This window comes from Mirounga leonina, unplaced genomic scaffold (genome assembly GCF_011800145.1).
Source record: "Mirounga leonina isolate KUSES-001 unplaced genomic scaffold, KU_Mleo_1.0 Mir_115, whole genome shotgun sequence".
NCBI classification, from domain to species: Eukaryota; Metazoa; Chordata; class Mammalia; order Carnivora; family Phocidae; genus Mirounga; species Mirounga leonina.
The window spans coordinates 38,081,103-38,153,191 of record NW_023270268.1 but is presented as its reverse complement, the minus strand read 5'-3'; the positions used below and the strand labels follow the sequence as shown (position 1 = coordinate 38,153,191).

The following is a 72,089-nucleotide window of genomic DNA, read 5'->3' as shown; positions in this document are numbered from 1 at the left end:
CTGTGTGAGCAGATGGGGATGGAAGAACAGACAAACAAGCAAACGAGATGATCAGAAAGTGACAAGTGCTATGCACTGAAATTATATTGGAATGATGCTTTGCAATCTCCAGTCCAATTGAATTTATTTCCAGTCTCAGGTTTTATCACACTTTTTCAATTCCGGGCTTCTTCTCCTACCCTCATCTTGATCTCTAATTGAAAAGCGAATCAATTTTGCGCTCTTACTGAAGATGTCACTTCCTCCAGGAAGCCTTATAGACCTCCCTCCCCCACCAAGCCTGAGAGACTCTGCTTCTGCTTCCATAGGAACCTAATACTTTCCCACTCAAAATGCTCATCAAACTAGACCTTAATTGTTTACAATCTAGGGTTAGAAAGTGAAATCATCAGCTGAGATGAAGGAAGAAGGAGTGGGACTGGCTGTGCCTAGTCATGTTCTGGCAATGCTGCAGGCTGACTTTTCTATAAAGAGATAAAATGCATGTTTTTCATTCAAATCCCCAAAGTTCTACTTCTCACAAAAATAATGTTTGCCCCTAAAGAGTTAGAAATAAAGGAACACAGACTTCTTCTTTCTCTTCTTTTTCATCAGTAAAGTCCCAACAAAAGCCAGACAAATGTGACCTGACAATAAGTAATACATAGGCCTTTATTAAGGCCTAATTAAGTACACTTTAAAAAACTCAATCACGGTTACAAGCAAAGTTCTCCTCAACACATATATGTCATAAAATCTTGGCCCTATTACTCAAACCACAGATTAAGGAGGATGACAGCATGAATCATCCAGATGGAATATTACAGAATCTGGAATTTTTAATTAGATTCACAATTAGTATTGCCAAGGGACTACACATAAATAGTAAGAAAATTTTACAATTTACTACAATTAGGATTACTTTTTTATGATCACACTAAAACGATGCTTTTTGTCTCCTTGTAATGTGTTGGTTCTCTAGTCTCTGTCATCTGTTTTAAAGGGCTCTCCCTGCAGCTCTGTTAACAGAGTTTGCAAAGTAGTGCCAGATGCAATCCACAAAGGTGTTTTGTTTGGTTCAACCGGGGAGGTTTTTGTTCTTTGAAATTTGAGCTAGCATTTTTAAATTGGGAGATTTTATGTTTTTATACTCCAGGTTTCCAGCATTTCTTGAAAAATGGGAAAGTTGGGCGCCTGGGTGGCTCAGATGGTTGGGCGTCTGCCTTCAGCTCAGGTCATGATCCCAGGGTCCTGGGATCGAGTCCCGCATCGGGCTCCCAGCTCAGTGGGGAGCCTGCTTCTCCCTCTGACCCTCTCATGCTGTTTCTCTCTCGCTCGCTCTCTAAAAAAATAAATAAATAAAATCTTTAAAAAAAAAAAAGAAAAGAAAAGAAAAATGGGAAAGTCTATGGGACACCCGGGTGGCTCAGTCAGTTAAGCGTCTGCCTGCTGCTCAGATCACGGTCCCAGGGTCCGGAAATCAAGTCCCGCATCGGGCTCCCTGCTCAGGAGGAAGCCTGCTTCTCTCTCTCCCTCTGCTGCTCCTCCTGCTTGTGCGCTCTCTCTCTCTCTCTGAAATAAATAAAATCTTTTAAAAAAGAAAGGAAGGGAGGGAGGGAGGGAGGGAGGAAAGAAGAAAAGAAAAATGGGAAAGTCTGGCAACTCAGTGGAGGTAAGCCACAGCGACCTCTTGGGAGGGGAGCTGTGCACTCCAGTTCACCAGACCTTCACCATACACATGGTGGACAAATGCCCCACACCTGGTCTGCTTGTAGGCATTTGAGTTTTCTACTTCTTGGGTACAATTTAAGTCTTACTAGTGGTGATGAACAAAACATTCAACAGTCAGTCCCCCAGCACCAATGAGAACAACTCATCCGTCAGGCACAAAAGGCTCAGTGCCTAAGACCCACAATACTTGTAGGAACCTCCCAAATGTTAAATTTCTTTAAAAATGAGAGGGGGAGGGGCGCCTGGGTGGCTCAGTCGTTAAGCATCTGCCTTCGGCTCAGGTCATGATCCCAGGGTCTTGGGATCGAGCCCCACATCGGGCTCCCTGCTCCGCCGGGAGCCTGCTTCTCCCTCTCCCACTCCCCCTGCTTGTGTTTCCTCTCTCGCTGTCTCTCAAATAAATAAAAATTTAAAAAGAAAAAAAAATGAGAGGGAGAAAGAAGGTGGATTGGAGAGGCTGAAACAAAAGCATTTAACAATATACACAATAAAAAAGACAGACCTTACAAAGGATTGCCCCAAAGCTAAGATCGCCTGTAGTGTGCCAATGGACTGTTCCTACTTGGTGGCACTTAAATTCTACAGAATTTTTTAAGCAGCTTCTTCCTGCTCTCTAGACTTCAGGAATAGAGCCTGGTGAAAGCACAATCCCATCCATTTGTTTATTTGGCAGTTAATGAATTTCTAGCATGTGCCAGTGATAAAGGATAGTTGGAAGGCAGACAGGCATGAACAAGGGGCCCCCACCCTAAGAGGAAACCACCCTTAAAAGGATTTTACACCACCCTGGGAGGAGCCCTCCACCCTTTCCCATGTGATAGATGACAAGAACCTGATTGGATGACAGGCACAGGGAGGGTTAATCAGATTAAAACAGCCCGCCAACAAGCGCATAAAAACCCCTAGACTTAGAAACTCCCGTGGCAATCAGCTCGGGTCCCCTCCGTCCTTGGGAGCTTTGTACTATCACTTTGTTGTCACGCAGTAAACCTTGCTTTGCTGCCCACCACTCTGTCTGGTCTACACTTCATTCTTCAAAGCAGCGTGACCAACAACCATGGGCACTGACTGAGAAAAAATCCTGTAACACTGGGCTCTTAAAAAAAGAAGATAAAGAGGGAGAGAGAAGCAGCTAAAAATCAGATTTAGCTCTTCCACTAAGAGAAATCCCAGCTGCTTCTAGGAATAGTCAGGGAACAGCCTTCAAGGAGGGTGTATTCTGTGTGAAATTAAAGATTCTTTCTGATAAACTTGACTGCCTGTCCACCCCACAATGCTAGCCTGACAAAATTTCAGTGGCAATAGCAGTTTCTCCCTTTTCTCCCCTCCCCCACCAAAAAATTATTACCCGACTTAGTTATTGATGGTATCTAGAATTCCTTTGACAATAGTAATTAGCAGAGGCTTTTTTTTTTTTTTAACTAAAAATGCCTGGGAAATAAAAGATATGTATTTTTTTTTAAATAAAGCTTTCTTTATTTTTTTTTTAAGATTTTATTTATTTATTCATAAGAGACAGAGAGAGAGAGAGAGAGAGAGGCAGAGGGAGAAGCAGGCTCCCCGCTGAGCAGGGAGCCCGATGCGGGACTCGATCCCAGGACCCTGGGATCATGACCTGAGCTGAAGGCAGACGCTTAACCATCTGAGCCACCCAGGCACCCGGAAATAAAAGATACATAAAAATGGTGTCAACAAGCATATAGCCCAAGAATGGGCTCATGACATGTTGAAGATAATAAAAATTGCTATTTTAGCTATGATCCTGGTGAGAATATTACCATGAGCATGCTATCATGAAGTAATTATTTTATCAATGAGATAAAACCTAAGATGGTCTAAATGGGGTATTCTGGAAATGGTGTTCCTAAGTGTGTGTGTAGGTGTATGCATGTGTGTTTGTGGCAAAGGTGTGCATTCTGAAGGACCCATGGCAAGTCAAGACAACTGGCAAAGGGCAACATCTCCTAGGGAGCCCTCACTGGCCATGACCTGGCAGTCCAAAGGTGGGCTTGGCTTAGATCACCAAGAGATCAGGCCTCAGCTTGTGACCTGCCTTCTGCCTGTGGGGAGCCTACATATCCCCATGAAGACTGAAATTCTTAAGACAAGACCAAGTAATATAAAGGCTAGGTGAAGAATAAACTTATGAAGAGAAAATGAAACTACTACTTCCCTTATCAATTTCACTTGGTTGCCAATAACAGAAGTCCAAGTGTAGTGGTCTTAAACACATAAGGCGTGTGCCTGGGTGGCTCAGTCGATTGAGCGTCTGCCTTTGGCTCAGGTTGTAATCCCAGGGCCCTGGGATGGAGTCCCACATTGGGCTCCCTGCTCCTTGGGGAGTCCGCTTCTCCTCTGCCCCTCCCCCCACTCATTCTCACATTCTCCCTCTCTCTCTCTCTCAAATAAGTAAATAAAATCTTAAAAAAAAATTAAACACTTAAGGCTCTATTTTGACGTTATCATGGTAAGTCTATCAAAAAATATAACATACCATTCTTCTTTTTCAAGTTTTGTTCTGTTGACTTTGCCTATGTCTTATTTTATTCTTCTTGATTTTATCTTTTCTGTTGTTACTGCAAATAGATTGTTTTTCCATTATTTATATATGTCCTAAGTAATTGTTGTTTATATGTTGATTACTATACCTTAATGTTGTGTCCAGCCACTTTGCTGAATTCCTTTATTATTTGTATAGTTTTTCTGTTTTTTCCTCTTAGCCTTTCAGGTATACAGTCATATCATTTGCAAATAATTGCAAATTTACCTCCTCCTGTCCCTTTCCCCACCCCATCTTTTGTTTTTCTCTTGTGTAGTAACAGCCAGACCTCCAGAATAACATTAAGTAATAGTGGTACTAATGGATATCCTTGTCTTGTTCCTGACTTTAATAAGAATGCTTTTAGTGTTATCAGGATAAGGCTGACTTTTGGGTTGTGAGTTGAATTTTTATTTTTTAGCTAACCATGTAACTGAAAATACATAATTTTAAATTCTCATAGAAAAGTCAGCGACTCGGGCGCCTGGGTAGCTCAGTTGGTTAAGCGACTGCCTTCAGCTCAGGTCATGATCCTGGAGTCCCTGGATCGAGTCCCACATCGGGCTCCCTGCTCGGCAGGGAGTCTGCTTCTCCCTCTGACCCTCCCCCCCTCTCATGTGTTCTCTCTCATTCTCTCTCTCTCTCTCAAATAAATAAAGAAAATCTTTAAAAAAAAAAAAAAGAAAAGAAAAGTCAGCGACTCTGGGATATGCCAAAGAATGCCATTGGTCAGACAAGATGGTTAGAGAAACACTTACATGTTAAGAAAAACCAGGACATCGGGGCCCCTGGGTGGCTCAGTCGTTAAGCGTCTGCCTTCAGCTCGAGAAAAACCAGGACATCTCAATGACTTGGGACAATAAAGGAACAAAGTAAAAACGTCCTGCTCTCTGCACCAGGGAGAATGGGAAGTGGGGAGGGCAAATGAGAGGGAGGACATGTAGAAATCTATGTTAGCTTCCTGTTGCTGACATTACAAATTACCACAAAGTTAGTGGATTATAGCGACACAGATGTATTATCTCATAGTTCTGGAGGTCGGAGTCTCAAATGTGCCAGCAGGCCTGTGTTCATTTGGAGGCTCCAGAGGAGAATCCTTTTCCTTGCTTTTTCCAGCTTCTAGAGTTCATCTACATTCCCTGATTCATGGCCCCCTTCCCCATCTTCAAAGTCAACAGCATAGCATCTTCTCTCCTCTCTGACCTCCTTACATCTTTTCTCTGACTCTAACTCTACTGCCTCCCTCTGATAAGGCCCCTTGTGATCACCCTGGGCCCACCATGACAATCCAGGATAATCTCCCCATCTCAAGAGCCTTCACTGACTCACGTCCACAAGTCCGCTTGCCATGTAAATTAACATATTTGCAGGTTTGGGGGGTTAGGATATGGACATCTTTGGAAGGCTATTGTTCATTCCCCCACAGGATCTAAAATGAACTTTCTGCTTCTGTGTTTTGTCGCTGGTTGGCAGGCACAGCTTTGATTCCATCAGAAAATTGACGTAGGAATGGTTCTAATAAATACGGTGATGCCAAACCAATTGAGTTCTTGAAATTGTTACTGGGGAATTCAGTGGCTGTGGTTCCAGTGAAGAAGGGTTAAGACAGGTCCCTATTGTCAAAGACTTACAGGGCATAAAGGAGACAAGTGTGTCACAATAAGAGTGTCCTAAGTGAAGACTGAAATTTTAGTCTGATTTATTTCCTGCTGTATCCTCAGTGCCTAGAACAGAGTAAGCACCAAGCAGGCACTCGGCAAGTATTTGTTAATGAATGAACTCTCTATCAGAGGCGGTTTGGGGGAGCTCAGAAGATTAGCACTGCAGAAGAGGAGAGGGAAGACCTCATGAAGGATGCTGTAGAACTTTTGGGCGTGTCTGTCTCAATCTCAAGACTTCACATTTGGGGCGAACTCCCAGGAATTAACTAGAAGCTGCTCAGAGAGCAGAATGAGGACCTTACAAAACGTTGTCTCATTTTAAGAAAATGCAAATTTTTTCTGTTTGGGCAGGCTTACACGTCTCCCTTCATGTACAAATTTTGAAATAATGCAACTCTCCTCTCATCCCCAATGAAAAAACAATTTTCAAGAATTGTGTAATTTCTACACAGGCAGGCTCAATGGGCTGCAAACATCTTTTACTGTTTGCCACCTGGAGGTGCTACTGCAGCTGGTAAGCAAAAACAAAAACAAACAAAAATTTGTAGGTATCCCAGGAACACACACAGAACCTCTGTGATCATGTTGGTGCTCTTGTCACATTTTTTGCTACAGTGAAAAATCTTTCTAGTATCCTGTTGTTGTCCACCAAGCTTTCATTGAGCAACTGTGCTAGGGCTGTTGCTAAAAAAAAAAGTGCTAAAAAATAATTTAGAAGGGGAAGTTAAATGTGATAAAATCATGGAATACCGTGTTGTTCATTTAGGAGCAAACAGTCCACTAAATTTTAGAGATAACAAGAATATTAGAGACAACATTAGAGATAATATCTTTACAGTCAGGCTTGCTCTATTTCTCTAGGAAGGCAGGGACAGGGCTGAATCCCGCACCTATTTCCATGCTTGGCACACAGTAGGAAAACAATATATATTTGTCGAATAAATAATAAATAAACATGGAAGATCACCTATAAACCACCTGATAGCTCCCAACCGCATATCTATCCTCTCAGTTTTACCCCTACCTAGAGACCAACAAAAAGTTCCTGAAACCAAATTCCAAAATCACAGCAATAAGTTTCTGAATAGTTTAGCTCAGGTTAGCTGCTCATTTTTGGTCTAATCAACGGTGCCACACAGTTCAAGTACAAATGGCTCCCAGAGGCTCACCATGGGATGAATGAAGACTTGGGGGAGGAGGATGTGTGAGCTAAAGTTAATTGTAGAGTGTATGAATAATAGGTGTCAGATACATATACAATAGTTTTTCATATGTTTGCAGATGCTACTGTACTTGATAGGACACAATTTGTTTTACTGTGGTCAAATACACGTAACATAAGATTTGTCATTTTAACCATTTTTAAGTATATACTTCGGTGGCATTAAGTACATTCATGTGGGGCAAACTATCACCACCATCCTTCTTCAGAACTTTTTCAGCTTCGCAAACTGAAACTCTGTACCCATTAAACAGTAACTCCACAATCCCCCCTCCTGCCACCCCAGGAAACCACCATTCTATTTCTGCCTTTATAAATTTGACTACTCTGGGTACCTCAGATGAGTGAAGTCATACACCATTGGTCCTTTTGTGACAGGCTTATTTTCCTCAGCACAGTGTCTCCAAGGTTCATCTGTGATGTAGCATGTGTAGAACTCCCTTCCTTCTTCAGGCTGAATAATATTCCATTATATGTCTAGACCACAATTTGTTTATCCGTTCATCCACTGAGGGACATTTGGGTTGCTTCCAGCTTTTGGGTATCCTGCATAATGCTGCTATACACGTTGTCAAAGCACTCTTGAATTCACAACAGCTCTTTGTCATTATGCATACTCGCGATCAAAGGTCCTAAAAGTACACCTACTATCATGTGGGGATCAGCAGAAAAACTGACACTATGAGTATCCTCCTGCTTGCTATCTGTTGAATCTTAGATGAGGAGTACGTAAAGTGGAGAGGAATTGGTGTGATGGTAAACCTGGGAATCAACTCCAGTGAAGAAGGAATGATGCAAAACAGGCATCAGCCTGGAGAAAAGCAGACTTAACGGAAGCGGCGATCGGAACTGTTTACAATGAACAGACTTTTTCCCTCTCCTTAAGGCAGTTGAGAAAGCATTGAATGGAGGCATAGAACAACAGATTTCTGATCTCAACTCAATGTATAAAACAATTGTTAACTTCTAGAACTGTTTAACAATGGAACAGTGTACCTTAATGAAATAAGCATTACTCTGTGAAAATACAAAGACAGAAACTGATTGTAAAAAGGACGAGGAGGTTGGAAGATTTATAGCTGGACTCTAAGACTTCTTTTTTTTTTAAATGCTTCTTTTTTTTTTTTTTTTAAGATTTTATTTATTTATTTGAGACAGAGAGCACATGAGAGGGGGGAGGGTCAGAGGGAGAAGCAGGCTTCCCGCCGAGCAGGGAGCCCGATGTGGGACTCGATCCCGGGACTCCAGGATCATGACCTGAGCCGAAGGCAGTCACCCAACAAACTGAGCCACCCAGGCGCCCCTGGACTCTAAGACTTCTTAGAGCCCAACATTCTCTGTCTTCCTAATGCTTAAAACATCAGTAGAGAAGACAAAGATGACCAAAGCTGTAAAGTTGCCAAAGTCAATAATTATTCAGTGTATATTGGTTTGAGAGTTATTAGTGTCAGGTCCCCCAGATGAAGTTTGAATCTGATAAGCTAACTGTTGAGTGCTTTTAGAAATCCAGACAACCTTAGAGGAGGCTATTATCTAAGATGATAGTGACAGGAGCCAGAACAGATTATCAGGGACATTAAGACCTAAACCAAGAGTCCCTGCACTTTTTGTATAATATACTAGGAAAATACCCTGGTAAATCCAGGTCAAATTAAACAAATAGCAGAGCCTTGCTCCATTTTCATTTAATAAACATCAGTGACTCCAATTTGTCGTGTTTATTAGACTTCGGTTTTTAGTTTTTATTCCATGATTTCTCTGTTCCTTTTTCATTAAAACTTGTGGGGAAAAAACTCCTCAAGGAGCTGTGGAGAAGTAGACAATTCTCATACTTTGGGGTTGGAAAATAAATTGGTACCACCTCGCTTGAATGGCAATTTGGCCATAGTTACCAAAATGTGAAGTGCCCATCCCCTTTGACCCAGCAATTCCACTGGTAGGAATTTAGCTTCCAGATGCATTCTCACACCAGTAAAGAATGTGTGCAGCAAAAGATCAAAGACACCTTAACTAACTGCCCATCAATAAAGGACTGTTTAATAAAGGTATGGCACATCCAAAAAAAAAAAAAAAATCAGTGTGGAGTCAGGCCTGAAATCCTATGCCATTGCTAGAAGAATGAGGGAGGTCTTTATGGACTAACTTGGAAATTTCTTCAAGATACACTGTGGTATGACAAAAGCAAGGCAGGAAACATCTTTGTGCTTTAAAAAAAAGGTGTCTATAGATAGAAATATAGTATACACATGTGCACCAGGCACCTTCTAAGTTGACCCAATGAGGTCCAACCTCCAGTAACCATGCCCTATGTAATTCCCTTCCCTTGAGATTGGGCTCAACCTAGAGACGTGCTTCTAACAAACAGCAAAAGTGAAAGGTTGTCACTTCTAAGACTTGGTTATAAAAAAAACTTTGGGGGCGCCTGGGTGGCTCAGTCGGTTAAGCGTTCGACTCATGATTTTAGCTCAGGTCATGATCTCAGGGTCATGAGATGGAGCCCTGTGTGGGGCTCCATGTTCAATAGGGAGTCTGCTTGAGATTCTCTTCCTCTCCCTCACCCTCTGCCCTTTCCCCACTCTCTCAAATAAATAAATAAATAAATCTTAAAAAAAAAAATGTTTGGCTTGTTGTCTTCCTTCACTTTTCTGGCTCTTCTTGGCTATTTGCTCTGGGGAAGCCAGCTACCATGCTGTGAGGCACCCTATGCCGAAGCCCATGCAGCAAGAAACTGAAGGAGGCCTCAGGCCAAAAGCTAGTGAAGAAATGAGGCCATCAGTCCAACAGCCTGTGAGAAACTAAATCCTGCCAACAACCCCTTGAGTGAGCTTGAAAACAGATCCATCCTAGTAGAGGTATGAGATGACTACAGCCCCAGGTGACAGCTCGACCACAACCTTGCAAGAAACCCTGAGCCAGAGGCCCAGCTAAGCCACTGGATTCCTGACCAAAGGACATGTGAGATAATGAATGTTCATGGTTTTAAGCCACTAAGTTTTGAGTAATTTGTTACACAGTAGTAGACAACTAATACAAGATGTAATGTGTGTTTATGCATATATACAATGTATTTCTTCAAAAAGTGGCCAATGTGCTTGCCCCTGAGGAAGGAAACTTAAAATTCTGGGTATCAGGGGTGGGAGGAAACTTACTTTTTCCTGTACACACTTCGGTCTACTTGAATATATTGTTTACTCAGCAAATGAACAGAGGCAAATAATAACATTTTTAATACCTTCCAATAAACAGTAATTCCAAAGACCCATTTCTAAAATTCTCTTATGCATTTTTTTCTATATCTGTATCCATTATCTACTCACTCACAAATAAGTTTTTTTCATACTTCTCTTAACTTGGGCACATATATCATTTCACATTAAGAAAGAGAGAGTCTGGGGAGCCTGGGTGGCTCAGTTGGTTAAGCAACTGCCTCCGGCTCAGGTCATGGTCCCGGAGTCCTGGGATCGAGTCCCGCATTGAGTCCCGCATCGGGCTCCCGGCTCAGCGGGGAGCCTGCTTCTCCCTCTGACCCTCTCCCCTCTCATGCTGTTTCTCTCTCTCTCTCAAATAAATAAATAAATAAATAAATAAATAAATAAATAAATAAAATCTTAAAAAAAAAAAAAGAAAGAGAGAGTCTGAGTGGCTCAGTCGTTAAGCGTCTGCCTTCCGCTCAGGTCATGATCCCAGGATCCTGGGATGGAGCCCACATCGGGCTCCCTGCTCGGCGGGAAGCCTGCTTCTCCCTCTCCCACTCCCCCTGCTTGTGTTCCCTCTCTCGCTGTTTCTCTCTCTGTCAAATAAATAAATAAAATCTTTAAAAAAAAAAAAGATAGAAAGAGAGAGAGACTTTCCTTTCATACTTTTTGGGGGAATGGGAAAAATGCCTTCTTTTCAGTCTTCTTGTCTGCCCCTCCTGCTCGACTCCCCTGTGCTCCAGCCACACCAAGGTTGCAGTTCCGCCATTAGGATCTGTTGTTTCCAGTCTCTATCCCTTAACTCACACCTTCCCTCAATTTGGAATACTTTTCCTCCCAGGCCTCTGCCCTGACTAATTCCTATGCAAAATACAAAACCCAACTCCAGACTCCTCCTCTGACACCCTCAGGCCATTCCGGCCTCAGCCTGCCTCTTGCCTGTCCCCCTCCCCCACATCCTACAATTCTCTTTCTGGCTATGCATCCCAGATAAGTTGGTCCCTTACTTCTTTGGGCTGTCCCTTATTTGACATAGTCCAGAATAGGTCTTGAACCACTGTACTGCCATTTTTCTGCCTTGTCTACTAGTCAGTAAGCTTCATGGAGATGAGAAGGGAAGGGATAGAAGGCAGGGATATGGGAACTGTGGTACAACATACCCTTTTCACTTCCCGTTTCCCAGTGCATAACCCTAACCAGAGCAGTGGGAGTGGATAAGTTTAGCTGACATATAGGTCACTTACATTCTTGACACAAATTCACAAGAGATATCTTAAGATTTATACGTGCATCACCTTAGGGCGCATGTATAAAATACCTTTAGTTGCAACTGACAGAAGCTTCCTCACTTGTGTAGCTTAAACTGTAAGGAAATTTTATTTCACCCAACAAGAAGCTCAGAGGTAAGACTGCTGCAGGATTTGTTAATTTAGCAGCTCAGTCTCATCAAGGACCCAGTTCGAACTTTCCATCTCTCTGCAATGTTATCTTCAGTGGGTCAACCTGCCCCTCAGGCTAATCCCGCCCGCTCCGCCCCCACCCCCCCATGGATTGGCTACCACAGCTCCCTACACCACACCAGAAGAAGTGTTCCTTTCTTCCTGAAAGCTTGTATATCTCTTTTTTTAGGACCGAGGAAAAAAGTCCTAGAAACCACTCTTCAGACTTTCCCTTCATGTTTCATTGGCCATACATGGGTTGACACCCATGCCTTATCTATCTGATGGCAGAGGGAGTAAAATAGATGATTGGCTTATATGGAGCATTTGGACATGCATTATCTGAAAATCTGCCTTTTGCTAAAAGGAAGGAAGGGGGTGGGTAATAAAAACACTGTCTTCTATATTGTGAGGACCTGGGCTCTCTTACTTTTTTTTTCCTCACTATTATGCTAAATTGCATATATTATAATTAGAAAACACTACAACACTCCCAGCACCTGGAGATCTATTTTTAAAGATTTTTATTTATTTATTTGGCAGAGAGAGAGACACAGTGAGAGAGGGAACACAAGCAGGCTGAGTAGGAGAGGCAGAGGGAGAAGCAGGCTTCCCGCTGAACAGAAGCCCAATGTGGGGCTCGATCCCAGGATCCCAGGATCATGACCTGAGCCGAAGGCAGCCACTTAATGACTGAGCCACCCAGGCACCCCTGGAGATCTATTTTTAAAAAGTACCACACATGTGACCTAAATCCAGCTCAGAATATGTATTTTTAAAACTTTGAGCATTGGTACTACTAGTCTTATTGTTTGGAAAGATATGACGGGGGTCTGAGAAGAGTGAGGAAGTTAAAACTGGGACCATGCTGGTGTTTGCCAAAGGACTGAGGAGATGACTTTCTTCCCTTTCCCAATTGGCCAGGACTCTTCAGAGAGCTTAAAGAACAACCAGACCAGGAGCTGACAAGCTGGGTATATTGTAGAATAGGACACACAGGTTCTCCAGCCAGATTGACTACTTTAAATCCTAACTCCACCACTTAATATCACATGAAATTTGGGCAATGACAGTAGATTTTCTGGGCATCTGTTTCCTTAAGTGTAAAACAGAGATAATAATATACACCTTGCAGGTTTATGAGATTAAGTGAATCATCTGAAATGAAAAGCATATGGCAGAATGCCTATAACATAAGAATAAACTATCAAGCCTATCACGGTAAAAACAAAACAAACAAAAAACAGTGTTATAATAGCACAAGAACTGACAAATTGGCCAATGGACTAGAAGAGAGATCTTAAACATAGACCCACTTGCACAAGGGAAATTAATGTACAACAAAGGTGTCATCACAAATCAATGTGGGAAAGGATGAATTGTCCAGCAGACAGTGGGGAAGTGGTGGGGAAAGTGACTCACTACGAAGAAAAAGAAAACCTGGTCCCTATCTAACACCATGCCCCAAAGCAGGTTCATGGGACTGTGGTGCAAAAATCCCTTTTCACTTTCAAAACTAGCAGTAAGGTTTCAAGAGGAATGAAGGAAGGATCTAATTGTCTAAGGAAGAACTCTAAAGTTGATGGCAGAAATTGTAGTAGGGTGTCTTTGTGACCCTAGGAGTTGGGAAGCATTTCCTAAACAAAATTTCACAAGCACAGACCATAAAACAAAACGTTGATGCATTTAAGGGGCACCTGGCTAGCTCAGTTGGTAGAGCTTGTAACTCTTGATCTCTGGATTTTAGTTTGAGCCCTATGTTGGTTATAGAGATTACTCAAAAAAATAAAATCTTTAAAAGGGGTGCCTGGCTGGCTCACTCAGTAGATCATGCAACTCTCAATCTCAGAGTTGTGAGTTCAAGCCCCACGTTGGACATGGAGCTTACTTAAAAAAAAAAAAAAAAGTTGATGCATTTGATTACATAAAAAATTAAAGAATTGGATTCAACAAAGGCTATCATGGATAAAAATAATAGATTACATGATAGATGATATTTGCAGTATGTAAAAATGAAAGGGTATTAATATCTAGAATATGCAAGAACTACAAATCATCAAGAAAAAATAGCAACTTCACAAGAAAAATGGGCAAAGGACATGAATAGGCAATTTAAGAAAAAGAAGCCCAAAGTCCACCAAACATAAAAAGAAATATTCAGGGGCGCCTGGGTGGCTCAGTTGGTTAAGCGACTGCCTTCGGCTCAGGTCATGATCCTGGAGTCCCTGGATCGAGTCCTGCATCGGGCTCCCTGCTCGGCGGGGAGTCTGCTTCTCCCTCTCCCACTCCCCGTTTGTGTTCCCTCTCTCGCTGTGTCTTTCTCTGTCAAATAAATAAATAAAATCTTTAAAAAAAAAAAAAAAGGAAATATTCAATTTTATTAGTAATCCTAAAGAATCCAAATGAAACAAGATATCATTTTATATCTATAAGATAGGCAAAGATTAGAAAGCTGGATGATGCCAAGTGTTGGTAGGATATCATTTTATATCTTTAAGATAGGCAAAGATTAGAAAGCTGGGTGATACCAAGTGTTGGTAGGATATGAGATATGTCATGCCCTGTGATGAGGAGTTATCAACTTGTCTATTTTTTTTTCACTTATCTACTAAGTACATAGCAAAACATCCAAAACTTAGTGGCTTAAAACAACAACCACTTTATTTAGCTAATAATTCTGTGGGTTCTCAATTTGCCATGGGCTCTGTTGGGTAGCCAAGTCTGGTCCATCTGTTCTCAATTCACTTAGATGTCTGCGGCCTCAGCTAAGGTGGCTGAAGCACCTGGGTCCTCTCTCCATATGGTCTCATCCTCTAGCCCGATAGCCTGGGCTTGATGACATTATGGTAGAAAGGCTCCCAGCTCAACAACAGGAGTTGTAGGATCTCTTGAGGTCTAGGCTCAGAACGCAACCATTTTTGCCACCTTCCACAAAAGCAAATCACAAGGTCAAATCAGATTCATGGGGAAGGGAAATAGGTTCAACCTTTTTTTTTTTTTAAGATTTTTATTTATTCATTTGACAGAGAAAGAGACAGTAAGAGAGGGAATACAAGCAGGGGGAGTGGGAGAGGGAGAAGCAGGCCTCCCAGTGAGCAGGGAGTCCAATGCGGGGCTCGATCCCAGGACCCTGGAATCATGACCTGAGCTGAAGGCAGACGTTCAATGACTGAGCCACCCAGGCGCCCCTAGGTTCAACCTTTTGATGGGAGTTGCTACTAAGAATTTATGAACTTTTTTTTTTTATGAACATTTTTTTGCCCTCTGGTATAGGATATGTGCATTAGTTCAACCATTCTGGAGAACAATCTGGTGTTACAGTCAAATTAAATACATTTATATCCTATAGCACAGCAACTTCCTCCCTGAGTATATATTCCAAAGATATTCTCACGCAGGTTCATTAGAAGACAGCGTGATTTGTGGTAGCAGGGAATTAGAGACAATCAGATACTCATCACTTGGCAGGTAGATTATGTTAAAGTGGTGGCTACTCACCAGAAGTATTATGCAACAACTAAAAACAATGGATTAAAAGTACACATAGCAATATAAAAAGATCTCAAAGACATAATGCTGAAAGAAAAGAAAAGAAACAGAATGAGATATATAGTACACTACCATTCAATTAAAAATGCATGTGCACAGGGGCGCCGGGGTGGCTCAGCCGTTGGGCGTCTGCCTTCAGCTCAGGTCATGATCCTGGGGTCCGGGGATGGAGCCCCCACATCAGGCTCCCTGCTCTGCGGGAAGCCTGCTTCTCCCTCTCCCACTCCCCCTGCTTGTGTTCCCTCTCTCACTGTGTCTCTCTCTCTGCCAAATAAATAAAATCTTAAAAAAAAAAATGCATGTGCACAAAACAATATACATTTTACAAGAAACATGCAGATACACATTAAACACATTATAATGGTTGCCTTTGGGGGAAGCTTAAAAGGAAGCAGATAAGGGAAGAGAAGATAATAAATCATTTAAGGAATAGGGGCGCCTGGGTGGCTCAATTGTTAGGCCTCTGCCTTCGGCTCAGGTCATGATCCCAGGGTCCTGGGATCGAGCCCCGCATCGGGCTCCCTGCTCTGCAGGGGGCCTGCTTCTCCCTCTCCCACTCCCCCTGCTTGTGTTCCCTCTCTCACTGTGTCTCTCTCTGTCAAAAAATAAATAAAATCTTGGGCGCCTGGGTGGCTCAGTTGGTTAAGCGACTGCCTTCGGCTCAGGTCATGATCCTGGAGTCCCGGGATTGAGTCCCGCATCAGGCTCCCGGCTCGGCAGGGAGCCTGCTTCTCCCTCTGACCCTACCCCCTCTCATGTGCTCTCTCTCTCTCTCTCGTTCTCTCTGGCTCAAATAAATAAATAAAATCTTAAAAAAAAAATAAATAAATAAATAAATAAAATCTTTAAAAATAAGTAAATAAATAAATCATTTAAGGAATAAATCAATGACAAGAGGAGCCCTGCCCAGACCAACAATGACAACGTACCCTGAAATTTGAAACTTCTGTATCTGAGATCCAGGAAGAAAAAGAGAGATGATAGCGGCTTCGTCTCTTCTATCCCTTCCCGCACGAGAGTTCCTTTTTATCATAAAACATTAAAGAATTGTCAACTTCAGAAATAACAAGAGCCAAGGAAGGGGAAGGGCTAGCCCAGGGATAAAGTCATATTTAAGGGTCACATCTCTGTGTGAGGGCCACTTTCACAGGTAGCAAATTCAAGAAACTATGGCATGTTAATATCCTGGGCATTTTTGCTAGAGTTCAAGGGCAACAGGCATGGGAACTGGATGTTCTTCCTTGAAAAGTACTCAACACCTATTTTCCTACCACTGACCTGGATGGAATGGTTGGTCACTTTTATCAAGATGGCCACCACTCATCCCACTTTGAGCTGAACTCCCTGTTGGGAAGAAGTGCTTTCAGAAGACCATATCCCAACTTTCCATAGGCTTCCAGACCTCTTCAAAGAGGTCCTGGTTTACCAGGATCAGGCCCACGGACACTTTGCAAATGAAGGACACACATGTGACAGTCACACTCTTAAAAATGTCTATGAGCTTTGTTCTTAGATCATTTACTAAAATCAAGCATTCTTTCATTTACCAATTCCAATGTCTATTTACTTTATGATGCATCCTATGTTTCTTTCATGGGCAAATTAAAGCTATGGTTAGTTTAGTTTTTTTTTTTACTTTCAATTCAGTGATCCATATAACTAAATCTACACTTGGAAAATTATATTCAATCTGTGTATTTGGCTTCAGAAAATTGGATATTAAGGCAAAATATATTTTCAATCATTCCCTTTGTTAGTTACTATTTGTTTCTGGCTTAAGAAATGTATCTGTTGTAATGGGCTGAATGTTTGTGTCCCCCTCCCACACACACACCAAAATTCATGTGTTGAAATCCTATCTCTCAATGTGATGGTATCAGGAAGGAGGGCCTTTGGGAGGTGATTAGGTCAAGAGGGTGGAGCCCTCATGAATGGGATTAGTGCCCTTATAAAAGAGGCCCCAGGGATCTCTCTTGCCCCTTCTGCCACGTGAGGACATGGCAAGAAGATAGCTATTTATGAACCAGGAAACAAGTTTTCACCAGACACCAAATCTGCCAGCATCATGATCTTACTTCCCAGCCTCCAGAACCGTGAGAAAGAAATATTTGAGTTTTGTTTAAGCTGCCCATTCTCTGGTGTGTTTGTTTTATCAGCCTGAAGGGACTAAGACACCTACTATGTTTATGCTGCTCATGGCTTTTTGTTTTTTACATTAGCACTTAGAGTTTTCACACAGATTTTTTAAAACACAGAAGTCCTTGATTTTTGAGAAAAGGAGAGGCTGGTGAAAGAATAGTTTGTTTTCTTTAACCACTAGAGGGCACACTGCATCAGGTGTTCTGGATTTTTTTTTCCATTTCTATATAATTTAAATGTGTACTTCAAAAGAATGTAAAGAATAAGAGAACTTTGCTTTTTCAATATAAATGATTTTTAAAAAAAACTTTCACTAACTGAATAATAAATGATTAAGTATGAAGAAAGGGACAAAATAGAGGGGGAAAAATCAAAATCCTTAAAACCTAAAAACTGATTAATCCAGAGAGTGTCCTTGACAATCAAATAAATAAACACACAAGTTTTTCTGTTCAGTTATTAAGTGGAAAGAGGATAACTCTGACTCTCTAGGGAGAAAAAGAGAGGGTTGCAGCCCCAGAGAAGAGCCATAGTATGAAGTATACACAAAAGAAGTTCTATGAGAGGAAATTCTGTACTTCAGCAGAAGTCACTAGATGTTTTATTTAGTTTTACTGAATTGGAAATATATGTGTATCATTAAAAATTTAAAGGTACGAAATATGTATAGTGAAAGGAAAAGTCTGCCTTCTCCCCACGATACACAGTTCCCCTTCTTGGTGGCTACCACTACTGATCTCTTATACGTCCTTCAGAAAACAAATCTAGGGGCGCCTGGGTGGCTCAGTTGGTTAAGCGATTGCCTTCGGCTCAGGTCATGATCCTGGAGTCCTGGGATCGAGTCCCGCATCGGGCTCCCTGCTCGGCGGGGAGTCTGCTTCTCCCTCTGACCCTCCCCCCTCTCATGCTCTCTCTATCTCATTCTCTCTCTCAAATAAATAAATAAAATCTTTAAAAAAAAAACAAAAACAAATCTATACATTTACAAGCATATAACTGAGCAAATATGTTGAGTTTTCCCCCCACAGAAACAGCAGTGTGGTAAATACGTTGTTCTCACTTTGCTTCTTTTTTTTTAAATTATTTTGAAGCATAATTGACATATTGGTTTCAGGTGTATGACTTAAGGATTTGACTTTGTATATATCACAAGTGATCACCAAAATAAGTCCAGTTAACGTCCACCACCACACACAGTTACAGGTTTTCTTTCCTATGATGGGAACTGTCAAGATCCAGTCTCCTATCTACTTTCAAATATACAAGACAGTATCATTAACTACAGTCACCATGCTGTTCATTACATCATGACTTTGCTTCTTTTTATTTATTTTTTTAACTTAACAGTATATCTTGGGGATCCTTCTCTGTACATATAGATCTGCCTTATTTCTGCCTTATTATTTTTAGTGGCTGCCTGCACTTGAAATTACATTATTTTATAATTCTGTTTAAAAATATACCCTTCTTAGGGGCGCCTGGGTGGCTCAGTCGTTAAGCGTCTGCCTTTGGCTCAGGTCATGATCCCAGGGTCCTGGGATCGAGCCCCGCATCGGGCTCCCTGCTCAGCGGGAAGCCTGCTTCTCCCTCTTCCACTCCGCCTGCTTGTGTTCCCTCTCTCGCTGTGTCTTTCTCTATCAAATAAATAAATAAAATCTTTAAAAATATACCCTTCTTTTAATCACTCTATTAGTGGACATTTAAGTTCTTTCCTGTCTGGTTTTGTTTTGGGCTTTTTTTTAAGTAGGCTCCATGCCCAGCGTGAAGCCCAACACAGGGCTTGAAATCACGACACTGAGATCAAGACCCTAAGATCAAGACCTGAGCTGAGATCGAGTCGGAAATTTAACTGACTGAGCCACCCAGGCACCCCCTTTCCAATCTTTTTTAAAAATTAACACTATTGCAATGAAACTCCTTTTACATATGCCATTTCGGACTGTGTATATAAAGAAGTAGAACGTTGAGGTATTAACAGCCAAGTTAAGACCAAAGCAGTGTACATTTAATTGGGAAAAGAGAATATGGAAAAGTCCTGAACTGGCCCTATAAAGAAGGCCTTGACCTCACCCCTCAACCCCTCTACTCAGGCCTATACTATGCAGGGACCCCATCCCCTCCACAGATCTCGCAGGATCCCTCCCCATCAAACCAAGATCAGATCAGATACCACTTGGGACCAAAATGTACCCAAAGTCTCTTGTCCTCATAATCCTCAGCCCTGCTCTGACCTGATCCCCTGCTCAACCTCTCCCCCTGCACTTTTTAAATCAACTCTGTCCAATAGAAATATAATTCAAGCTACATATGTAACTTAAAATTTTCTAGGAGCTACATTAAAAAAATATGGAAACAGTTGTAATTGTTTGAAATAATATTTTTATTTAACATATTATATCCCAGGGCCCCTGAGTGGTTCAGTTGGTTAAGCATCTGCCTTCGGCTCAGGTCATGATCCCAGAGTCCTGGGATCCAGCCCCGCATCAGGCTCCCTGCTCGGCAACGGGGTTCTACTTGTTCCTCTGTCCCTTCCCCTGCTAGTGCTCTCTCTCTCTCTCAATCTCTCTCTCAAATAAATTAAAAAAAAAAAATAACAGGGCTCCTGGGTGGCTCAGTTGGTTAAGCGACTGCTTTCGGCTCAGGTCATGATCCTGGAGTCCCGGGATCGAGTCCCGCATCGGGCTCCCTGCTCGGCAGGGAGTCTGCTTCTCCCTCTGACCCTCCTCCCTCTCATGCTCTGTCTCTCATTCTCTCTGACTCAAATAAATAAATAAAATCTTAAAAAAAAAAAAAATCACAGAGGTTATACATCATAGGGTATAGGTCCTGCCTACTGATGCAGAACATTAGGTTGTTTTCAGTGGTTGTCTTACAAAAAATGCTTCAGTAAACATCCTTGCGTGTGCTTCTTTGTGCATGTCTATCTCTAGGATAAAGAAAACAGAGACCAAAAGAAGCAGCTGTGCTAAGGCTCCAAGATGGAACAGAGCTCAGAGTGATGAGAAACAGGGAGAAAGCCTGTGTGGCTGGAGCACAAGGGCCAGGGTGGAGACTTCAGGGCTGACATGGGCAGTGGCCGTAACAGGGCCATGGAGGCCATTGGTAAGCTTTTGGGTTTTATTCTGAGATGAAGATGATATGATGAACGTTTTAAAAGATCACTCTGAAGGCCGCATGGAAATGGTTTTGAGGGAAAGAGTAGAAGCAAGAGACCAGCTACGATGAACGTAAGAAGGGGCACCGGAGCCATGGCTGCAGTGAAAGGAATCAATCCTCAGCAAGGGGCAACGAATGGGAAATATATGGAATAGGAAGTGCCCTGCTCACAACAGTGGAATCTCTAAGTGTGATGAGGGACACATGGATCCACAAGGCAGCTACAGCTTCTGCCTCAAGGAGCTTAGTCTTTACGGAGATTAAGCAAATAATTTCAGGTGTAGACAACAATCTACACACGGTTTGACTGGCTTTGAAAGTCGCATGGCTCTGTACTCACTGGGAATTCGACTCTCCCACTTATTAGCTGCTACTGTGTTGAAGTTTCTCTCTCTCTCTCTCTCTCTCTCTCTCTCTGTCGTCTCTCGCATCTGATTTCTTCATCTCTAAGGCTTAGTGAGAGGATTAAATGAGATCATGTTTGAAAAGCACCTAACACTGGTAAAAAGGAGGCACTTAATTATATTTGGTGAGTGAGTGGAAAAAAAATTCCCCTTTCTCTGCCATCTGTCCTCCTGTGCCCCTGCCCACCTTTCCAGGCAATCATCTTGGTTCTAAATTCCTGCCATCCCCTCCAACTACAGAATGTGATTACCAATGGAGTCAACCCAGCTCATTAGCTCTTTGCATGCAGTTTTGTCAGAATATGAGTTGCCAAGTAATGCAAATTGTTTGCACTCCTGTCTTTTTCCAAAGTTATCCTGTTTAAAAAGAAATAAAATATTTCCCCCTCACCCCCTTTTTATTATCAGGAAGCTTAAAATATACTAGAAACAATAGATGGAGGAATTAATTTATTTGATTAATGGATACCAAATTATTATAGTTAAGTTTATTGTTTTGGACCACAGCTCCATGGGGACATTAATAAATGGGAGTGCTTTTGCTAGAATATTCGTTAATCCTCTGGTTTAGTGCACCGATAATGGAACATGCTGTTCCAGTGACTTTTAATGAGCATACTCCACTATCTAGCAGGAAAGCAAATAAAATAATTTTACAAATGCGTACATGTTAAAAAGACTAAGGTAGTTTTTAAAACTCCTTATGCTCTCAGAACATGTCACAGAATTGTTCTTAAATGTAATTTTTTCCTATAAGTTTTTTCCTATAGATCTTTTTAAAACTTCAAATAGAAATCTGAGGAATGTTGCTCTTAAATTCTGAAACAATATGAGTCATTCCTGGCTATTGGAGTTTTAAAAGACTTTCTTGGCTTGGAGACCTTAATTAAGATGATTTGTTTTGGCAGTTACTGGGTTTTGCCTTCTTTGTGAGTAAATAATTCTAAACCAACAAAGTAATACACTGATAATAGATATAGTACCTTGTTAATCCAGGTCATATCCACAGTTGCAAAGTGAAGTACAAATAATGTTATTTACAAAATCATTGGAGCTTTCCACTCAAGGAAAATAGATTGCTGAGGTGCCAAGTCAAACGTTAGCTCTTGTGGGTACCCTTTCATGCCTTCCACTGCCCTCCCAGCAATCTATCTAAATCAACGCATGCATATGCAGGGCAGTTCCTCCCCCCCACCCCCCCCCCATTTCTTGTTTAACAACATGAAATTAAAGGCTTCTGGTTCAAGAGAGTGGACCAGTTGTACACATTTGCCTCCTGCTATTCCAGAGACCATCGCTGTATACACAATTTTTAAGAGGTGGGGGGTGGGGGGTGTAAAATTAAAACAGCAAAGAGAACAGGTGAGCGAATCACCAGTGGGACAATAATTTCTGGAACGCAAGTCAGATAAAACAGAGCAGAGAAAGACAAGACCCAGGATACCAGGAAGGAGGATGCAGACACAACCTGAGAGAGTCCCCCTAGCAATGATGTTTAATGAAGATATCACACGTTAATGGCTTAGTACATTGTAAGTGCTCAATAAATGTTAGCTATTATGTTATTACTCAAGGACTTGCTTTTGCTCATCCTGGTCAATACATCTACACGTAATTTATTCTTTTGTAGAAATACATAATATTCCATAACTTATTCATCCATTTTCTTATTTAAGAAATCTTCAGATTATTTTTAGGTTTATTTGTTTTTTTGATAGAATGGTCTGCCGAAATATGGTGCAACGAATTTCTGTATACATCTGTCCTTTAATTATTGGAGCTCTTATTTCTATATGCTAGATTTTCAAAAGTGACTTTGCTTGATCAAAAGATATGTGCAAGTTTAATTTTAATTGATTCACCAACTGAATGAACTTTTTTAAGAATTATAGCATACGTGGGCACCTTGAACCGGGCTCTCTGGGGCTCTCTGCTCAGTGGGGAGTCTGTTTCTCCCTCTCCCTCTCCCTCTGTTCTCTCTCTCTCAAATAAATAAATGAAAATATTTTATATTTATTTGAGAGAGAGAGCACAGGCAGGGGTCGGGGGAGAGGGAGAGGCAGAAGCAAGCTCCCCAGTGAGCAGGGATCCTGACGTGGGGCTCCATCCCAGGACCCTGGGATCATGACCCAAGCCGAAGGCAGACGCTTAACTGACTGAGCCACCCAGGGGGCCCCTAAATGAAATCTTAAAAAAAAAAAAAAAAGATAATTATAGCAGATGAACTCTGGCCAGCAATGCTGAGGACTGCCTGTTTCTCTATCCACCAGCCAGAGTTGGATGTTATCAATCTTGTAAATCAATAAATTTATAAATTGTTGTCAGTTTGATGAATTAAGAAAAGGAGATGTAACTACTATTAACTTGCATTTTCCTGGCCTAGTATAGTTGAACATTTTTTTATACATCGATCAGCTATATGAAGTTCTTCATTTGTGAACTAATTATTCATATGCTTTGCCCATTTTTCTTTTGCTATTTGTTATCAGAGTGCTTTGTATTTTAAAGATATTAATTTCTTGTCTGTCCTGTATTGACTTTGATTACTACTGTTTCCTAGGCAGAAGTTTCTAATTTTTATGTTGTTGAACTCACCAGATTTTTCTTTTATGATTGCTGGGTTTCCAGTCTTGCTATAGGCTAGGTCTCCCCCATATTGAGATTATACAAATACTCTCCCATATTTCCTTCTTATTTTTACTGTTTTATGTTTTAAATTTAGTTCTTTAATCCATCTGGGATTTATTATTTTTTTATGCCACTCTCATTTTTTAATTAAATTTTTTTTAAGTTTTTATTTTAATTCCAATTAGTTAACATATATATAATATTAGTTTCAGGTGTACAATATAGTGATTCAACACTTCCATATGCCACTCTGTGCTCATCACAAGTGCACTCTTTAATCCCCATCACCTATTTTACCCATCCCCCATCCCCTCCCCTCTGGTAACCATCTGTTTGTTCTCTGTAGTTAAGAGTCTGTTTCTTGATTTCTCTCTCTCTCTCTCTCATTTCCCCCCTTTGCTTGTTTTGTTTCTTAAATTCCACATATGAATGAAATCATATAATTTTTGTTTTTCTCTGACTTCTTTCGCTTAGCATTATACTCTCTAGTTCCAACCATGTCGTTGCAAATGGCAAGATTTCATTCTTTTTTATGGCTGAAAAATATTCCGATATATATATACCACCTCTTCTTCTTTATCTATTCATCTATCAATGCACACTAGGGCTGCTGCCATATCTTGGCTATTGTAAATAATGCTGCAATAACATAGGGGTGCATATATTCCTTTGGACTAGTGTTCTTATATTCTTTGGGTAAATACGCAGTAGTGGAATTGCTGGATCATAAGATAATTCTATTTTTAACTTTTTTTTTAAAGATTTTATTTATTCATTTGAGACACAGAGATACAGAGAGAGAGAGAGAGCGCATGTGGAGGGGGAGAGGCAGAGGGAGAGGGAGAAGCAGGCTCCCTGCTGAGCCAGGAGCCTGATATGGGGCTCGATTCCAGGACCCTGGGATCATGACCTGAGCCGAAGGCAGACGCTTAACCATCTGGGCCACCCAGGCGCCCCTCTATTTTTAACTTTTTGAGGAACCGCCATACTGTTTTCCACGGTGGCTGCACCAGTTTGCATTCCCACCAACAGTGCACAAGGGTTCCTTTTTCGCCACATCCTCACCAACACCTGTTGTTTCTTGTGTTGTTGATTTTAGCCACCGTGACAGGAGTGAGGTGATATCTCATTGTAGTTTTGATTTGCATTTCCCTGATTTGATCAATAATGTTGAGCATCTTTTCATGTTCTGTTGGCCATCTTTGTATCTACCTTAGAGAAATGTCTGTTCATGTCTTCTGCCCATTTTCAAACCGGATTTTTGGTTTTTTGGGTGTTGATTTGTCTAAGGTATTTATACATTTTGAATATTAACCCTTTTTTGGATACATCTTTGCAAATATCTTCTCCCATTCCATAGGCTGCCTTTCAGTTTTGTTGGTTGTTTTCTCTGCTGTGCAGAAGCTTTTTATTTTGATGTAGTCCCAATAGTTTATTTTGCTTTAGTTTCTCTTGCCTCTGGAGACATATCTAGAAAAATGTTGCTACAGCTAATGTCAAAGAAGTTACTGCCTATGTTCTCTTCTAGAATTTTAGTGGTTTCCTGTCTTACATTTAGGTCATTAATTCATTTTGAATTTATTTTTCTGTATGGTGTAAGAAAGTGGTCCTGTTTCATTCTTCTGCATGTTGCTGTCCAGTTTTCCCAATACCATTTGTTGAAGAGACTGTCCTTTTCCCATCAGATATTCTTTCCTGCTTTGTCAAAGATTACTTGACGACATACTTGTGGGTTTATTTCTGGGTTTTCTATTCTGTTCCATTGATCTTTGTGTCTATTTTTGTGCCAGTACCATACTATTTTCATTACTACAGCTTTGTAATATAACTTTAAGTCTGGAATTGTGATGCCTCCAGCTTTGCTTTTCTTTTTCAAGATTGCTTTGGCTCTTTGGGGTCTTTTGTGGTTCCGTACAAACGTTAGTGTTCTTTGTTCTAGTTCTGTGAAAAATTCTGTTGGTATTTTGATAGGGATTGCAATAAATGTGTAGATTGCTTTGGGTAGTATAGACATCTTAACAATATTTGTTTTTCCAATCCATGAGCATGGGATGTCTTTCCATTTCTTTGTGTCATTTGCAATTTCTTTCATCAGTGTTTTATAGTTTTCAGAGTACAGGTCTGTCACCTTTTTATTTAGGTTTATTCCTGGTATCTCATTATTTTGGGTGCAATTGTAAATGGGGTTGTTTTCTTTTTTTTTATTTAAAGATTGTTATTTATTTATTTGACAGAGAGAGCACAAGTAGGCAGAGTGGCAGGCAGAGGGAGAGGAAGAAGCAGGCTTTCCGCTGAGCATGGAGCCAGGCGTGGGGCTCGATCCCAGGACCCTGGGATCATGACTTGAGCCGAAGGCAGCCGCTTAACCGACTGAGCCACCCAGGAGCCCCTGGGGTTGTTTTCTTAATTTCTCTTTCTGCTGCTTCATTACTGGTGTAGAGAAATGCAACAGATTTCTGTACATTGATTTTTGTATCCTGGGACTTAACATACACAAAAGTTACAGAACACTTTTCCTTAAAAGATAGAGATAAACAATTCTAAATAAAACATTAGCAAATTTAATCTAGCAGTGTGTTAAAAGAATGATAGCAAATAATATGGGAGTATAATTAGAAGTCCTAAGAAATTCAAACACCACAAAAATACTAAAGGAATTTGAAAAAAATGGCTAGACATCAAAAACCACTAATATCAAAAATTAACAATAGCTTTTCTATATGCCTACAACAACCAGTTAGCATTGGAAATGAAAGAAAAATATCCTACTCATACCATAGTTTTATTTTTTTTAATAGCACTTTTGGAAAAAATTATCTTCAGTGTTATTTGGGAATTTGTGAAACATAATCTTGAAAATGGAGAGTAAACATGGGTGGAGCCCTGCGTGCTTTCTAATGATTAATTCACACAAGCCCATTTGGCGATAAAGCACCAAACCATCGCTGACTCATCAGATCTTCATTCCCTCAAGGAGAACAAGTGCACCAGCCGAATTCAAGATAATCCTGTAGTTTCCCTGAAAACTGCCTCTTAAACTGTGTTTCACAAGAGAATGTCTGGAATTAATTTCCTTTTGTTTGGGCTGGTCTTTACATCAAGGGCATGGCTGAAACTCACTTTCAGTCAGCTAAGCATTGTGTTGTCCATGTTAACTAGTAATAAAACAAAAAACTGTCACATGTAGCTTGGATACAATGTCCCCTGGAGAGAAAGCACTGGGTTGTCTCCTCTACTGGAAGTTTCCTACTTCTAAGAATACATTCATTCATTTATGAATATAACAAATATTTACCGCATGCCAGGCATGGTACCAGGTGCTGGGGGCACCAGAACCGGGCAGGCCCCCTCCTTCATGGACCTGACAGACGCGTGAGCTGAGGATCGTGCTCTGAAGAAATTGTGACTGACCCATCGATTGCTTTTCTCTAGAACAGGAACATGGAGAGCAATGGGTGAATGAAGAATTGGTAATCTCGCCTTCTAACTGTACAAATAGTGCCTTTTATCATGAAAAGGCCTGATGGCAGTATGCCACAATAAAGGCTACACTAGTAGGAAAGTCCTTTGCCAGTGCAGTTCTCTATCCTGCTCCCCTCTACTGCTCCCGGCATGTGTTCTCCAAGCAGAAGGTGCAGCAGCATTTCCGCTCTGCCTTCTCGCTGGGGCTGAGGTCAGCCTTGGGCCGAGGCCAGCATGAGTCAGCTTGCCCAGCACGCGCTCTCGCCTCTGCCTTGAAGATGGCCTTGCTAAAACCTCGATGCACACATGCAGTGTGTGTATCCAAGGTCCAGAACAAAGGTGGGGCACGTCCCTGTGGAATATGGGCTTTGAGAGCCGTGTAGGATTTGGGTTGACTGGGTAGTGAGGGGAAACATTTCTTTTTTTTGTTGTTTTTTCAAAGAAATTGGCTAGTCATAACAGGAGCCACCAAGCTGTCCATATATTTTGATCTCATTATTCCATTTTGAAGAATTTATGGCAAAGAAACAATCTAAAAGGAAAAAAAAAAAAGCCCAAAGACAATCTCATAATTGCCTTTGGTAATCATGACAAATTCTTAGCATCCCAAATACTGCCAATAGAGAAACTATAATATAATCTAGATGAAACATTACAGAGGTATTAAACATGGAAAGGACGCGTACTATGTTAATTCACGGAAATATCTATGTTTAGAATAGAACATAAGATGGAATTCACATGAAACATCTGTAGATATATCAAAGAAGATTAGAAGAGAATTTTGAATATTGCTAATGGCTTAGAATTTCGTTTTTTGCCCTAGAATTCTCTATTTAAAAAAACACAACCACCATTCTTTTATGCAAATAAGAATAAATGGCAACTGACATAGCAACACACACAAGCTATTCGGAGCAGGCTTAAGAGGGTAGAGCAGAAGCAGTGGTCTGCATGTTAGGATTTGTCAGTCTGTCCCACCACCAACCTCTCCAGGTCCTGAACAGAAGCCCATGTTCTACGGCCCCTCCACCTCCTAACAGATCACCCTGATGTCCGCAACTCAGACCTACAGCATGCATCTCAACTCTTCTGGGTTTCTGGTTGCTGGGCTCTGTCCCTCAAAAGTCTAATTAGGTGTATTACCTGAATCCAGCGATCTCCCTGGAGGCTGCCTGCTTGTCTGCCTGCCTGCCTGCCTGCCTGCCTGGAACACCACCATGTCTGTCTCCACGCCTTTTGTGTGCTCCTCACATGAGCTTCTTCCCAGCACCTTCAGCTGAGCTGTTCCCCTAACACTTATCCAACACACTGCATGTAGCTGGGTTGTGCCCATTACTAAAGTTCATCGCTATGTATCTCAGTGGCTTTTCATTTTCAAGGATCTCGACTGAAAGATAAATATCCTTGAAAGTTGTGCGATCTTTGAAGCCAGTGTTTTGTAATATCTCGGCTGGGGTTGTTCTTTGAGTAAGGGGGTGGTGCATAGGAATAACAGTAACAACTACCTTATATATATATTTTTTAAATTTTTTTTTTAAGATTTTATTTATTTATTTGCAAGAGAGACAATGAGAGACAGAGAGCATGAGAGGGAGGAGGGTCAGAGGGAGAAGCAGACTCCCCGCTGAGCAGGGAGCCCGATGCGGGACTCGATCCTGGGACTCCAGGATCATGACCTGAGCCGAAGGCAGTGGCTTAACCAACTGAGCCACCCAGGTGCCCCGACAACTACCTTATATTGACACCTTGTTTGTATCTAGCACTTTTTACACATCCAATCTTCACAACAACCTTGCAGGAAAGCACTGTGGCTTCCCTTGGCGAATCAGAAAGGCTAAACAACTTGCCCAAGCTCACACGGCTGATCCACGAGAAAGTCGGACTTCAAGCTCAGGCCCATCTAACTCAAAAGCCAGGGGTCTTTCAACCCCCTCACACCAAGTACCCGATGTAGTGTCAGAGAAAGCACAGGGCTGAGAGTCAGAAACCCAGGTGTGTGGCCTTGCACAAGACTTCGCTTTTCTGGACTCTGGTTTCCTCATCTGTAAAATAAGGGAGAGCTGGACCTAAAAAACTAGGAAGGAATAGAAGGGGCTAGGAAAATGGCCAAAAGGGTCTCCAAAGGCCCTTCTTTCCCATTTTACCCCTGAGACCACCGATAGGCTGTTGTTAGATGCATGATTCCAGGCAGCTATCCAAGCACTGGAGAGAAGAGGAGAAAGGGTCAAGGGTGGTCACCACGGTTGAAATTTCCCCAGTTGTCACATGAAGAACCAAGCACAGGACTCCTTACACATTTGGCAAGAGAATCCTTTCTGACAGGGAGCTCTCGGCTGGCAATTTTAAGCCCTGTAATATAAATACTTTCCCATATGATGTGGGGAAAGTCCTGGTGGAAATGTTACTGGCACCAGCCTGGGTGCAGGATTCACAGTGAGGAGGTCCTCTTGGGACAGACTCTGAATTTGCAGAAAGGGTTTGGAAGGAAAAAGTACATGCAGATGTAGTTTTTGCACTCAGGACTAAGTAACAGCATCATCACAGGCTCTGTCATCAAAGAAAACAGAATGCAAAGGAGAAGAAGCATTACAACTGGAATTCACCACCACCCCACCCCACCCCACCCCCGCCCCGCCAGGGGCAAATGTCAGACAATAAAGCACAGACTACTCTTTTCCCAGGAGCTACCACCAGGTGCAACCTACGTGGGCCATGGTGCACCCATATATAATATAATCACCCCTTCTGAAAATGCAAAGCTATACTTTCCTAAGTAGATACATTAAGCACATTAGATGAAATGAAAGCCAAACTCAATCAAGCTGGGAGGCATTTATTTTTTTTATTTTTTTTTTTAAGATTTTATTTATTTATTTGAGAGCGAGAATGAGAGAGAGAGAGAGAAAGCATGAGAGGTGGAGGGTCAGAGGGAGAAGCAGACTCCCTGCCGAGCAGGGAGCCCGACACGGGACTCGATCCCGAGACTCCAGGATCATGACCTGAGCTGAAGGCAGTCGCCCAACCAACTGAGCCACCCAGGCGCCCAAGCTGGGAGGCATTTAAAGTTCAGCTTCCACCCATCAGGGATTAATGCTGCACAATCTTCCTCCACCTCTCACACACCCATGTCCCAGGTCTGTTTTCCCTCAGGAGCCTCTGCAGCCCACGCTGGGCTTTAAGCCTCACTCTCCACAGGAGGCTGTCAGGGCACCTGGCACCTGCAGGGGCTGCCACGTCCAGAAGAGGGCACACGGAGAAGGTGCTCAGCAAGCCTGCCTGCTGCCCCTGTTCTTCCCAAAGGGAGCTGGCCTCGGGGCCACATGTGTGCAAGTGAGACAGGTCACCAGGTGTAAGTGCGAGAGTGGGCGTGGGTGTGGGGCGCACGGGGGGGGGCGGGGGGGGCTCTGTGTAAACCAGTTTCTCTCTGCAGCTTGGCTGTGCTCTCAGCAGCGGGTCAAAAATTCGTGTGTGGCAATCTCAGCAACTCTTATGACATTTGCAAAACTCCAAGTATTTTTAAACCAGACTTTCAGGAGGAGGATCTGTTAGGTTCTGAAAGCTCAAGCTGTAGCCAAAGAGGGTGTAAATTTTTTATACCTCTACTGCACTGTATCCACACTGACATTTGCTTCTCTCTATCTCAGTTAAGGTGAAACCATGGTGAGACAGAGTCCTAAACAGTCTCTGCTGAGCTGCAGGGGTGCTAAATGATGCTATTAATAGAAGAGATTGGAGGAATTCTCTTTGATACAAACTACTTTGTTAGAATTGACCTTTAAAATCCAAAGCATTGTAAATCTTTCCTATCATAATAGCTCATGTTATATGTTGTTTCTTTCCCAGTAAATCACTAGTCCACGACCTTCTAGAACTTGAGCTGAGTGGAGGTGGAGGTTGGGGGCTATGTGTCATATTTTGGTGTTGTTCTGTCGTTAAGATACCCAGGGTGGGGGCGGGGGGTGATTCTGAGGTGCAGAAACCACTGTCCTGTCACTGAAGTTCACAGCCAACAGCTTTTGTGTTTTCTATTTTTGGTTTAGCTTTTCTAGGTTGTGGAGGTCAGTTAATTAGAGAAGATTCTGCCTGAGCTGGGTCAATGCAGATATTCTGAGTTGAGCCTAACTCTGGACTTAGAAAGCCTTGGGGGTGGGATCTTTTTAAAACATTCCACAAATGTTTATTAAGTGCCTACTGTGTGCCGCCCTCCCTGATAGGTGCTGGGGAGAGAGCAGCCAGCAAACCCCTGCTCTCACAGAGCTTATACTTTAGTAGGGAAGAAAAAATGAATTAAGTATGTATTATGCCATATATTATATAATGTCCAATAATAAAATATGAAGAAATTAAAGCAGAGTGAGGAGGTAGAGAATGATGAGGGCTGTCATTTTAGATAGGATGGGTGGCAGAGTTTTCTGAGAAGTGGTGGTGTTAAGCAAAGAACAGAAGGAAGGGAGAATGTCAGGGCGGGAAGCATCTGAGGCAGAGGGAGACAGAAAGAAGCAAGTGCAAGGGCCCAAGGGCAGTAGTCAGCCCACCAGTGAATCAGGAAGACACCCGTTCTCCTGGGCAAACAGTCCCTTCCTGGGCGCTGAGCATGGCCAGCAGATTATGGGCTACCTATCAGACCTCCCCGGCCCCTGAGCCAGGCCGTTGTGCAGAGACAGCGGTGCACAGCCATACAGAGCCTCTCCTAGCGGTTCATGCTTGGGACATAGAGGAACAGCAGGAAGAGGCTGGTGCAGTTGGAGAGGAGAGAGGAGAGAATCAGGGAGAATGGTAACTAGCAACCTCAGCCTTAAAAGATTAGCGATTTAGAATAAAAACTCCTTTGTTATGTGAACTAACCACCAACTACATGGGATAGGATTTAAGAGCAACCCCTCCCTGGTCTCCTCTGCATCCTCTGTTGCGGTGATGATTTTCTGCCACCAACCATGAGGCTGATACAGAATTTAAGAACCACACCAGACCTAAAGAAAATACCATTCCAGTTTGGAAATTTAAGGCTGGCTCTTTCCATGCCCATCTCAGAGAGAAAGTCTCTCCGCCCACCCCTCTTTTTATTTCTTCCTTTATAGCATTTGTATCATACTCGTCTTCATTGAGGCAAGACATTGTGCACAACAAAGTCAAAAGAGCCTTGGCATTAGTGTAAAATCACCAATATTCTTTTTTATTGTTATGTTAATCACCATACATTACATCATTAGTTTTAGATGTAGTGTTCCATGATTCATTGTTTGTGTATAACACCCAGTGCTCCATGCAGAATGTGCCCTCTTTAATACCCATCAGCAGGCTAACCCATCCTCCCACCCCTCTCCCCTCTAGAACCCTCAGTTTGTTTTTCACAGTCCATCATCTCTCATGGTTCGTCTCCCCCTCCGAAAATCACCAATATTCTTTAAAGATTTTATTTATTTATTTGTCAGAGAGAGAGAGGGAACACAAGCAGGGGGAGTGGCAGAGGGAGAACAGGCTTCCCGCTGACAGGGAGCCTGATGCAGGGCTCGATCCCGGGACCCTGGGATCATGACCTGAGCCAAAGGCAGATGCTTATTGACTGAGCCACCCAGGCATCCCAAAATCACTAATATTCTTTAAATTACATAAAAAATGAACAAGTAAAATAGACTTTCTTCACCCCTTCTTCCATCTCTAACTCCCTTATGGGAGACTTTCATTTTCTACTTTATTTCTAAATTGTTTATAAAATGTTTTACAAACCCACTGCTTTGACAAGCCCATAACCAATTATTCGATATTATTTTAATTTTTCTTAACCACTAAAGAAAAAAAAAAGTGTTGTGTTGACATCTGCTAGATCCAGATTAGCTTGTCTCCCCTAAGTGGTTATTGCGAAGGATTTTGAGGACAGTAGATAAAATATATGTACATTGATTGCTGAAGGACCTGTTAGAAATATTAATTTGAGAATTTCCAATGCAGTCTGGAGCTGGGAGTATGGGATAGAATTGTAGCCCGCAGAGCCATTCCATCCCCACTCCACTTCCCTCCCAACACAGACCCAATTAAATAAGGTTATTAGAATCAGGAAGCCTCCAAAATACAGGAGTGGCCATTCATGCGGTTTAAAATGGAAAACAAAGTAAGTTCCTTTCTCCAGCATTCAAATCTATTTGTTAATTAAAAGTAAAAGAGCATGGACATTGTTATAATGAAGGAGAAATCAGGAAAGTGAGATGCAAGCCAAGGGACAGGCAACAAATAACACAGGATTAACAGTTCTCTTTGAGATGAACAAGTCTGGTTGACTCATGACTTTTAGTTTTACATGGTTTGCTTGCCAGATGGTGCTTAACCCTCCCTCCAGCCCTGACCTCCAAGGGGTGGGGATCAAGGCTGGGGTGCAGGTGTCTGTCTAGCACATTACTCGGAGGTAAAAACACTGAAAGCTTAATGGTGTTTGAAACAGTTTTGAAATATTCCTTGTTTCCAGATGGCTACATTAAATAAGCAAGCACAAAATGGTTGCATTAATACATGGTGGACACATTTCCCGTACAATGGAAAGCAGGGATGATTCTGACTTCCCTTTGCTGTGCTCCAGCTTGCCTCTCTGCTCTTCCGTGCCCTGTGCATTAGTACCAGCTTTGGACGTAGGTGATGTTTATTACTGCTGGTTAAATATATATTCAAAAGTGTCTCCAGAATGCTCACTGTAGATTTATTCATTAATCCCTATCCAGTATGGGGAAGTCCCTACGGTGAGTTAAGTGCGTGTGAAAATTAGGTATACAGAGTTGAGACTCTTGGGAGGAGGGCGGGAGGTTGGAGGAGTAGGGCAGGGATCAAGAATAAAACAAAACTAACGCATTTTGACCATGGAACTCTCAGAACACAAGGCTCAAAAGAAACATGCCAGTGGCTGACCATGAGAGTAACTATGCTCCTAGAAATAAATGCTCCTTGTTCACTTTGTAGAAATGAATTAAGTGTACTGAAAAGATCCTATTGATAGCTCCATATTATATACCATATTCTTACAATAAAGCAAACTAAAGAAAATTTTATAAAGAAAATCATAAGAGAAAATGTACAGTTCTCAACTGTATTTATCCAAAAAAATCCACATGTAAGTGACCCATACAGTTTTTTTTTTTTTTTAAGATTTTCTTTATTTATATGACAGAGAGACACAGGGAGAGAGGGAACACAAGCAGAGGGAATGGGAGAGGGAGAAACAGGCTTCCTGCCGAGCAGGGAGCCCAATGTGCGGCTCGATCCCAGGACCCTGGGATCAAGACCTGAGCCGAAGGCAGATGCTTAACGACTGAGCCACCCAGGCGCCCTGACCCATACAGTTTAAACCTGTGTTGTTCAAATTCTTGAGGTTTTCACATGAATGGGATACAAGAATGAACTAAGATCACTGAAATACTCTCTCTCTCTCTCTCACACACACACACACACACACACACACACACATATATATGATATGATATCCTTCAATTAGTTTAGTGATTGGTACCTGGAAAATTATGTTGCTAAATATTTTCAACAAACAGATATTATACCTCAAAGAAAAGAAAAATTGTTACATTAAAAAACTAAATGTACAGGCACATGAAAAGATGCTCAACATCACTCATCCTCAGGGAAATGCAAATCAAAACCCCAATGAGATATCACCTCACACCTGTTATCAAAAAGACAAGAAATAACAAATGTTGTTGAGGATGTGGAGAAAAAGGAACACTTATACACTGTTGGTGGGAATGTAAACTAGTATGACCACTATGGAAAACAGTATAGAGGTTCCTCAAAAAATGAAAAATAGAAATGCCATATGTTTCAGCAATTCCACTTTTGCATATTTATCTGAAGAAAATGAAAACACTAACTTGAAAAGATGCCTGCATTCCCATGTTCATTGCAGTATTATTTACAATAGCCAAGACATGGAAACAACTTAAGTGTCCATTGACGGATGAATGGATAAATAAAATGCAGTAGATAAATGCAATGGAATACTACTCAGCCATAATGAAGAATGAAATCTTGCCCTTTACAACAAGATGGATGGAACTTAAGGGCATTATGCTGAGTGAAATAAGACAGAGAAAGGCAAATAACATATGACCCCATTTATATGTGGAATTTAAAACAAAACAAAACAAAACAAAAACCAAGCTCACAGATACAGAGAGCAAACTGGTGGTTGATAGTGGCAGAAGGTGGAGGGATGGGCAAAATGGGTGAAGAGGGTCAAAGGTACAAACTTCCAGTTATAAAATAAATAAGTCATGGGGATGTAGTATATAGTTTGGTAACTATAGTTAATAATACTGTATTGCACATTTGAAAGTTTCTAAGAGAGTCAAACTTAAAAGTCCTCATCACAAGAAAAAACAATTTTTTATAACTATGTATGGTGAAGAATGTTAAGTAGACTTAATTCCCAATATATACAAATATCGAATCATTATATTGCACACCTGAAACTAATATGTTATATGTCAATTACACCTCCATAAAAAAATTTTTTTTAAAGAGTTTATTTATTTGACAGAAAGCGACACAGCAAGAGAGGGAACACAGGCAGGGGGGAGTGGGAGAGGGAGAAGGCTTCCCACAGAGCAGGGAGCCCGATGTGGGGCTCGATCCCAGGACTCTGGGATCATGACCTGAGCTGAAGGCAGACGCTTAACGACTGAGCCACCCAGGCACCCCTACCTCCATAAAAATTTTATTTAAATTTTTAAAAGTAAAAAAAAAAACACCCCGAAATGGAACTATGGCAAGTGAGCTTGAGGCCCAAACAGAGCCCAGTAATTGAGATCCCTTCCCTTGAATGTTATAGCAAAACATTTTCCTTTCCATATGAATGTGTTGCCATAATCAATAATATTGTGCTAAATGCAAGGATCATCTATGAAATCATGGAATTGGCTATTTTCCTCTTTGCAGAGATCAAGGGTATGGCAAGCCCCCTGGTAACAACAGATGTTATTCGTTTGCAGAAAAATGCTCTTTATGTGAAATGTACCTTCCAGGCATGCCTAATCAATATCCAGCTGTCACATATGCATGCACGCATGACTTATTTGGCACATTCTTTTCAGGGACTTTCTAACCAGATCCAATTGGTTACCACACCCAATAATACTTACGGTTGAGTTTTGGGCCAAGATGCAAAGGTGGTTTATTCTCATCAGTTGTGCTCATTTAATTATTTACAAAGTTTTCCAACAACAATTTAAAAAACTGAAAATGGAAGGGGAGGCTATGTGAGGTAGTAAGTCCCTTTACTGAAGATGTTCAAAGCTGGCTATCCAGTAGCCTCTCAGGAAAAGGCACCCTACAAAGGAAGGAGTGGGAGGGGTTGGAATTAATAAAGTTTGACTCTGGCTTTGCCACCCAACAGCTTAACATCTCTGAGCCTCTGTATTCTTATCTGAAAATAGGGATAGTATGGATTTACCTTGCAAAGAATATTCTGAGAATTAGAGCTAATGATGTAAAGTGCCTAACCCAGTACCTGACTACAGTATATGTATTCAGACTCTCATAAAGGGGAAAACAGTTGGACTAGATGACTCACAGGATTATGTGACATCCCTATTCTAAGATTCTAGGATTCTAAGTTCCAACCTTTTGGGGTTTTTTAATTTTTTAAAATATTTTATTTATTTATTTGAGAGAGAGGGAGCACGCGAGAAAGCACTAGTTGGGGGGGGAGAGCACGAGTTGGGGGAGAGTGAGACTCCCCACTGAGCAGGGAGCCTGATGCACGGCTCCATCCCAGGGCCCTCGGATCATGACCTGAAAAGGCAGATGCTTAACCAACTGAGCCACCCAGGCACCTCAGTTCTAACCTTTTAAAGGCTTTTAGTACTGAAAAGAAGTTCTCCAACCACAAATACATGGTGAGTGCTTAGCATGTGCAAAGCACTGTTTCAAAGAAAACTGTTCATAAATAATGAGGAGCAGGAACTCAATAATCTTACACACTTGTATAACTCTCAAGTTAAATTCATGAATGTTACCTAAAAGGCCCTATCAAAAGCAAGCCAACAGCCTATGACAATCCCTCACCCAAAGGGTAACTCTGAATTGGGATGAATAAAACATGTAAACGTTATGCCTTTATGGAAAGACAATATAGGCTCTAGCTAGGAAACAGGAAGGGCAGAATTGGGAGAAACAACCCCAGAATGGAGACTGCCATTCTAGCTCAGGGAAGCTGAAGACTTGGGCAGGTCTGGTCACAGCTTAGGGACTGTTGGGTGACAGATGGGGACCTCCAAACACTCTTTCCAGTGACCTCAGAGGCAGGAAAGGGGAGTCCATCCTAGACCTGGGAGAGGGGATGGAAGCAAGCTGGACAAACAGGAGGCACAGACTATACAGCCCAAGTCGATAGCATGGATGGCATACCCTTATCAGCCAAAGTGTCTTGACCCTCCCCCATGCCCCAACATGTTATTTATGAATTACTTCCATGTAGTACATATTAAGTGTATCACAAAATCTTCACAGAGTAGAGACACTGGAACAGATTTTGAAACAGAAGGTGTAATATTTTATTCTTCACCTTGATCAGTCTTCTTGTGTACCCCACTTCGGAGACCAGTAGTACAGAACAGGTGAACTTGTGGGAGAGAGGGGAGTATGGAATTGTCACTCCCTGCATAGAACCTCAAAAGGGAAAAGCACCATCTACAAGTCTCCCCCTGCTTTTCCTCAAAAGAGAACCCTGTCACCATGTCAGTGAATAGGCAGGAATAGTGCCAGATAAGAACTCAGTGTCCCCACCACTCTCTCTCTAGCTTCCAGCCTTCTGCCTGGCCTTCAGATTGCACTTGTCTTCCAAGGTTCCCGTAGTTACACCTGATGCTACTGCCAGAAGGTTTTCCACCATTAGGAAGCGCAGACTCTACAATCTGGTAGTGACCATATCTGACCTGGAAGAGTTTGGATGATAACACTAGGACTGTTTTCAATTTTGGGGAAGGGAAGCACTTTGTCTAGACTTTGTCTAGCACTTTGTCTATTACAAGGAGAGGGTATGAACCTTACAGAGTTCTCTTTATACAGAGTCCTGGGTGCAATTAAGCACTGGGTCCATGGTGGGTTTTGTTTTGTTGGTTAATTGGTTTTGGCTAAAAATTAGACTAAGAAAAAATTATTTCCTGCAAAAACAGGTGTATTATTAACAAATGTCATAGCATTTTTTCCCCCTGTGGACTCTACAAATAGCTACTAGAGAACATCAGATTTGCTGCAGAATTTTTATATATGCATCATCTTATGATTATAGAGAGAAACACAAATAAACCTCTAAGTCAGTCTGTAAAAACATCACCAAAGCAAGCCATATGGGGAAAAAAACATTTGTCCAGTTTGCTACAGGTCCACAGTATGATTGCTTTCTGCAGTCGGGACCCCTCAGTCCCAAATGTACAGAACTACGAAACTACAAAACTCCATAGAATTCCAAAAACATTGGTGGTCTTGGTTTGACAGGCTTTCAACGGGGAGAACTAGCTGGTTTCTGCCTCCAAACGCTGGCACCGCATTCCAATGTACTACTTGGTGATTCTTCTTGTCAAGAACTTGGTAGTCAGTCCTGGTTACCTTAGAGATGCCTTATCTCCCAGTGAGCCTTCAGGGAATGGCGGCCAGGCTGCTGCTTCTATCGCTTTAGCCAAGCCCATGGGGTGCGGGTGTGGTTCTGACAAGAGGCAGTTAGCTTACTAGAGTTAAACCACAAAACCTAGCCTGTGTAGGGTTTGGGGAACACATTTTTTTATCCCCCCAAAAAACTTAAGAAAAGTTAGTTCTATAGATTGGTAGTAATTATGGAAAAGTCATAATGCTGGGTTTGGTTTTTGTTTTTTTTAATAAGCTAGATCAGTTTTGCTGTCCTTAGATCCTATTTACTTGGCTTTGTCAAGGTACAGCAAAGACGGCTGTTGGGTTGGCACCCAAGAGCTTTCACGACACCAGTCCATGGCTTCAGTTGATCTTGTGCCTCATGTGCAGTGGGAGATGGAAGAGAAAAGAGAAAAGCAGAAATCACAGACTTTCTGCAAGTTAGGTTTCAGATTTTTTGACTTTGTAAAACACTGTTTCAAAGAACATTGTATTTTATTATACAGTCTCACCACTTTCAGTCACAGAGATAAATATTTTATCTAACTAGAGTTTTTACACATTCATTTACAGTCAATTCCATTATTTCATTCCATGTTAACTATTATATTTTCCCTAATTAAGAGAGCTGATTATGCAACTAAAAGATTGGTAAATATGGAAGTTATTATTGGATCAACATTTTCTACAGGCTACAGCTTAGATTATGGAATACAAAGAGAACATGAAATTTTTTTTCCTACTCTGCCCTAGATTCAAGATATTCATTCCCAAGATTGATTTATAAATGTCTAAATCTTAATCCCTTTTACAAATTAGCATGGGCCTTTAGCCCAGATGTTAAAGGAAATTTGCTTTAAATTGCTTTAAAACAGTAAGACGATCGTGGGAAAACAGAAAATACTAAAACAAAGCACTAGTTGAGTAATTACAGCAAAATCTCATCTATTTAAAATTCATTCATCAGGAATTGGTGATAGCTGAGAAAGGCACAAGACGAAAGTGTACCTTTGGCCTAATTGTGTAAGAGTTTGCTAAGTCAGTTACTAGTGGAAAACAGAGAGAAGGCTGAAACCTCTATTGAGAACGTTTCTAATACCCTTAAGTAATTTTAGACATTTATTTTTTTTTTTTAAGATTTTATTTATTTGACAGAGAGAGACACAGCAAGAGAGCGGGGTAGTGGGAGAAGGAGAAGCAGGCTTCCCACTCAGCAGGGAGCCCAATGCCAGGCTCCATCCCAGGACCCTGGGATCACGACCTGAGCCAAAGGCAGACGCCCAACGACTGAGCCACCCAGGCGCCCCAATTTTAGACATAAAACATTGAATTATTTCTCAGTTATAAATAATCCTTATCAATAATTTAAGTCCTTCTTGAGCCACTACTAACTAAATCTTCCTTGACCTATTTGTGGGATTTGCTGTAGTGATGAAGATAGCCTTTCATTTATAAAATGAAAATGAAAGCGTTTCCCTAAATCAGATGCCCTTCCCTACTAGTTTCATGTGCGCAAAGCAGGCCAGATGTTCTGGTTTAAGTACATGAGATCTAGAAGCAGCTTGCCTGGGTTCAAATCTCCCTTCTACCAATTGGGCATGTTATTTACGGTCGTGGTGGCTCCATTTCCCAGTCTGTAAAATGGAAAAAATAGTAATACCTAAAAGATTTTAAAACTGTAAAGCACTTAGAATAGCGCCTGGTCCCTTTAAAATTAGCTCTTGTTGCCATTAACACTGTACTGCAGGTCAGTGAGGCAAGTTAGACTCAGTCACACCCCCAGGGCATCGCTAAGAGAAACTTTATGAAATGGTACATTTTAGAGCAAGACAGGTTTTTAAGCTCCTCCTCGCACAAAGCTCAAGGGCAGATTTGCTTTCACACCGCAGTGCATCACAACCATTTTTCGATTCTTAAGCCTTCCTTTCTTCTGGCCTCCATCCGCCCACCCTAGCCTGCCAGGTACTTCTGGTTAATTATGCATAAGCCTTTTCCAAGCCACCACCTCCCAGTCTCTACGACTTCGTTCTCCTTTTATTTCGTGCTAGACCGCACCTCCTCCCTGAAGTCCTCCCTCATCAACGCACTCCACTATGATCAGCCCTTGACTCGGGCACAGCTCTGGTTGGGAACCCTTCTCAATAAATTCCTGAGATGGCTAGAGGCTTTTTGAATCGCCCGGTCTTCATCCGAAATTTTTCATTAAAACGTGCAGTTTCAACAGTCCCGCCCTGAGTTGTTGGACTTTCGCTCCAAACCAGACTCCTAGCTAAAGACACAGGAACACGAAGATGGGTGGCCTACGAGCCTCGAAGGCTGGAGAGCGCGACCGGAGTCCCGTTTAGGAACGGTTCGTTTGGACAAGACCGGGACGAAGGACAGCGGAGGTTAGTGACGCACCTGAGTAAGTCCGCTAGACGAAAGGAGACAAACGAAGGCTTTAATCGTGCAGGCTGAGAGGCGCAGGCGCGCGCACACACAACACATGCACGGGAAGCGAGGAGCCTTCTCAGGTATCTGACAATGACACGACTCTGACCCGGACAGGCTCTCAAAGGCCCCCGATTTCCGGAGAACCCCTGCCCCCGCCACCGCCGAAGATTACCGTTAGCGCATCTGTCCGCCAAAGCCCAGGCTCCCGCGCGCCAGGCACCCTCCCCCCGAAGCCCCGCGGCCACAGCTCCCCGCCCCCCGCGAACGCGGCTGCCCTGTGTCCTCTGGAACGCCTGAGTGACTGTCGGGTTTCGAACCCGGGCGTCGACCCTGGCCCTCGGCGCGCGCAGCCGAGTCGCTGGCGCAGCCTTTGGCCCCCACATCAATCATTTACGGGCCAGCTAGGGCTACTGCGGCCCGAGGAGGGGGGATGGTACGGAACTCGAGACCGGGGACAACTCTATCCCCCAAGGCGGCCGCGAAACACTAGCGGGGGAGGCCCCCCGCCCTCCCTCGGTGCGCCCGTCCCTCCCTCCTTCCAGCGCCTAGGCTCCCACATCCCCGCCTCCCGCTCCGGGGGCGGCGGCGGCTGCGCCCGCACCGCGCGATGCCCAGTCACCGCAGCAGCGCCGCTGCCGCCGCCGCTGTCGCCGCCGCAGCGCGGGCGGCCGCGAGCCCGTGGCAGGGAGCCCGGCGCAGGGGCCGCCGAGCCCGCGCGCTCCTACCAGTCGCTGCGCTGCTCAAAACCTGATTGTTATTTTTATTTTTATTTTTTTTCAGGAACGGTTGCTCCGAATCAGGTCTTCTCTTGAATCTGCAGCGACGCCCCCGGCGCGTGCACAAAGGCTCCGACGGCGGCCGGCGGGGACTGCCTAGCGCGCGGGAGCCGGCGCCAGAGGTCGCCTGTGCGCGCCCTAGCCAAGCCCCAGGCACCATGCCGCGGCGCCTGCAGCCGCGGGGCGCGGGCACAAAGGGCCCGCCGGCCACGACCGCTGCGGCTTCGGAGGCCGCCTCAAGTTCCCACCCCTCCGCCTCCGGGGACCCTCCAGCATCGGCCAAGCCGCTGCTGCGCTGGGACGAGGTGCCCGACGACTTCGTGGAGTGCTTCATCCTGTCGGGCTACCGGCGGCTGCCATGTACGGCGCAGGAGTGCCTAGCCTCGGTGCTGAAGCCTACCAACGAGACGCTCAACTTCTGGACGCACTTCATCCCGCTGCTGCTATTCCTGAGCAAGTTCTGCCGCCTGTTCTTCCTGAGCGGCCAGGACGTGCCCTTCCATCACCCGTGGCTGTTGCCGCTGTGGTGCTACGCGTCGGGCGTGCTGCTGACCTTCGCCATGAGCTGCACGGCGCACGTGTTCAGCTGCCTGTCGCTGCGCCTGCGCGCTGTCTTCTTCTACCTGGACTACGCGTCCATCAGCTACTACGGCTTCGGCAGCACAGTGGCCTATTACTACTACCTGCTGCCGGGCCTGAGCTTGTTGGACGCCAGAGTGATGACACCGTATGTGCAGCAGCGCCTGGGCTGGCACGTGGACTGCACGCGCCTCATCGCCGCCTACCGCGCGCTCGTGCTGCCGGTGGCCTTCGTGCTGGCCGTGGCCTGCACGGTGGCCTGCTGCAAGAGCCGCACGGACTGGTGCTCTTACCCATTCGCGCTTCGCACTTTTGTGTTCGTCATGCCCCTCAGCATGGCCTGCCCCATCATGCTCGAGAGCTGGCTCTTTGACCTGCGCGGCGAGAACCCCACGCTCTTTGTGCACTTCTATCGTCGCTACTTTTGGCTGGTGGTGGCCGCCTTCTTCAATGTGAGCAAGATCCCCGAGCGCATCCATCCAGGCCTCTTCGACATTATTGGCCACAGCCACCAGCTCTTCCACATATTCACTTTCCTTAGCATCTATGACCAGGTGTACTACGTGGAGGAGGGCCTGCGCCAATTCCTCAAGGCGCCGCCTGCGGCGCCCACCTTCTCTGGCACGGTGGGCTACATGCTGCTGCTGGTGATCTGTCTGGGGCTGGTCATCAAGAAGTTCCTAAACAAAACCGAATTCTGCAGTAAAAAATGAACCTCCGCCTTGGAGGAGGCTGCTGGTTCGCCCACCTATTTGTTTGGAGTTTCTGTTGTTGCTATTGTTGGTTTGTTTTCAAGTTTTGTTGTGTTTCCTTCTTTGCTCAAGGAAGGTGCTGCAAAACCACAGGGAAAAAGTCGAATGCAACAAGGGGGTCTCAGTGCACTTGGGGGCTTTGGAAGAGGGAGATATGGTTCAAGCAAGAGGGAGAGTGCCACTGGTTCTTGCCCCTGGAAAAAAATTCGGGTGGTGTCTCTGACATCCAGGAGTTTTTTCAAGGGAGTGAGTAAAATCCCAAATAAAACCCCGAACAGTTTGGTTTTCCAGTCATCTTCTGCGCCAGGGGTAATGAGGAGTAGTCCTGGTGAGGTCAGGTATGCAGTAAAGAGGGTAAGTAGACAAAATCCCCGAGTACTTCCATTTCGGTCTGAGGAATGCTTGGATTTGTAAAAAGAATGGAGCTTTGTAGGAAATGGGCACAAAGACACAAACCCAGGGCTTAACCTGCTAGAAAATGCATGGAATGTGAACACAAATTAATTATTTCAAAATATTTCTTAGATGTTATTTAAATAGTAATATATACAATGATTTTTCACAATTTATCAAAGCCTGTGATATGCACTGAATTTTCTTTGTTACATAGTTTTGAATTTTGCAGCCCTTCTGCATTGCATACACTTGAACTGGACATCAGGGCAAGCTGCTTGAGAATTCTCAACTACTTTTTTAAACAGTGTTTTCTGAAGGCTTATGTGTGTTATGATACAACTGTGAATTATTCTACCTTAGGGACTCTGGTTAAACTATTGTTGAGGAGCTCAGTGGTTTATATACATCCCAGGTTCCAATTTACTTTATTCCACAAAACCCATCCGATTTTTTATTTTGTTTTTAATTTTATTCTTTCTTTCTCTACTTATTTAAATTGCCACTGGAATAAGTGTGCCTTTTGAAGCAATGCCCAAATGACTGGTCCTCAGACATAGTTTCATGCATGGAGAGAGCAGTAAGAATAAGCTTTTCTTCTTTACTGTAAATCAGGGTCTAACATTCCACCCAGGAGGGAAGGAAGATGGTGTTGGTTTTAAAATTTTGGTAGGACTGAAAGTAGCTTACCAGGAGAAAGGGAGCCAACCCACTAATGTGGCTGTGGTTCTTAATGCAGCCATCAGGGAAGGTGAGAGGACACTATTCTAGACCAATGCCATTTATCCTTGCTTAAAATTAAAAACATAATATTCAAGAATAACTGAGGCGGTTATATTAGGAAAGTCAGGAGCATATTACTTGAGTTGTAACTGAAGATATTGAGTTAAATAACATTACTTTTGCATAGTTAAACACTGGTCTCATTTGGATCCATACTATGGAAATGAATGGCAGTCACCCTAAATCACAGAAAAATTAGTGAACATGTTCCTGAGATCCTTTCTGACAACCACATTGGCCAATGTTATTTAAGACATTTCTCATAAGTGATAACCTGTACTTGAGATAACAACTCTAGATTAACACAAACCACTGAGGTGGCTTATTTAATTTAACTTACCACACTTCCTGACAAGTCCTTTTGGTTAAGAGCCAAATAAGTCATTGAGTGGGGAGTCTTGACTTCATAGTATAATTTAGATCAAGCACATAAGGTAGATGAACACTTACCTCAGCACTGGTAGGCTGGAACTCCTAAGAAGATTGCTGTTTTTGTTTATGCTTTTAATCTCTACTGTATTTGTAAACAGAGAGGCTTGGCACAATTCCCTGGAGGAATCAGTATCTTTGTGCGTTAATTTGCACACAGAAGTTAACTTTTTATATGTCTATATTTAATTTGAAACCTCTTAATGGGATCATAAATACACTTTGCACATTTGCTGATGGGTGCCAGTATCTAATCTTTTGCAAAGTGCAAGGAGATTCCCATTAGATGATAGAGGCTGAGAATTTGTGCCTAGCACAGATGTTATTCCTCAGCTGTAACTTAACTCAGTGCATGTATTCAAGAACAATTGTGGAAATCAGGATATTTCCATGTGCAAACTTATTTGCATGTCATTGTTGTCTCTTCTAGAGCCCTAAAGAATGTTGGTTTGGAAGCTAGAGAAATAGGTTGAGGAGTGTTTGGTAGCTTCCTTGTAAAATGGGACCTCCCCTTTCAGAAGGAACTTTCAAGGGACAGAATTCTAAAAAGGGTCCATGAGTTTGAGAACAAGAAATAAACCCTGTATTTGTCATTTTAAATTTTTGTTGGAGATCTTCTGGGTCTACAAACAGAATTCTCTTCTCACCCTGTGTCTTTGTCCTTAAGCAGAGGCCACTTAAGGATAAAATTATACCCATATCATTTTCAAGTGATTACGATGCATGAGCCCAGGAAGGTGACACACTTTTCCCCTCAAAGTTTTCAGACCCACTATGCCCCAGAGAGAATGAGGACTCACTTCCCTTCCCTTTGTTGTTTCCTTCCTATACTTTCCTTTCTCCCATTCCATCTTGGTGTTTATATACCACATATAACATTGACAAAGGACATTTTAGTTGAAAACAGTGGTTTGGCTTCACTTCCTATTTGCAAGTAGATGTGCTCATATATGCTATGTAGGACCAGGGATGATTTGTGAAACTATGTATGTTATTTGCTAAATTATATCAGATTTCTGCCCAGATAAATGGTGATATTTTAGATTCAGCATATATTTACTGAGTCTCCATTTGCATGGAACTAGCCAAGTATATTATTACCTGAATATTTCAGGGGTAATACGGCAACCAGAATGAAATATCTTTAAAAATATTTTTCACATTCTCCACTTTGCCACATCCATTAGGATTCAGTTTTACTTTATTGTGTTCACCTGCCTGAAATGTAGGACAAATGATAAATAAGAATGTACTCCATTATCTCTGTAAAACCTATTTTGGCAGTGGAATTTTGAAGCATATTATGTAATGCATTTTATTTTTACTTGTTAGTCATGATCTAGATGACATCTCAAGAAGCAGCGTCAGAGAGTCCTGCTTGGGAAATGAAGGTGTTTGACTTTGGAGCCTGTCACCCTGGGGGTTGCTCTGTGGGGTTGACTCAGCTGAGTTAGTTGGTTAAAGGGGGTTCCTTTCTTCCCTGTGCTTGGCAGCTACACCCTCAGGTGAAAGGGATGACCTTCCCAGACAGAAGTGAGTTTTTTGATCATGTCATGACTGGCTTGTAAAAATAAGCCTGATCTTTTCCGCTGGCCATACACTTTCTATAAATAGCCCAGGAAGAAAGTATGGGGCTTCAGAGCTAACCAGAGTGGCCTTCACATGTTTCCATTCATAAATCCTGCCCGTAAGTGCTTGCAGTTAAAAACCATTTAGCCTAATTCATTATGCCACTCCAGGGTAATCATTTCTAAGAATGCAAAATTGGGGGGATGGAGGTGATTTTTATAATTTTTTTCGGATTTGGTGCTGAATCTGAGGGCTCACAGCAATAATAAACAGGGATTGTTACCTGCAAATCTCTTCACAACTCTACGTGGTTAATCTGCACAAAGCAAGAGTAAGAGACAGGTACAGTAGGAACTATCTCCATTTCTAGGTTATACCAAGGTGACAGAATCAAGTTTTCAAACTGGCATTAGAAGTAGGGATGGTTGTGTGCTCACTTGTGAGTGTTCGCTAGTTTGCACGGCTCTGATGCCTAGTCAAGCACACAGACACCAACTGGAGATGTGTGTCTCCATAATTATATATCTATGACTAATAATATCTAATATCTATTTTATATAGAGAGCTATATAATTTATCATTGTAAAACAGCGAAGTGAGATGTAGTTATCTTGAATTTACATTATAGAATCTTAAAAAAAGTGTACTTAGTTTTTATCATCTTGGATTGTTGTTCATCTGTTGAAGTCTTCCACTGCTGACTTCACTCTGTCAGTATCCTTTGAGTTGATTTCCACATTTGTCCATGTCATCCTTTCAGTGATCATTGAGCACCTACTGTATATAAGACATCGGGCAAGGATCCATCCATATTATTACAACTGTTACCCCTTTGTCTGCTGGTGGAACAGAGATGGGAACACCAGAAAGCCCTCTGGCCAGGAACCAAATTCTGACCTTGGCCATAGCAGAATGTCTTAAGCCACTGAATTTGGTTCTCTTCTCCTTTCGGTTAGCGTAGGAGCAATGCATGGAATCTTATTTCAGTTAACATGCTAACTTATCCAGAATCAATTTCTTCTTTCCTTCCTTCCTTCCCTCCTTCCTTCCTTCCCTCCTTCCTTCCTTCCCTCCTTCCTTTCTCTCTCTTTCTCCTTTCCTTCCTTCCTCCTTCCTCCCTCCCTCCCTCCTTCCCTCCCTTCTTTCCTTCCTTCCTTCCTTTTTCTGTCTGCTCCTAGGCCTATGTGAATTTTGTGGCTAAAAATAACTAAAAAATTTAATATAGGATGCAGGTGAAGGGATAACAGGCATATGTACATGGAGAGAGTTGAACATTTTTATCATCACTACTAATTAATAGAAACGCTACTAACAACCACTTTTTGGGAGGTTAATAGTATTTATGTCATTATAAAGCAAGTTTCATCCAAAGTGCCTAGACTGTGATGTCATTAAATGTCTGAATTTCATAGATAGCATACTTATGTTTTTAAAAATAGGAGCTTCAATCTGCAAAGGTGAACTCTTTTTAGTTCTTTAGCCTTTTTCTTCTTTTAAGGTCTTTTTGTTGTAATCTATAAAACATGTCTTAGAAAAAATTACTCTGGAGGAAATTATAAAAAAAAAATTATCAGATGTGAAAAAGACAGGAAGAAGGCATGAGCAGGGGAGAACAAGGAGGATTAGATTCAAACAGTTAGAATGGGACAGCAAGTTCAACTGTGGACAATTTCTCCTGAGTTTTAAATTCTGTCCCTAGAAAAGCATGTGAACTCCCATGGTGTTAGCACTCAAATGGACAGGCAAGGAATTCTCTTTGGCAGCCTAACCACATCCTGTAGTTTTTGACCTGAGCACCAGTGCCAAGGTATAGTTTGAGTAGTACTCTTACCCTTGGCTTAATGTCCTTAATTTGTTTCCATAAAATTAGGACATAAGGCAAAAAGGCATTAGGGGGTAACACCAGCCAATTGTAAATCACCTTTCGAATCATTTCTTTGAAGGATTATCAATATCCTCTGACATAAATTGTCTAACGAAAAGCGAACAAGCCTAGACAGACTGAAAAAAGAAAGCATTCATTGGTTAAGCTGAGTGAGCACCGTTGTATTCCAATGTGATAGGCCACACACCTTCCCGTTGAAGGTTTTATTCCTTCTTCATTACTATGAATTATTGTGAAATGGGTATCAATTCTTAATTACTCTTCCAAAAATCTAATACAAATTTTTGCTGTTGTTTCAAAAGAACAGATGTATTGCATTTCTGGTTTGTAGATTTCTAACCAGCTTGTAGGCATTTTTTTAGAATAGCTTAAGAGTCTGTGAGCAAGTTGCAGAATTAGAGTGTTTATTTATAGGTCAGGGGCCAAGAATGCAGGATGTGACTTGGGAAAGCTCTGAACACAACTTTACATGCAACAAAATGATCACTTATTTACTGTCTAACTCAATGGAAAAGAGCCTTTTGTTTGAGCTTTGGAAAATATTCCCCAGTGTATTGTGCTTCTAAGTGTGATGCATGATCCTCAATATTTTTTGTTCTTGAACAGTCTCTGAAAGCTATTCCAAATGTGGCATTCCTCAAGGAATATTTCTTGAATGTGCAAAAGTATTCTCGAATGTGTCAATGTGGCAGGCCACCTTTCTCATGCCTTACAGCTCCACCTAAAATATGCAATAAACACTCACGTAGGAGTGGAAGGGTCTTCAGATGGTTATATAACCATGCTGTAGAAATGGCCCTGCTCCTCATGGCTCACACACCACATTGAGAAAGGACATCATGTAAATAAACGTTTGTTTCTAGATGAGGGGAGTACGGGGACACACATTAATTTCATTTCTTCTTTCAGTTCCATCTGTAGTTAGAAAGTGTAATCTTTTTAATATGCTGGATGCAAAAAAAGAAAATTAATAAGAAAACATTTTAAAGAGGTAGTCTAATTTTCTATTTTAAAAGTTTATAATAGCAATTTGTTTGTAAAAACAGGCCTTAGCACATAGATGAGAACCAGCGCTTTTTGGAAAGCCTCATCTTTGTCCTGGGAGTTTAATCACCTTGAGCTCTTACCCAAATGATAAAGACCTAGCAGGTCTTTAAAAATGTAAATAATGTATAGTTTAAAGAAGGGTAAAAAAAAAATTTTAAAAACCATTTTTTTAAAAAACAAAAAAAACAGGTCAGATATGTTCTAGGTGTGTAACAAGGTTAAACATCTTTTAAAAATTCTAGTTAAAAACTTCATTAAATTCACTCTTCCAGCAAGGCTTAGCACAGAAGGTCTACTTTTCGACCAGGTTTCTTTTATGGAGACTATGAGCAGAATTATTCTAACGAAGCAACTGAGTCCCAAGGCAGTAAGGGGATGAGGTACAGTTCACTTCGATGACGGTATAACCACAGTGAATGACATAGCCGGGAAACTGTACAGCTCTGGACACGTGCTCCTCGTTTCTGTGGAGTGGAAAGGACCATAGAGCCCCACGCTATCACTACACAGACCTGGAGAAGGCTGTCTGCTTTGCAGGGCTGAGGGCGACCCGGTGGCTGTTAAACTTCTATCTGCATAAAGCGTATGGTAGCTCTAAACTCCTCATTTCAGCCTTCTCCCAGGCCATTCCCACCACCCTGGAAGCCTTCTGTTTCCACACCCTCTGCCTTGAAGACAAAAGGGTCTAGAAGGATTCCATGTGTATTTAGGCCTTGTCTAACCATCTGCCTTATGAGGTTCATCCATTTCTAAACCAAGGATTTAAATATGATTACTGTGCTTGGATTTACAAGAATGTACAATCAGCAGGTCCCCTTTTGCAGTAAAGGGCATTAATTGAAGGCCATACTCATTTTTTCCCTCAGGTCAGAGGCAGAGGGAGAATTTCAGTGACCAAATAGAGACCTCCTTGCATCAGTATTTTTTTTTTTTAAGTTCATTTAATGATGATAATGGAGGGAGAAAGGAGTCAAGGATAATGCAGGCATGAAGAAAACCGAAAGAAAGATCCCACTGCTTGCTAAATTAATTCTTAGGCTGCCTGACTCCAGCCATCACCCACAGCTGTATTTAGCTGGCTAGAGAGGCTTCTCAGGATGTGTGAACTTCCATACAGGGACTATGATGTGATTTCAAATCAATAGTGTTCTCTGCCAGAGAAGCATTACTCAATCATAATTCCACGTTACCTGATAAACCAATATATAGAAATAGATATCACTTTGGTCAGTTCTGTGCATGTAGCTAACAAAATTGTGGCTCATTTCTGTTGTATAGTTTGCTATGATTTTCTAAGACATTTGTTCCTTATGGTCTTGAACATGGAATTCTATATTAATATTATAACTGTGTATTTTTTGCTGAAAAACAAATGTATGAAGTAAGAATAAATTATTTGTAAACATAGTGTTTAGGTCTGTATTTGTATGCCTTCAGCAAACAATTCCTAAGTTAATAGTAAGTATATATAACACTAATACACATGATAAGAAGAAGCATCCTTTTAATAAAAATCAGCAGACAGAACGGAAGAATGTAAGTTTCTAATGGAAGTCCTGAAGAAGCACCCTTAGTATATTTTTACAATTGTATTTAAATGAAAAAGAAAATTCATGAGTTACTTTGAAACCGTGTCTTCTAAGAAAATACTTAAGCCCAGATAATGAAGCTTTTCCTTACTCTTCCCTATATTTAAAGGCACATGTTGCCCGTGGACTTCTGTGCAGTGCCACCTGTCCCAGAACCCTAGTGATATGTGTGAATTTGTGGTCTCTCTGTCCCAAATAATCCTAGCAAAGAAGATCCAGCTTCCGTTATTAAAGTCTGTGAGGTAACCTCAGGGAAGCCTAAGTGTAACCCAGAGGGAAGCCAGGATAAGAATAGAACCAACACAGGGCGCCTGGGTGGCTCAGTTGGTTAAGCGACTGCCTTCAGCTCAGATCATGATCCCAGGGTCCTGGGATCGAGTCCCGCATCGGGCTCCCTGCTCTGCGGGGAGCCTGCTTCTCCCTCTCCCTTTCCCCCTGCTTGTGTTCCCTCTCTCGCTGTGTCTCTCTCTGTCAAATAAATAAATAAAATCTTAAAAAAAGAATAGAACCAACACATGGAATGGAGCTGAATAGAATAAATCACAAAGGGAGGCTTGATCAATCTGTGCCTGAAGCCTACACACTTTTGGACTTGTCCTTATGTGAGCCAAGAAATTCCCTTCATTTTACAACCTAGTTTGAGTGTTCATTGCTTATAATCAGAAGTATCTTAACTGATCCATAAGGTTTGGTAACCTTCCAGCCATCTATAATAGGATTTGCACAGCCCCCATCCCACCTTCACTCAGCCAGTCCCACATTTTAGGATCTGCATATTAGATATTTGAAAAACCTCATTTTTAAAGTATTGATTTCTATATTAGGGCCCAGTGCTGCCCTGTGACCTTCCTGGGTTGCCTAAGCCACTTTCTCTCCTGTTCTCCACTGCAGGTATTTCATATTTCTGACCTTCCCACCCCCTCTCACTCCTCAAATCTCCCATCCTACCATTTCCCATCTCTTCAGCAACCACACTATTATTACGCATTGTTCTCCTGTATGTTAACTACTTCTACTCAATAGGGTTCTTCCTACGAATGTTTTAAAATGTACCAGTAGTATCTCCCATCTTCTAAATAAAGTCACCCTCTACCCACTATGTCACACTCTAACAACCACCACCCTCTCTTCTCCTTCACAACCAGGCTTTTTGCAAGAGTGGTGTGCACCGTCTTTGTTTTCATACCTCCCACTCTCTCCTTCACCCGCTGCATTCGGCTTCATTAACCTCACTAGAATGGCTCTTACATGATTTCTGACAACCTCCTTCTTGACTTCCATTCACTTCCCCTGAAACTCTTCCCTTGGCCTCTGTGACCCCATACTCCCTGGATTCCCTCCTACCTCTCGGGCTACCGTTTAACAATTGCCTTTGCTGACTTCTCTTCCCCTGTTCATGGCCGAAGTCGATTTTCTCAAAGTGTGAGCCAGACCAGGGGCGCCTGGCTGGCTCAGTTGGAAGAACAAGTGACTCTTGACCTCAGGGTCATGAGTTCAAGCCCCACACGGGATGTAGAGATTACTTAAAAAAAAAAAAAAAAAAAAAAGTGTGAGCCAGAATATCTACATTAGTATACTTTAAGGACTTGTCAGCGTCTTGATTCTGCCACTTCCTTTCAGCTGTCACAGCAGAGGTATAATTCTTGTTCTAGAAAGCTCAACCTTGAGCCTACTCCAATACTTCAGTGGATTTTTTTTTTTTTTTTAGGATTCTATTTATTTATTTGACAGAGACAGAGATAGCAAGAGCAGGAACACAAGCAGGGGGAGTGGGAGAGAGAGAAACAGGCTTCCTGCCAGGCAGGGAGCCTGATGTGGGACTCAATCCCAGGACCCTAGGATCATGACCTGAGCCAAAGGCAGACGCTTAACGACTGAGCCACCCAGGCACCCCTTCCAGTGGATTTTTAAGCCAACCAACACCTGTTAATAAATCCCCTTCAGCCCCAACTAGGTTGAGTGGATTCTGTTGTCTGCAACTGAGCCTTAACTGATACAGCAGGTAAACAGAAAAAGATGGTGATCAAAAATTCTGGCAATGGGAAGCCATAACTCTTTATTCCCCAAACCAATCATCGGCGGATAGTCTGTTGGGCTTCTGATCTTTTTTAACCTTTAATTTTCCTTGGAAAACAAAGCAGGTTCTGGATCAGGCGGCTTCTTCGGAGAGTTTGGTTCTATTTCAAAGCAAAAAAAGAAACATTAGGAAGAGAATTACCTAGAAATTTGTCTCCCCTTAATGTTGACTTAATATAGGTGGACGGAAACACAGCATGAATACTTAGAATTTATGTCAGGTGAAAGAAATCTAAAATAACAAGGCTCACCAACAATAAGTGGCATTCCCATATCACTGAAGTTTATATAACTTTCATATAGAGATTAAGACCCTGATAACTAAAAATCCACTAAAGACTACACAGAATTATAACACTGAGTAGTGTTATAGGAGACTGAGCCAGAACTTCAGCAGCTGCTTGGATTCCTCTTTCCCTGGACAAAGGTGCTTTAATGCACCCCCCTATTTCTTCCAGCAGTACCCTAAAGTTCCTTTTAGGTAGGACCCTTCCCACTCAACCTTGGTAGGACTGCTCTCCCTGGCGGAGGTAGGCATGTGACCCAAGGTAGGCTTGCAAGCACAGAGCTTCTCTAGATTCTGAAATTTCCATAGCTTGCCTGCAGATGTCTTCATGCAATTCTGAGAGCTATCCCATGGCCTTCAAAAAATTTTTTTAATTATCTTCTCCCTGTAAGTTAACCAGAAGGTTCCCATTTCTTGCAACTAAAGAGAATCAACTAAGGACTTCCAGTTTCTGGTCTGGCATATAAGGAGCTTAGAAGTTATCACTCTATCCTAACAACAATTAAAAAGCTGAATAAGCTAAAAAACCAACAACTCTTCTTAGATCCGTCAGAGAATTGTGGGTCCCAGGGCAAAATGCTGTCCTCAAAATTAGAGAGACACACAGGTGGATACAGAGAGTTACAACTTACTACATTGGGAACCCACAAGTAGAAACCTCTGCAGGAGCCAGTACTGGTTCCTTTTACCTGATATATCATGTCTGGCTTTCAATAAAAAATTACAAGACTACTAAAAGGCAAAACACATAGTTTAAAGAGACACAGCAAGCATCAAAACTAGTCTCCAATAAGGCAGGATGTTGGAAATATCCAACTGGAAGTTTTAAACAATAATGCTAACAGCTCTAATGGAAAAAGCAGACAACATGCAAGAACAGATGGGTAATTGTGGCCAAAGAGATGGAAATTCTACGGAAGAATAAAAGATAAATGCTAGAAATCAAAACCATTGTGACAGAAATGAAGAATACCCTGATGGACTCATTAGTAGACCAGACACAGCCAAGGAAAGAATCAATGAACTTGAGGATATATCAGTAGATGCTTCTAAAACTGAAAGACAAAGAGAAAAAAGACTGGAGGAAAAAAAAGTAGAATATGCAAGAACTGTGGGACATCTACCAAAGGTATAAAACATACATAATAGGAATAACAAGGAAAAGAAAGAGGAACAGAGCATATTGACTGACACACCACCCACTCAAAACTTATAACTTAAGGAAAGGACATGACTTTTGAATCATTTGTAAATAATTTCTTCCTCTCTCTGTCTTAGAAGACTCCTATCTGTTTCTGACTGCCAACATTTTTTTTTTCAAGAGCAGAAGGAATTCCTTAAGAAAGGTGAGAATTTGGTGGCTCAGTTGCTTAAGCATCTGACTCTTGATTTTGGCTCAGATCATAATCTCAGGGTCTTGAGATCAAGCCTGTGTTGGGTTCTGTGCTCAGCAGGGAGTCTGCTGGAGATTTTCTCCCTCTGCCCCTCCCTCCCGCTCACGCAGTCTCTCTAAAATAAATAAATATATCTTAAAAAAAAAAAGTGGTGAGAATTTAAGAAATTTTATTACCTTTGCAATTTATAAGTACTTTCTAAAACCATAGGATTAACAAAAGAGATCTCATACCTGCCTGCCTGCATAATTTCCATTCTTTCCACCTTGCTTGAACCTATGTACTGTAAAAATATATGTGGAAAGCTGAGAGGTAGGCAGAAGGCATGTGAACATTTATCAGTACGAAATGTAATTTCCTAAGAGCTACCTTATTAATTCAAGATGACTTGAGTGGGTTTTTACTCCAGCTCTTAATTTAATGGTTCACTGTGTTAGCTCATCCTTACCCACTATAAATCTGTTTTGATGGTAATCTGTAAATATCAATTTAGAGTTCTTTCATATTCTAATTTTAGTTACACAGAAATGTAATAAAGTATAAAAAGAAATGAGTTTAAGGAAAAAATTTTCTAAAGATATACACATATAATACACCAACTATAAGTAGATGATGCTCATATCTTGCATATAAGGCAAGAAAGGCATTCATGTCCTCATTTCCATTGTTTTGAGTTGATTCTTTGGTTTTGACTTCGGCGTTTTCTTTTCGTCCCTTTCAGCTCTTAGAGAAAGGGGTCAGATATAAAAGATGGCAGATGTGAAATCCTGCCAGAAGTCCCTCATTTTGATCTCCGGTGTTACCTATTTCTTGCCTGGTCTGGCATATAAGGAGCTATGCCTATTTCTTGCCAAATGTGAAGTTTGTTCATTTACAGGTGCAAATTTATCACAGAAACACATAAAGGGATCCCCAACACGTGGTATAGATCATGGTTCCTCCCTTCAGTTTTATTACACAGGTGGATCTGGCTAGAATGAATTTTAAAAATAAAAGTTAGAAGAAAAGGGGGATTTTTCTGAGCAGTACATGGCAATTCTACATTGTCTCCTGGCCTACTGCTTCATGGAATCATTTGAGTCCTGGGGCTATCATTTGCTTGGTTGTGGCAGAGGGAGCTGTCCTGGTGGATGAGTCACAGCTATCCTGTAAGTCAGATTGAAGTCTTCCTGAGCATAACAAAGTAGGGCTCGTTATATGGAACCCAGGATACCTTAAAAAATAAACCTTGCGGGCGCCTGGGTGGCTCAGATGGTTAAGCGTCTGCCTTCCGCTCAGGTCATGATCTCAGGGTCCTGGAATCGAGTCCCGCATCGGGTTCCCTGCTCAGTGCAGAACCTGCTTCTCCCTCTCCCTCTGCCACTCCCTCTGCTTGTGCTCTTCTGTCTATCTCTCTGTCAAATAAATAAATAAAATCTTAAAAAAAAATTAAAAAAAATAAACCTTGCACTCGCTGTCCTTGCTGTCCATAAATAATTCTAACAAGACATATGTCAGGCCACAGTGTCACTCAGCTCCCTCCACAAGAGCTGGTGACTCTTCACAGCCCCTCCTAAGAAATCCCATCCTGAAAAATGGGGGGCCACATCAGGAATAGCTGCTTAGGTGTTAGGGACATCTTAGCGTCCAGCCTGGTTCCTTGCGTAGACGCAGCCTGAAGTTCCTTACAACTGGGAAGAAAATGCTGGACCCCCAAGTTGGGGGTGAGGGCAGTGGGGATCCTGCCCACCCCCTCCAGAGAGTGGTATCTAAAGAGTGATGGACATACAGCACACACTCTCTTTCCCCCCCCCCCCCGCCCCCCACACCCAAACTCAAACTCCCTGGTCACTGCGAGAGGATGAGATGATTTTCCAAGCCGTAAAGGTCCCTAGAAAGTCCTCTTCCAGAACCGTGGAAGAGAGAGGGAGGGGATTGCTGCAGGAATCCTGGCAGGCCGGGCATGGGCTCCAGAATTCACTGAGCAGCCAGAGGGAGGCGTGTGTTTTCCCGCCACGGGCGTGGGCTAGCTCGCAAGGGGCAGGAGCTGGGAGGCCAGCGGGCAAGGTAGTGGCAGCGCTGCGCCACCCGAGGCAGGTGGGACGCCGGTTGGGGGGTGACGCCATCAGGGCGCAGGCGCGGGCGGGGGACTCACGCATCTCGGCACCTGGCTGCACCCAGGCCGGCCTGGCCCAGGGCAAGGCGCGGGTGGGAAGGCCCACAGGCCGGGTGGTGGGACCCAGGGAACGCGAGGCCCCAGGGTGACAGGAGACATCACCACGTGGTCCCGAGCCTATAGGTGCTCTAACTCCGGCCTCTCCTCGATTGCAGCTATTTGCCTCTTGCATCATCAGACCTCGGCTGGGTTTGACTTCCGGAGCCATTGTTCTCTAGTCTTGTCATGTTAGGAAGTTACTTGGCCCCTCGGGACCTCCATTTCCTCATCTGTAAAATGGGGTTGTAAATATCTCTTACAGTGGCGCGAGAATCCAGTGAATGAATCTACTTAAAGTTTTTTCGCTCAGTGCCCGGCACATGGTAACTGTTCAGTACATTTTAGCTAGTGCTGCATTAGCTAAACCATTAAGAACCCATAACACACCCAATCCATGAGGATCCTGAGGGCATGTGTGCATTCCGGGGAAAAAAGTGGAACTGATTTCACTTCCTTTCTAGATCAGTGCTATCCAATGGAAATATAATGCCAACTGCCTATGTAATCTTCTAGTATCCACATTAAAAGGGTAAAAAAAAAAAAAAATCAAGTGAAATTAATTTTAGTAATACATTTGATTTAGCCCACTCTATCCTAAATATTATCATTTCACCAGCCACATTTCCAGACCTTCAATTTCCTAAGTTCTGGGCAGCACGGCTCAGACTCCTTGTCACCATGTGGGTCTCAGCTCAAGTGTCACCACCACCTTTGAGCATCTAAGTAACCACCTTGGTCTCTTCCCTCCCCACCCCCCACACACATTCACCATACCTTGTTTATTGTTTCCTTCTCCCCACGAGAATCTAGGCTGTAAGACTGCAGAGATGGATCCTTATGCCTTGCATATTGCAGACACCCATTGAATACTTGTCGAATGTATGAATCAATGAACGAACAAATTCATAAATGACTGGATATGGTAATATTTACCTACTCTACAGACAGAACTATCCAATTTTGACTAAAAAGATCTCTCTGCAATGTGGAAATAATATTATATTTGAAGAATTCAAAGGATGCACAATACTCACAGGGGTATAAAACAGAATTCTACCATTTGACCATTATGGTGGCAATGGCAAGTGACTCAGCTACTGCCTTTATACCTAGGTTTATAAACTGCCTCTCCCAACTGTGATGGCGTAATTATCAGATGTTCTTCAATAGCCATTTATTTACTTTATGCATTATCTAAAATGTATACCAACTCGAAGATTTAAGATTTTTAAAAACAGTTTTAAAATGAAGATTAATATATAAAAATATTAAACTGAGTCCAAATGGTGAAGAGCCAGTTAACTATGGCTAGGTTAACCTTTACTAAAAAGAGAGTAACTGGCCTAGCGTAAGAGTATGTATATATCTCTGTTGGGACAATTCTACAATAGAGCTTTCTTGATAAAACTACATTTGGGCAATGGGTCAATAACAATAGTTAAGGGCGCCTGGGTGGCTCAGTCGTTAAGCGTCTGCCTTCGGCTCAGGTCATGATCCCAGGGTCCTGGGATCGAGCCCTGCATTGGGCTCCCTGCTCGGCGGGAGGCCTGCTTCTCCCTCTCCCACTCCCTCTGCTTGTGTTCCCTCTCTCGCTGTGTCTCTCTCTGTCAAATAAATAAATAAAATCTTTAAAAAAAAATAACAGTAGTTAAAACCTTTTTCTGGACGGGCTACTCAATTAAGGCAATAATGTGTTTGTGGTACTGGTTCTAGTGGACTTATTCACTATTATAAAATGGTTAGTGAAATAGTGGTTTCCAAACCTGGCTGCCTAGTAGAATTACCTAGAGAGTTCTGCAAGCCAGCAGATTCCTAGGGCCTATCCTCAGAGATTCTAATTCAGACAATCTGTCAGGACTTGGAAACTGTTGTTAGAAAAGCTCTCTTGGTGTCTCCAGTAATGAGCTGGATCTGGGACACTCTGAAGCAGAATTGTCCAATTACCACCAGAGGCCGATTAACCAAGACACCAAAGAGGCTCAGTTTTCAAGGACATATCATGTGCATGAGTCCCTTCCAAAGCCCGGCATCTAATTTTGTTTGTCATTTTGCATTCTTTTTCTTAAACAAGACCCCCCAAATTATAAAGGAATCACTCCCACAAAACCTGGATCTGCTCCCGACCTTAAACTATGCTATAGTCAGAAAACTACAGCCACAGAGCAAATCCAACCCTCTGCCTATTTTTGTACAGCTCATAGCTAGGAATGGTTGCTACATTTTTTACTGCTTGGAAAAAATGAAAAGAATAATACTTCGTGACACGTGAAAGTTACATGAAATTCAAATTTCGCTTTCTATAGGTAGTTACATTGGCTCCCAGCCATGCATGCTCATTCATTTACAAATTGTCTGTGACTGCTGCCATGGCAGAGTTGAGCAGCTGTTAGATTATGCGGCCTGCAAACCTCAAAAGTATTTATTAGAGGCCTTTTACAGAAAAAGGCCTTTGCCAAGCTTGACCTACACCATCAAGTGATAACATCATAAACACAACAGAACGCTGATTGAAATTAGTTACTTTATTTAATGTGAAAAGCATGTATGATGGGGGAATTGTTTAACATAAACAACTTACAAACACTCCCAACTGTAGAAGTGAGAAGTTTGTTTTATAAAAATCTAGAAGTGTCTAAATTCACATGTAAATAGCAAAGAACCATAGCATTTTTTTTTTTAAGATTTTATTTATTTATTTGAGAGAGAGAGAGAGAGCACAAGAAGGGGGAGGGTGAGAGGGAGAAGCAGACTCCCCGCTGAGCAGGGAGCCCGATGCGGGACTCGATCCTGGGACTCCAGGATCATGACCCGAGCCGAAGGCAGTCGCTTAACCAACTGAGCCACCCAGGTGCCCAAGAACCAGAGCATCTTGTTCAATATCACTCAGAGTAAGCTATGTTTGGTCTATAGGTTAGGAGCAATGATTGGTGAGACCAAAGGCTTTGTGAGATGATTAAGGATAGAATGATTAGCAGTAAAACCCTTCCCAGGTAGGACATACAGGAAAAATCTGGCAGGATAGTTGCAAAAGATGTCTGCAGTTAGATTAACCATTAAGCATAAAATAAACATGTGTTCTGAGTTGTGGAAAAGTGTAGAGAAATGTTGCTAAAGTTGTACTTCAAAGTTTAGCTCTGAGGTGGGTTCCTAAACCAGTTAATCCAATACTTGAAACGAAGCTAAAAACTTTTGAACAATAATGACTAGGTGAATTGGGCAAGAACTGTGACAGATCATCGAATTCTGGTAGCAAAGCAGATCAAAACTACTGATTTGGCTGTCCCTCTGCATAGAAGTATGACAAGAAACTTAGGTAGAGCCGTGTGGGGGTCACTCTGAAGACCTGAGATGGAAAAGGGGAGTCTGTCAAAGGACAGCTAGAGTACCATCTGAGTTGTTGTGACTGCTGACCGGCCAGGGCCCATGAGTGTTGCAGATTTCTCAGTCAGGCAAACAGCAGGTAGAAAATTAGACCAAAGGGCAAATCAATTGGGAAGATTAGTCAGCAAAGATGTTATTAGGTTGGGAGGTTAATGATGAAGGCACAGCTTTTTTATCAGTCAGTTGACTTTAAAGATCTCATGATTGGATTATGTAAAAAAAAAAAAAAAAAAAAAAAGAACAAGAGATCTTCCTTAACTGACTCAGGGGCCCAAGACTTTGAAGATCCAAGTGGTCTGCTACTTCTGGTTCTGATGGAATTTTAGCTGTTTGAAGACCATTGGTTCTGTGTCTTTTGGAGAGATCACAGTCCTCTGTTCCAAAGACCAGCTGGGAATACTATCCCAACCATAGTCCAACATTTCCATTTTCATGATCAGAGAGGAGTCTTTAGAGCTGGCAGGTAAGAAGATTGTTGAGTCGATCTGAAGGGTGAGTGATTTACCAGGCAGACAGACATAGGGAAAAAAGAAATAAAGGAACATTGTGGAGCATCTGCTCTTTGCTAGCTGCTTTATATATGTTACTTCATTATCTCCACATCCCCTCAGTATATAATTATCATTGATTCCACTAAATGTCTGAAGAAACAGATGGTAAGTTTTGTAACAGGGGAAAACTTAGCATATCTGACTCCATATTGCTCCTATTGCCCTTGCTGCTGCGACCCATAGCTTAAATCTGCTTACAGCAAGATGTGCATAAACTACTTTTTACCCCAAATCTACCTCACTCAAGGAGATAAGGAAATATGTACAGAAATGACTATGCTCTGTTTAAGATCAGGATCGACATGGCCAGATTCCTGTACCCAAAGATTAACTGACCAAGGTCAAAGAAGTTACCCGACTTTCCCGAGATGTCTACAGATAATCAGTCACCTTTTGACTCCAACCCCATTCTGCTTCTCCCTTTTGCTAACACAGAAGAAGCTTAAATTTCTTGCCAAGGGGAAATGGTTCTTTAGGACGATAGTCCCCCCATCTCTTTGGCTTGCTGGCTTTCCAAATAAAGTTGCTTTCCTTACCCCAACATCTTGCCTCTCGACTTGTTGGCCTGTCCTATAGCAAGCAGAATGAGCCTGGACTCAGTTACAGTTTCATGCTTACAATCATCCAGCCAGTAATGGTAGAGTTGAAATTCAAACTCAGGTCTGACTGTCTGCTTGGCCCTGAGGTCCTCACTCCTTCCCACTCACCATCCTGCCCCCAGCAGGCCCTCCAAACAGAGAAAGCAACAAGCAGAAAAGCACATCATAAATATGGCTTGCCACTTTCAGTGACCACCAAGACATTTCTTTAAGTTTACCAGAGTTATAAAAACAGAACTAAACTAATACCCTTAATTAATTAGTAATACTGTCTCCAAGTTGGAAGGTCACATTACCCATTGTAGTCTTTCATAAAACAAATTGCCATGTTCTAAATCTAGGAAATGTCCTTCATTGGGTCTCTTTGAGATTTTACAGAATTTAAACCTGCAAACTGGCTGTAAAAATCGCCTCAGATGCTAATGCAAAGTTTTGCTGACCACAGATTACTACAGACTACAAAAACAGCCCTTTTGGCTCCTTGCTCCATCTGTGACTGGTTTCTCTGTCACCATATTTCAATTAGAAATGAGGTTGTAATTCTGTCTTCCCTCTGCATGGGGTTTCTTTACACAGGCCATTACAGTAATGAGTTACATGGTCTTCCCTCAGGTGATGGTCAGTGGTGAAAACACAGTCAGTAGATCATTAGAACAATTATTACAAGCTTCTTTAAAAATTGATTAAGGAACATGTGCTACCATTTAGAAGTCCTTCAGCAACTTATGTGATCAATTTGTAGATAATTTCTCTTCCTTCCAAAACTGCATCTTCAGATTTGTCAGAGCTTGAAGTATTTACATCCCCCCCGCCCCAATTACAAACTACTCAAAAGAGGCTCTAGGGAGACACTACGATCAAGTAATGCTGTCTTGAAGAATCCTGGTATTTAGTAGATTTCTTTTGTAAACCTAGGCCTCATCTCAGATTAAACAGAACAAATGGTAGCTAAATAGATGGCCTCTTTATTTTTTTAAAGATTTTATTTATTTATTTGAGACAGAGAGAGCACATGAGAGGGGGGAGGGTCAGAAGGAGGAGCAGACTCCCTGCAGAGCAGGTAGCCCGATGCAGGACTCGATCCCGGGACTCCAGGATCATGACCTGGGCCGAAGGCAGTCGCTTAACCAACTGAGCCACCCAGGCGCCCTAGATGGCCTCTTTAAATCTGTTTGCTTTACCACAGATGAACAAGACTTTCTTAATTTGTAGTTGAGAGCTCTCTTCCCAACTTAGAAGCAGAGGGAAAAGGAAGACCAACCACCAATCTAAACAGAGATTCTGTAATTATAGGATTTTAGGTTTGGAGTCACTTCACTTAATCTTTGCATGACCCAGAATTCAACCCAGAAGATTAAAAGAACAGCATTTTCAATTCTATTCATGAAAATGAAGGACTTGGCTAGAGTTAATAAAGCTGAGGAGAAAAAAATACAAGTTGTTAGTCAAAGCAACATAATCCTCACTCCAATGCAGAGTGGGGGAAAAAATTTAGTTGTACATGATTTCCATTGTAAGAGGTAATACTTTGGCATACAGACTTACAAAAGAGGACATAATATCCTGAGGGTGAATTACTCCATGTGGGAGAACCATATGAAGATTCCATTGTTGAAGCAACCGCTGAAGCTTATCAGATCTAAATAAAAGATTGATGGTGATTCTGAGCTTAAAATTTAATGCCCAGGCTAGCTACTAAATTTTACATTACAAGAATGTTGGTGGTACTGTTAAGTCAATAAAATCAATTATGCCCTCTTAGGGGATGGAGTTTATAAAATAAAAATTATTTACATATAGTGCTTTTTCAGAGGGCTTTGTTTACTTATTTCACTCACTGTCACTTGTCAAAATTTTCATTTTGATGGATTTAATGGGTAATATTTCATACATGCTTCATTAGAAATCCCATTCTTCTAAAAATGCCCTGTTTTCCCTAGAAATTACCCATAGACATGATCATTTCTACCTATAAACATGGCATATGGATTTGCAGAAGAATCTAATAACGTGATATACCCATATTCAAGAAAGCAATTCCCAACTTTTAATTTAACTGATCCTCTTCCTGGAAAAAGGAACTTCAAGACAGCTACATTGTACTGTGAAGAAATAATCAATATAATAATCATAGCTATGAGGCTGCTTTTTCTTTTTTTTTTTAAGATTTTATTTATTTGACAGAGACACAGCTGAGAGAGTGAACACAAGCAGGGGGAGTGGGAGAGGGAGAAGCAGGCTTCCCGCGGAGCAGGGAGCCTGATGTGGGGCCCAATCCCAGGACCCTGGGATCATGACCCGAGCCGAAGGCAGACGCTTAACAACTGAGCCACCCAGGTGCCCCTATGAGCCTGCTTTGTAAATAAATGGTAAGTGTCTGTTTATCCAACACCTTAGTTACTATGTAAGTCTTTTCCCCAAACCAGGTTACCAATTCACAGGAGCTTTATCTTCGGCTAAGCCCATCTCTCAAGTGAGTTAAAGGCTCGTGAGAGAAGGTAAGTGACCTTTCCTGGGTTTAAAGTGGGCTGTGAGATGAGGACCTGTGAAATGCCACTCAAAGGCAAGAGTCACAGTATTTTCCTCTGCATGATATTATTAGTGTCCCCACTGATCTTCTTCCCCAACCTCCAGGAGGGAAAAAGCCATCTTACTAAATAAAGCAAATATAAGTACTGTAACAACATATGCCTCCAAATTGTGTTTGTGTAAAATTATAACATCAAGATTTTGATCATTTGGGCTGATCAGATACTTGGTGACGTTTATAATCAAGAAATCAAAGATGACTGTGGAAAAAGTCACAAACGCTATCCTAAGTAATCATTTAAAACATATTTCAAAATAAACTATGATATTAAGTTTATTAAGTCAGAATTAGAATGTGAGAAAGACAAATTTTCAGGTCAATAGTGAAATAATTTATTATTTTGTTTTCTTAACGGGGGGAGGATATATTTTAATCATTAGGGAGAAATCCTGTTTCCTATTCCTAAATATATTGGATTAATGTCATGTGCATCCAGTTAGCTAGGAAGAAGGCCATTTTATTTTTATTTATTTATTTATTTATTTGACAGAGAGATAGAGAGCACAAGTAAGCAGAGCGGCAGGCAGAGGGAGAAGCAGACTCTCTGCTGAGCAGGGAGCTTTAAAAAAAATTTTTTTTAAAGATTTTATTTATTTATTCATGAGAGAAAGAGAGAGAGAGAGGCAGAGTCAGAGGGAGAAGCAGGCTTCTCGCAGAGCAGGGAGCCCGAGGTGGGACCCATCCCAGGACCCTGGCATCATGACCTGAGCCAAAGACAGACGCTTAACTGACTACACCACCCAGGCGCCCCGGAAGAAGGCCATTTTAAGGAACATTAATCATTTTAATTCAAGATAAAGATATAAAGAGTACTAATCAATTACATTTAAATTCTGAAATCAAGAATTTACTCAAAAAAGGTTTTCTAGGTTTTCATCAGCTAATACAATTATTCTTTAAAGATGTTTCTAGTATCAGATTTAAGCTGTTTTTGTTTTCCCAGGTCACTTGTACCATTACCCCCTCTATAAAATCCCATATTTGGTAAAACACAAAATATATGACATCCATTTTTTTTTAATTTATAAGGTTTAAAAAAAATTACAAAAGATACAAACACTCGTATGCAAGTCAAACATTACAGAGGTGTATAACACCCCTTCACCTTCTCCAATCCCATCCCCCTGAGAAACTCAATGTTAACATTTTAGAGTATATCCTCCACACCAAACAAATATGTACAAATGCATCTATCCAAACACAAATGCATAATTATAAAAGCTCTGCTTTATAAAGTCAGACTCAATTCTCTAGATTAATCAGGACTCTTTTGATTACAAGTAACAGAAACAGAAAGTAGTTTAAGTAAAAGGGAGGATTTATTGGTTCACAAATCTGGTAGGCTTCAAGCACAGCTGGATCTAGGGACTTAAAGCAGCACCTGGTCTAGCTTTGTCTTGATTCAGTTTTTCTCTATATTGGGACATTCTTGGGAAAGTCTCCCCCTGTGGTGGCAAGATAGGCACCACAGCTCGGGGTGTACATATTTATAGTTCCAAACCCAGGAGAAAAGAGAGTATGTTTCTTTTTCAACAGAACCAATGAAAGTTCTGAGATTTTGCACTTACTGCCTCTGATTATATTAAATGTTCATCCCTGAATCAATCCCTGTGGCTAGAGGAATGCTCTGATTCTCCAGTCATGTGTCATGGGCACACATGGATTGAGAACAGGGGCCTGTCTTAGTTTGGGCTGCCATATAAAAATATCCTACACCGAGTAGCTTAAACAACAAGCGTTTATTTATCACAATTCTAGAGGCTGAGAAGTCCAATATCAAGGTGCTTTAAGATCCGGTATGTGGTAAGGACACTCTTCCTGGTTTGCAGATGGTTGTCTTGGCGAGAGAAAGAGACAGAGATAAAGAGGCAGAGAGAGATAGAGATAGAGATGGAAGAAAAGGAGTGAGGGTAATGGGGAGGTGGAGGAAGAAGGAGAAGGACTGAGAGAAAGAATTCATGTCTCTTCTTATAAGGGCACTAATCCCATTCATGAAGGCTCCACCTTCATGATCTATCACCTCCCAACAGGCCCACTTCCTAATACCATCACATTAGGAGTTACGATTTCAACATTTGAATTTGGTTAGCGGAGCGTGTGTGACACAAACACTCCCAAAAGGAAAACCCAGGTCCTATTTTACAAAAAAAGGTAATGAATCCTGGGTCAGCAAAATCAACACATTATCAATTGCATCCTGTACCCTGCTTTCTTCATTTAGTAGTATATTATGAATATCCCTCTGTATAAAGTAATCGTGTAAATATAATGTCAATAATGGAAGAAAACATCTCATTTTGTAAATCCCTATAGAATTTACCATTCTATTCTTTAAAAAAAATTTTTTTTAAAGATTTTATTTATTTATTCATGAGAGAAAGAGAGAGAGAGAGGCAGAGGCAGAGGGAGAAGCAGGCTTCTCGCAGAGCAGGGAGCCCGATGTGGGACTCGATCCCAGGACCCTGGGATCATGACCTGAGCCAAAGGCAGGCGCTTAACCGACTGAGCCACCCAGGCGTCCCTACCATTCTATTCTTGATGGATGTTCAGCTGTCCCTGCTCCCTCCACCTCCCCCACTTCCCACGGAGTTTTATAAACAGTGATGCCAAGAAATATCCTTGTATTGTCTGATTCATTTATTTCTGCAGCATAGATTCCTCAAAGTAGGATTGCAAGTTCAAAAGATGAACATGTTTAATGTTTTAGTATCTGCTGACTGATTATATTTCAAAATCTGTTGTTTGCACTCCCATCAACAACATGGGATGAGAATGTTGGTTCCTCCCATCCTTTACGATGTTACTATATATGTTTATGTTATTATATAGGATATCATATACCCATAGGATATTATAACCTCTTCAGTTTTTTCAAATCTCAAGGAAGTAAAACAATATCACGCTCATATAAAGAATGACAAGGGGTGCCTGGGTGGCTCAGTCGGTTAAGCTTCTGCCTTCAGCTCAGGTCATGATCCCAGGGTCCTGGAATCGAGTCCCACATCCAGCTCCCCACTCAGCGGGGAGTCTGCTTCTCCCTCTCTCTCTGCTCGTGCTCTTTCTCTTTCAAATAAATAAATAAAATCTTTAAAAAAATAAAAAAACTAAAAGAATGATGAATCTGCATATGCGAGAAACATCTAAAATCTGTATGTCAATAAAAAGACAACTTCTACAATCTTGAAAGCCAGACTCAGACCAGAAGAGAATATTTGCTTCAGATATGACTAGATGAAGGCTTCGGGTTCCTCATTTGTATCTCCTTAACCATTTAGTGACAATTTGATTTTTTCATATTTTTATTGGACACTTGTTTTTCCTCCTCTGCAATTAACTTGTCTGGGTCCTTTGTTTATTTTTTAATGGATTGCTGATTTTTTTTTCACCAACTTTAAAAGTTCTTTATATATTAAGAATGGTTTCTGAATTTTATCTATTCCTCCTTTAGGAGCATATATTTATTCTTTTTTTTTTAAATAAAACTATTTTGTATACTTTAATTTCTGAACAAAATAAACAAAAAACCCCATAATACACAGCCAAATTCCTTATCAAATATGGGAAGGGCTAAGGCTTGAGGCCCTTATATCCTGCCTCAAAGACAGGAGAAAAATAAAAAAACACTAGACATCAGCAGAGGGAACCAGGTGAACTGGGGCCATTCCTGGCTGCTGGGGAGGAGCTATGGGGACACTATTCACCGGCCCATGGTCTGTCGATAGAAACCCCTAATCTACCTCTTCCATGAGAGAGGTATCCGCATCACCCTCAGGGCTGGGGTGGGGGTGGGGGAGTCTCATCAGGAACAGCAGCTCTGGGTTCCTCTGCTGTCACTTCATCTTCGTCAATGCCCAGGCCTCTCTTGATCATGTGGTAGATGCGGTGGTCGTGAGTCTGGGGATCCTCCAGTGAGAAGCCAGAAGAGAGCAGAGCCCTTTCAAACAGCAGTCCTGCCAGGTCCTCGACAGCCTGGTCATTCTTGTCCGCCTCCACCTTGTGCCACGGCATCTCCACAATGGGGCGGTCAGAGTTGATCTCCAGGCGCTTTTTGGCCATCGTAGAGCCCACTGAGGCTTCGTCCCCAAGAGCCTGGGCCTTCGTGATCCTCTCCATGTTGGCCGTCCTGCTGTGGGTGCTGGTTAGTCACATTGTAGCTAGTCACACTGCAGTCACACTGCCGTCACAACCAGCCTGGAGATGGTCACCTTCTCAACCTTCTTATCCAAGATTTCTTTCATGAGTTTGCAGAGGTTCCCAAGCCGGGCTTTGCTCTCCTTCATTTTCTTCTCCTCCTCTTCATCCTCAGGCAGCTCCAGGCCCTCCTTGGTAACGAGACCAGACTCTTCCCGTCGGACTCCTTGAGCTGCCCGCAGTACTCATCCACACTACCTCCTCCTCATCCATACTACCTCGAAGCCCCGCTTCGGCACTCGCTCTGCAAAAGCCGAGTTGGCAACCCGCTCTTTCCTCTCACCAGTGATGTAATAGCTGGACTTCTGGGTCTCCATCACGTGGGAGACATAGTCTGAAAGAGAAGTTCTCTCATCTCCAGACTGAGAAGTGTGATAGCGCATCAGCTCAGAAAGGCCGTGCTGAGGAGTCGAGCTCTCATGGATCCCAAGGTTTAGGTTTTTAGAGAAGGCCTCGTAGAATTTCCTGTAGTTCTCCTTGTCCTCTGCCAGCTCAGAGGAGAGCTCAAGGCATGACTTTACAGTGTTTTTGCGAATGACCTTTGAGATTTTGCTCTGCTGGAGCATTTCTAGGGAGATGCTCAGGGGCAGGTCCTTGGAGTCAACCCCACCACGGATGAAGTCGAGATATTCTGGTAGCAAGTCCTCACAGTTGTCCATGCTGAACACATGGCGGGCACAGAGTTTAATGTTGTTCATTTCTTCTTGTTCTCAAAGAGGTTGAAAGGAGCCCCAGGGGGGATGAACAGCAATGCCCTGAATGCCAGCTGACCTACAGAGAAGTGTCTGACTGCCAAGTCGTCTTCCCAGTCATTGGTGATAGGAGCATATATTTATTCTAATATAAGATTATTGACTTTTAATTAGTTAACCTAGTATGTTGAATTACGTTGCTGTATTTCCTAAGGTTGAATCACCTTTGCGTGTGGTCACAGGGCATTATTCTCTGAATCCACGTTTAAAGTCAGTTTCCAATTATTTTATTTTGGATCTTTCACTACAGAGAGAGATATATTGTTTTCCTTTGTTCATACATTTTATTTTTAAGCTTTCTTTCTATACATATACATTTATTAAAATTCCTAAATGTAATCATAGATGTTTGCATCTTTTGTTTCCCTTTTTCTTTGTTCTTCCCCACCTTCCTTATCCTCATCACCCACATCATTCTTTCCCCACCCTCCCCTTTACTTCCATGCTCACATGACCATGTTAAAAATAGATTGTGCATCTTTCCATGTTTTTTTTCTTGAAGCTGATATAATCTTATAAATATAGATGTGTCTATATGTATGTTTTTAGTTTGTCCTCCTAGGGATTTTTCTTTTTGGGCGGGGAGTGGGAGTAGGGATGGGATTCTTTTTGAATCTATGGGGTTTTTTTTCCATCAGTTCTGGAAATTGACACACACACACAAGTTCCAAGGAACAGACTGTTTTCCAGCAAAAACTTTAAGCATACTAGGATATAAGGCACCATGAACAAGATCCAGCAGAACAGATAGATATCAGCAAAGGACTCCAGAGACCTCAGATACTGAACATATCAGACACCAAATATAAAATAACTATGTCTAATAATTTTAAAGAAATACAAGACAAGCTTGAAATATGGTCAGGCAATAAGAAATTATTTTAAAATATCAGAGACTTAAGGACCATTTAAAACTTATAAGAATGAAAACTATAATGATGAAATTGAAAACTCAATGGAAGATTTCTCTTTCTGACCATAGTGGTTACCAAGATGTTTTGGACCAGTCTCCCATTGAAAATGACTAAAAATGCTGGCTAAACTGGAAAAAATATCTTGGAGGCATCAAAGAGCTAACAGAACAGTAAGAAATAACCAAGCCAAAACCTAAGTGCAATTGGAAATACAGACAAATAAGCATAATGGTGAAAACAATATTTATTTATTCAAGATAATTTCTTTTTTTTTTTTTTAATTTTTTTTTTTTAAGATTTTATTTATTTATTCATGAGAGACAGAGAGAGAGAGAGAGGCAGAGGGAGAAGCAGGCTCCCAAGGAGCAGGGAGCCCGATGCGGGGCTCGATCCCAGGACCCTGGGATCATGACCCGAGCCGAAGGCAGACGCTTAACCATCTGAGCCACCCAGGCGCCCCATTCAAGATAATTTCTAAATGTACTTTAACTTTGTGTGGGGGCATGCCTCATAACCTCATGTCTTGATGACCCTATGAACAAGGCCTCAACACTGAATGGCTGTCCCCTATGCTGAGGGGATATTCAACAGTGGGCTTGTCTGGACAGGGGCCAGTTGGAAGGCACTTGCCTGCACATCTCAGAATGAGATCTGTCCCTCGAAGGTCTAGACCACAGACAGCCAACTCTGCAGGACCAGCACAACGATGGGTTTGCAAACCCTTAGCTCATAACATACAAGTAAGATTGGATTGGGGTGTGGAGGGGAAGGATGAGCTAGCCTGTCATTCTTCCTACCTGCCTTACCTAAAACAAAGAGGGTGGGGGAGGGGGCATGATGCTCACCCTCAGTTCCAGGGGAGAACGAGGCTGCTGAACTGAGTTCAGACCTGCCTTCCTTCCTGTACTGCAGTCGCCGTGTGACTATTCCCTGCTGCAACCTCCTTTCCTGCACTGGGTCGATGCATTAGGCTAAGTTCGATCACATACACAGCCTGTTCTGACACTCTGTTATGGCTCAGGGCTCTGATCACACTTACTGCCGGTACTCCAACCTCAGTTAGGATGCTTCGAGCTTCACGTAACAGAAAGTCCAGCGCAGAAGGGCTTAGATACAGTAAAAGGGGGTGTTTGGCTAAACGTCCTAGAGAGGATTCTCAGTTTAAGCACTAAAAATTGATTCTGACTGATCTAGGAAATATCACATTTGTTGAAAGGATGTTGGGTAAGTCAAAGGCTAGGTAGAACCGCAGCAAAAATGAGGCCACAGAAGCAGTTTGGTAAAGACAGTGCGCTACATTCTGACCCCAGGATTCAAGGTGCTAAGTGCTGCTTCTGAAACTGTTGCTCCAGGACACTGGGTGTTGCTACCGTCTACCACGCCTGCCGCTAACAAAAGGAATTCTCCACCTTCTTCATGTCACTAGCCCGGGATTCACAGAAATCACACAGGTTGTTCCGATGGCCATGCAGAGAAGAGAAGCCTGTGCCTCAGCTGTGAAGCTGCCTGGGACTATGAATATCCAGCCCTCAGGGTTTCTACACTCAGAGGCCTCTCTGGCCCCCACTGATATGCATGTGGTGGGATGTCCCCAAACATGGCAGTGTGTTGAGAAGCAGATCCGGGCCTCACAACCATATGCCACATTCACTCAGAAGGCGGGAGAGCATATGAACCCCAGAAATTCCACAAAAATCCTGAGCTTCCAGCTGACTGAGTTCATGTCCAGTTCCTGTGGCTATAGGAATTTCATGAATTACCACAACCCATCACTTGGCTCCAGAGGCCAGGATTACTTTGATTGATTTAGGCCAGTTAGGGATCATCCCTGGAGCTGGGGGTGAGGATAATCTCACATAAATAACATGATTTTTTTTTCCAAAATGGGTTGAGACTTAATGGATTTGGGGAGAAAACGCTGTCCCCTCTCCAACTAGTCTCGCTGGTCTTTCAGAACTTATTATTTCATACCTTCTGTAATTAATTTTTTAAAAATGCACTGATTACCTCCCCAAATAGACAACAGGATTATGTGAACAAGGATTAGTTTTATAATGCTAGGATTCCCTCAGTGCCGAACACATGATAAGCATTCAGTAAATGATAATAAATTAAAGATTGGTTCTCCATTGCTCCATTGTTGGTGATGAATTAATCAAGACCATGAAAGTAAGGTTGAATTGAGTCAAATAATTAAATAA

The 72,089-nt window shown here is 42.2% G+C and overlaps 1 protein-coding gene and 1 pseudogene across 1 annotated transcript; one reads left to right on the top strand and one right to left on the bottom strand.

Moving 5' to 3' along the window:
* The first annotated feature begins 41,966 nt into the window (after window positions 1-41,966).
* Window positions 41,967-43,235, top strand: PAQR9 (progestin and adipoQ receptor family member 9). Its single transcript, XM_034989428.1, has one exon. It carries the CDS (start codon window positions 42,093-42,095, stop codon window positions 43,224-43,226), a length of 1,134 nt encoding a protein of 377 aa, XP_034845319.1. The 5' UTR covers window positions 41,967-42,092; the 3' UTR covers window positions 43,227-43,235.
* A 24,524-nt stretch (window positions 43,236-67,759) lies between these two features.
* On the bottom strand, window positions 67,760-69,051 carry LOC117999392 (annotated as a pseudogene).
* Window positions 69,052-72,089: the final 3,038 nt, after the last annotated feature.

Bases quoted from the DNA above. Each gene is read 5' to 3' on its own strand.
- PAQR9 (XM_034989428.1), top strand. From the start codon at position 42,093: ATGCCGCGGCGCCTGCAGCCGCGGGGCGCGGGCACAAAGGGCCCGCCG.